Genomic DNA, 67,999 nt, shown 5'->3' with positions numbered 1-67,999 from the left:
AAAATTTAATATAAGAGAAAAGTGAGGATTGATTAGTGGTTGATACCACAACCTTAAAAAGAGGTTTCCAGGTGTACTGACAGGATGCGGCATGGTGACACAACGGCGCAAATACACTTGAAAGAAACATCAATTGCAAAAGAAAGTGGAAGAAGTTTAAAAATTTATGAAAAATTGGAGACCAACAAAAGAAAAAGGAAGGTGTTCATGGATTAAGGGGTTAAAAATAAAACAATCCAAACGACTGTATCAAACTAATTTATTTTCCAAAGGAAGTTTTCTGAAAATGTTGAGTTTTTAAATTGTTTTGAGAAAATCAATTTGTTTTTTTCAAAACTGTTTTACCAAGTCCCATTTTCCCAACAATTGTTTCTTTTTTAAAACAATCATGTTTTCAACATTCATTTTCTTAAAACTGTTTATTCATAACGGTATATTTCATAAAACATTTAAAAAAAAATTAATTTCCCGAAAATCCAAATAATCATTGTTCTTTGGATTTTGAACGGTTACCAGGGAAGTTCTATATTCCCTTATCCTCTTTTATTTTCGGGTCTTTCCTTTTATCCCTGGATCTTGTTGGCTTGTGGGATTCTGCGTTGATTTAGACGATAAGAAACCCTTTAGCAAGCAACAAATCAATACAATTCTGAGTAGACACAGATCGTATCTCCACTTTACATTTAAGTTAAGTTTCATCCCTCACAAGAATAGTCCACCTTCTGATTACAATTCTGCCGGTCGTCCGGTCATGCTGAACCTTTATGCATTCTTAGTTCACAACACTAACTTTCGTTACATCATATTAGCATATAGTCATTCTAATTGCGATCGTTTTGATCGGATTTCCTTGTTAGTTTCACCCATCATTAACCGTAATCATTCTAGAATCACTAATCGAATAGTAGCTGGACACTTTGGCCCCTGGATCAGCCGAATGACAAATAGAATACATCTCAACTTTCCATTCGACCCCGGTCGACACCATATTTCGAATATAATTCTCCATATTAGTCATGCAGCTTATATCGCTTATCTTCCAGCTCACTTTTTGTTAATTACTTTTGTCGTTGATTTTCATTTAGATTTAACTCTTAAACCAAGCTCCGTAACATGTTCATTTCCACCCTTATTCGCAATTTTATTGCGTGCATTTGTCGAAGTAGCAGGGTATTTATACTCGGGCTATGACGGCGATCCCAATTTCCAGGTATCTGACAGGTTTCTACTTTGTAGAATTCGAATAAATATGGTCTCTTTATATGGAGAATACTGGCGGGATACTCAGGAATCATTGTTTGATTCCATCTTGCAAACATCTCTATTTCTTCAAGAAATTTTAGATGTATGCTTACTCCATCTCAAGTGTTACAGGAAGCTAGGAAAAAGTTTCATCTTTAAATCAATCAGACGGAACCTCAAGAGCAAATATCATATCAGACTACAGAAGAGCTGCCAGCTTAGCAAGCTACAGAATGAAGACTGTTCGACAAATCAAAGATATTTTGTGCACTTCTTTAATTCTGTTATTTTGTTTTACTACTTTAGGTACTGTAATTTTAATTTCTTTCGCAGTTCGTTGTAATACTCTTTTTATATTAATGTATTACATTTCAACAAAAAAAAAAGTCTTACGGATTCATGAATCATTAGATTCAAGAAACGAGCATTGTGTTTAGCTCTCTTCGTCGTCAGTTTGCCGATAACGACCAACGAAGCTGATGACTCCCGCAAGACCTCCAAGATCATCTCTTCATCATCATGAATGGCCAGCACCTGTAGTTTGTCGATAACAACCAACCAAGTTTATCGACTCCCGGAAGACCTCCGAGATCCTCTCTTCATCATCATCAATGGCAAGCACCTACAGTTTGTCGATAATAACCAACCAACATTAATGACTCCCAGAAGACGTTCATCATCATCAACGGCAGTTTCAAATAACGAGCATGCCAACACAAATGGACTTTTACGAAAATTGATCAAGTTGTGAGGCACAATACTCATCAAGTTGCGAGGCACACAACAAATCGAAGGAATTCAGCCCATTTTTTGTCACCTTTCCTCGTTATTAAACATTTTTCTTCAATTCATTCAACCCATAGGCTATTTAGAGAGACTCAAACATCCTACAGTGCTCCAGCCCCATAGATACTGATCAAAATTGCAGGTCCCACAGCTTCAAGAATCCAACTTAGGACTTCATAATATTGCATGACAAAATCAATGTTTAACAACAGGAACAAAATCAACCTTTTAAGGCTACAATCTACCATTCAAAGAAGATCCTGTCTACTCAAAACTCAGAATAAGTGTGTACCAACAATAAGAAATCTAGCACAAAGCAAGAGAAATTATCTAAAATAACACCTCATTATCCAAAAAACAGAAAGAAGCTTCAATAATGAAGTGCTTCATCTAAAAGACTAGCTCATGGGGTTTCATGCCAGACTTGAGAGAGAATCTTGCAGCCAAATAGTTCTTCAAATCTGCAACTCCTTCAATGGCTTTTAACAATGAAGCATCAACGGCTTTCTGGTCATCTTTCTTATCCTGGGGAAGGGACTTCTTCTCCTACATTGATAGAAAAAGGGATGAAGGAATGAGATGCCTAAAACACAAAATTATTTTCTAATAGTAAGTAGAACAAAAGGAAACAAGTTTAGATACCTCTTTCTCTGCTTCGAAAAACTCTCCCTCAGTTTTCTTCTTCTTTTTCTCAGCTTGCTTGGAGAAGTACTTGTCATCAAACTTATCAACATTGACACCTGAAATGTCAATCTTTGTTGAAGTTCCAATGGCATAAGCCTGGTTTAAACGTCTTAGAGGAACCCCGTTGACCTTGAATGGTCCTGCATTAGTAGCACAAATAGATATTACTAACCACATAAGAACAAAACTAAACAGTTTAAGCTGAGAGTATCTTAAATTAAGCAACATTTGACACAAAACATGATTCTGAAGATACAATCTAAAAGTTGCAAACCTTATTTGGTTTATACAAAGTCATCAATAAACGGGTTAAAAATTATTTGTCTAATGAAAACCAGAGGTTGTCATTCTACAAATGGTATGTAAACTACGGATACCTTTGGTGTACATTTACTATGATAATAGATAACCAAAAGTTACTATTCTTGTCCCAATATATTGTCACTTCTCCATCCTAAAGTGTAACTAAATGCATAACAACCTTCTTATTAGTCCATATAACAAATATATAAGATAGTGAAAAATGGAAATGGGCAAGACAGTCCCATCGGAAGTCATTCTTAAGAACCAATACTAGTGCAACAGCTACTTGGAATTATAGATACCTCCAAAACGGAAACCAGACCAATGTTCACTTATAAAAACTTAATGTTTAAATACATAAAGTAAGCTAAAACGAACACAACAATCATCACCACTTAACTAGATTAAAACCGGAGAGTAAGATGATCTTAATCTCCAAGTACTACTCATATAACGAAATGCAATTATTATTATTTCAAGGCATAAACACCCAAGCCTCCATTATCTATTATTAAGCTAACTCAAAGGCACACTCGAATTTTTCGCTAAAGGATCAATTTCCACCAACTAGATACAATAGATTGACACTGTCTAAAGAAGTAACAAAATTAACTTTTAAAGCTCAGTTACCAAACCCGCATCACCAAATGGCAAGCCGATATTCGAGTTGCATTAGTATTATAATGTACTAGAAACTAACATTTTCTTATAAAATACCCTTAAAAGTACCTAAATCAAAAACAACTGATTGAAGAGTCTTAACGAAGGAAGCAATTTAACACTTTCAGATCCATACTGAACTACATTGAAGTACAAACTGATCCATAGTTGATTAACCATTCAACAAAATAGAAGAAAAAGATTGAAAAAAAAACTCACCAGTTACAAGAAGCAATCCAGATGGGAGTTGTTTCAAAAAAACAACCCTTTTGCCCTTAAACCTTCCAGCCAAGATAATCAAAACTGTTCCAGGAGTAATACTTGCCCTAATATATTTCACAAAAACAAAAAAAAAGATTCACATTTACAAACATAAACCCTAAAAAATAAATATTCTTCAAAATACCCAAACATCAAATAATACCTCAACTTGGTTGGTCTTTCCTTGCGTTTATTGACAAAAGGCTTCTTGACATCATCGGCGGGATAGAACTTCGGTGGCTTCTCGGCGGGTGTGGGTGCCGCTGGCTTGGCATCATGACGAGGGAAAACTCCACCATTCTTAGCCTTAATAGCCCAGAGACCACGTTTGTGGTACATTTTAGAGCGAGAAAATTTTCCAACACCTCTGATGAGATCTGGGTTTCTGGTGATTCTAGCTACCTTCGGCGCCATTACAGAATCCTGGGGAGTGAAAGGGCAAGTTTTGGTTCTGTGTAAATAATGCCTTCGCCAGTAACCCTGAAAGAAGTTTAAGCAAATGAAGTTTTCAATATATAAGAGAAATAATGGAAACCCTAGGGCTGAAAATTGGACGACAGAGATGTGTTGGGTGAGTCGTGGATTTTGGACCGGTTTGGTTCTCTAACGGAGCCCAGCCCAATAGAAAATGGGTTAATTCCATTTGGGCCCCCCTAAACATGACCAACTTCAATTTTGACCCCCTTTGAGCTTTTCAGTCAATTAACTTTAACTGTTGCGTTATCTTTTCGTATTCTACCCTTACCTCCAAAAATCTTTCCCTCTCTATCCTTTGTCATTTACCTAAGGTTGTGTTTGATTGGCCTTCCCTTGGGGGAAAATCCCAAAGGAGGGTTACACGTTCCTCCGAGTCCGAAAAGGACCATATTCGCCAAACGATCGAGATGGGAGATATCCTTCCTTCCCTGATTGAATAAGGGGGCCAAACAGAAAATTATTGTTTTGATTTGTTGCCCTACCCGCCACAATTGGCGTCTAATGGCACCCGTCTGGTAGACCAGCCAATTAAGCCTAATAAGATGTTTTTGTCATTTCTCCTTCGATTCATGCAGTAAATAAATTTACACTTTACACAAGAGAAAATGAAAGTGAAAAGATAATTTTATCGATTCATTTACACAACTATTTATACACTTTACATAAGTTATTTACGTAATTAGAAATATAAATATAGAAAAATACAATTTATTTAGGAATTCTAATGTATGTTACTAAAGGGGATCGTTCGATCAAGATGGATGTTGTATGTTACAAGAAACTAAAGCAAATTATAGTGCACTTTTTAAGCTCGTAACTTTGATGCAGTAGGCATACATGTAACAAGTCCCATAATTACCCACAAATTAATCACCTGATGATGAAAAGAATATTTAATGGATTCAAAGCACACCATCCGTAAGAGGACACGTGAGAATAGATCCAAATGGACTGAGTTTGGTATCGTGACTAAATATAGGTACCCACACACTGAATATTGATTTAGATTTCTTCTCTTCATCTCGAGACGGATTTTTCTTCAGGTTCTTGTCATTAGGTTTGGAAGAGATTGCAACTGTAGGACTAAAACAGCTAGAGAAGGAGAAGAAACCCATATGAGCTACCCTCCTTAGAAATTATTTCCTGGGTTTTGTTTTTGATGGTGAATTGATCTGAAAAAAGGGTATCAAGGGGAGAGAAAGGGGGTTGGAGATGCCATTTGAGCTTACGATAGGACAACACAGTGGTGGTTTTTCAACAAAAAAACACAAGTGTACATCAAATGGGGGATATGATACTTCAACAAAAAAAAATGGGGGATAGGATAAAAGGGTTTTTTACTTGAAGAGCAAGGATTCATTAAAGAAATGAAATAAAACAAATAGAGTAAATCACTAATAAGGGAACTAGTTAGTCAAATGTTGCATGTTAAAATATAAATTGAACTTACCTTTCATATGAGTAAATTATGAATTTGTTAATTGATTCTATTCTTATCATTAATTTACTTTATTGATATTTGGTAATGTTTGATATATTCTTGGAATAATTGTTCCACACGTATTTTTTTTTTCTGTTGACAATAGAATGATAGTAGTTGGCATTGCATTTTACCGTATTTATATCAAGGCATAGAAACGTGTACTGATTTGGACATTTGGTGGTGACCTCTATAATAAATGGAGAATTGGGGATAGAGAACAATATTCAAAAGAATGAGTGGTACTTTTTTTTTTTGTTGAAAAAGATGAGTGCTACTTGTAATTAGCATGGTGTAATTTTAACTTACTAGGTCAATTATATTTGTAAGGTTTGAAATCATAAGCTATATGGTATGTTTTTCACTAGACAGATTTATCAACTGTTCTCTTATTTAATTTTGATCAATAAGGAGAACTTAAATCTACCTTTGCAATTTCAACAAAAAAATAAAATCTACGTTTGACATACGAGAATAAAATGTGATTTCTAAGAATCAGTTTATTTTAATCTGATGTGTAGTTTGACAAAAAAACAGGAAATCGATTGACAAATTCCTAACTTAATATGTTTTTTTTTTCTACCCTATTAATCTTTCAAAACCATTCATTTGGTATTACTTTTTGCAAATATGAGGTGAATTAGAGAGGCCTCTCTCCTTCACCACTCGGTAGTGCAGTGGTTGGACACTCCCTCTCAAGTCCATGATATCCTGAGATCCAATGTAAGCGTCTCACACAGGTACACTTTTTTTGTTTTTGACGGCTTATGATGTATCCACGTCATTCAAATATCATGACTTTGGATTCCAATTTCAAAATAAAATAAAATAAAATAAAGAGAGACCCTTTCACTTAATCACTTATAATACGTGTATGTCTTTCGGGTGGAAGGAAGACTAGAGTTCAAATCTATATAAAGAAAAATGTGCCCTTCACTAATTAAAATTATACAATATGTTGGAAAAAAAGAAGTAAAAATAAGTGCAACAAATTATATATACATACATATATTTTGATCAATTACTTCCATAATTACACTACTACTTCCACATAGATATGGTAATTAGTACTAATTAGTGGAGTTGACTGAATTCCATTGTTCCATAATCATTAAATTCAACTACAAACGAGAGATGTTTGAATTGAGTGGAAAGTATGAAATGGGGATTGGGGCTTTTGATGATTTAATTGGTTTTGATTGGGGTTTCTGGTTTTTATCTGAAGACTGAGTTTTCTTCATATCTTCAGTATCAGTGTTGGATGAGATGCGAGTAGTTGGACTAAAACAATTAGAAATGAAAGAGAAGAAAGTCATCTTCCTCTCTCTCTCTCTCTCTCTAGAAACTAGTTTTGGCCTTTGTTTTTGGGAGTAAGAGAGAGAAAGATAGGTTGAGTCGTTGAGATATGAAAATTAAGGTCATGAACTACACGTATAAATAGTATGGAAGATGTGGTGGTGGATAGTATTTACTTTTTTTTTTTTTTTTTTTTGTTGAAGGGATAGTATTTACTTGATGAGCAAGGAAATTGGACATGTGTGATACTGAGATGTCGTTGTTGCCACCACTTTTGAATAATTGGCCAGTCAAATGTGACCAGACTAGAACGATAGGGTCGTTTTTTTTTTTTTTTAAGGAGGGTCGTTTTCTTTTTAAGAAGAGTTATTTTGTGTATGGGGAAAAAACACAAGTCCCTTGTGATAAATTTGGGACATAATAATACTCTTATTATTTTGAGTTTCTCAAACTTAGTTCATGCCCCCGAATCCAAAAAAGAACATCTTCCTGCACCAAACACGTCATCGGGACACCCGATATTTTTGTTTGACCCATTTGCAAGATAACTCTTAAAACAAACTCAGAAGAACCATATACATTTGAAGCTTGGACAATAAAGTCAAAATTCATTTTGACCATTGACCATGAATTTTCTTTCACCTTGTTCTCCAAGCAAAAACTGTCCCAATCTCATCTCTCTTTCTTTTCACTTTCGTGTAGCAATTAACACCAAAGTAATTGAAGAGTGAGGAAATAACAACTATAAATACTATATAAAAATTTTAAACTCTCCTACCCCAAAGGCCCAAAAAAAGAACTTCTTATAGTCTAAGAAATTTTTCAACCTTTAATGGCTTTCTTTATCTCATTCTTTTTCTCTATTTTGAGTTGCTTTGGTCACTCTTCTTCATCTTCCGTTCTCGCTTGCATATCGGATACTGATCAGAAAATTCAATCTCCAACGAAGTCATCAAAACTACAAAAAGGAAATTCAGAAGGCCCTATTCCAGTACCATACTTCGCCATCAATTCTCGTTTATCCCTCTTGTAAACCTAACTAACTAGATAATGTATTTATTTTCATTTTCTTCAAACTTCACATCAACTAAATCTCTCAAACTAGATGCTAATGAAGTTATGGTAGTTAGAGAGTAATGCTTTCTTTTCTCATTGTTATTGTTTACTTGATTTGCTTTATTGGAAGGCAGTTTTCACAGTTTACTTTCTAACATTCAGAGTGTCCATTTAATATCAAAAAAAGAACTAATGCTCCAAAATCTGTCAATGAATTGGACACAAACATTTTATTCGAAAAATCCTTTTGTGCTTTTTGCAAACACGAAAACGAACTGCAAACCAACAAGATGGCACAGTATACATGATTATGACTCTGAACAAACACATAAGACCATTTCACGAACAAGAAAAGCAAGAAGCAGATTAACGAAAAACGCTAACTTGCCAGATATGTCTTCTTTCATGGCAAAATGACGGATAAGAAAAGCTTTCAAGGGAGAGAGGAGGGCTTCTTCTCAGTTGTGTAAGCAGAGTACTCTTTACCGTTGTCAATTCTTGTGGTCTGACCACCAACATCAAGAATTGCAGAAGTGAAGGCCAATGCTGCTCCTGCAGATAGTGCAGTCGGGATGCTCCTTGCTGAAAATTCCAATAAACCCAATTCAAATTAATTGACAATACGACCCGGTGAAACAGATATCATGCATTATAGAATTCTAACGAAAAAAAACATATAAGGTGATTTGTCATTAGTCAGTGCAAAAGTCAGAAAGTGATGATGTTTCACTTCCTCTAAGTTTAAATGGATAATTCTGTGATTGACTAGGTTTTATAGACAAACAAGTTACGGATGTAGTAACGTAATCATGTGTATAATCTTCGCTAGATCTGTTTGATACATCAAACTAAGGATTACTACATCTCTCTGTTTGGTTTAGAAACAAAGAACGAAACAGAACATAATTCCTTGGTGATTTGCCAAGTGCTAATGCTAACAAAGTAAAAAGGGATGCTTTTCAGATATGAAAAAACAACATACATCTCTAGGTAGATATTGGTTTAACTAAACGCGGGGCAGAGATAAAATGAAAAAGATTTGGTCTACCCATAACACAAGCTAGTTTACATGATGACATGCATATCATAACCTTTGTGTAAGTGATTTCCTCGTATATGATTACCGCTACCGCCAAGGAAAGAAAACAACTTCGCCTCTAAAGGTTGTCCTTATATTTTCAAAAAAATTTCAATAGACATGAGTTACCTAGTCTTAGTGTCTTCCTATGGCTCAATGATTTTTGCAATCAAAATTCAACACAAAATAACGAACCAACGAAGTTAACTAAGATAATATTCGCGAGACCATTAAGCAACGCATCCACATAAACAAAAATCTGAAAGACCAAATAGAGATAGAAAACAGCTTCCCCTTTACTTCCTCAGTCTGACAAACTCTTTTCTTTTGAGGTAAGAGGGAGAACCCCCTCCCAAGCAATTCAGATATTATTATTTGCAAGTAATATAATATCTATAAAGAAGGGCAAGAAAAAAAACATATCCCTTCCATAAAAAAAGGCAAGGGCCGACAGAGAAAGGATCTGACATAGGTGTGCTTAAGTGGTCAAAGTACATACAAGGAGAAATCTCAACAAACCAAGGCGAGCTCCTACTAAACCTGACGCTTAAGAGTGCCTTCGGCTACATAGCATACAACATGTATTGTGTTGTACAGTTATTACACAAGAAATAACGTATAGATCGAAAGAATTCCCCCTAGGATCTAACCTGATCTTACCTTAATTTTTTTTTAGATTTAATGATTAGTTTATCAGTATGGATTATACAGTGTAATGATACTATGCACACGACCAATCTAGGTAGTCTTTCAAATTAACGATCACTATAGCACATCGCTATCCTGGTTTTAAAGGCACCAAACCACACAACACATGAGAGGTAAGCTCAGTATTCAAATTATTACATATAAGGTTCTAATAGACCATGAAATTTCACCTAGAAGTATAACATTTTCCTTTTTTTTAAAAAAATAACCACATTTGATTCGACTTGAGAATAAACACACATTCAATAATGTGATCTCCTGCATATTTATGCATGATGGCCTGAATAATGATGGTCACTCTGTGATATTACCCTAAAGTATTTTCGTTTTATTTTCTTATCTTCGCTGTGAACCCTTAAGGATAAAAACTGAAGTGGGCCATGAGAGTATATATACCTTTGAAGCCTATAACAGAAGCTCCAGCAGCAAAACCTCCAACTGCACCGTTAACAAAGTCCCTCTTTGTTCTGAAATTCTGTACCAACTGCTCCACACCTATATAAACACCTCCAATTGCAGCGAAAGTCAGTCCATGGTTGCCCATCAGTTTCAAAGTCCTCATTAGACCAGGAAGAGCAACATTTCTTTCAACACGAGGCACATCGTGCCATGTAGCGATGATTGTACCCCAAATGGTACCCGTCACCAGACCCATAGTAGCACCCTTGATGGTCTTCATCGTTGGAGTATCGTCATCCTCCAAATACCTTAGTTCTGAAGGATCCATTAGTCTTGTTCAAGTGGAATCTAAAAAACAAATAGATAAGCAAAAGATGGACCAACCTTTGTCGAGTCTACATAATCGTTACAATAACAAGAACCACATCCATAAACTGAATTAAAGGAGTTTCAAGCAACACCATCTTTGATCATTACCATGAAGATTTCTAACTTAAGTTGTAAAACCATAACCCAACTGAAATGGCACTCTTCAAACAGAAGTGTAGGTGGATAAAGGGTAGTTTGTTTTGAATCCAAATTTTATCAGAATGATTTCCAATTAAAATCACCCCATCTACACCCCTAATAAAACCCTAGAACCTAGAAAACTAAATTACTTGAAAGAAACTTTAGAATCAAACTATGGGTTCAGAGAAAATTCATAAAACGTAAATGCCTAATGAAAATCGTTAATCGAGAGCACTAATTAAACAAGTTAGGTTGAATCCGTTGAAATTTGAGCATAATGAAGAAAATTGATCTACTTATAATGAAGCAAATGATTATTTTAAAATGTACAGAAATCATTATCTAGGAAATAAACGAAAACCTTTTGTCAAAGGAAAGAAGAAATTTGGGAGAAATCTTACAGAGAGAAAATTAGGGCTCCGATCAAATTTCTTCTGCAGTGTTCGCAAAATTTACTACCCTTCTTTAGCTGCTTCAAGGTTCTAACTTACATAACCAAGAGACAAGATTACTATAATACCCTTTACCTGCATTTAAATTTACATATCCTCTTGTCTAAGTGGAACTCTATAGGCACCCCGATTTTGCCAGAGGAAGAGAGAGAGAGAGAGATTATCATTACAATGATAAATTGCAAAATGTGTAATCTGATTCTAATTTTAAATGGTTAATGAAGTAAAAATGCTATAAAAAAATTTTGTTGAAATGAAAATACTATAAACTAGTGTTAAAATATTATTTTATACTTAATTCTAAATGGTCGATTCAGTTTGAGTAGTTTCAAAATGTTCAAGCGGCTCAAATAGATGGATGACAATCTGTTCTGTTTGTTTGAGCGCTTGAGAGGCTAAAAGTTTTAAGGGCGAGTTTTTACTCCATGACATAACGGATAGTGTGAGGTAGTGTTAGAATGTCTCACATCTAAGAGCTTTGGTTTTAAGATAGCAAAGTGTGCCAACATTGTACGGCCTATGGAGAAACTTCGCATTCGTTGCCAAAGCACCATAATGATCTTGGGCTGCTACCCGGTCAAACCATGCTACTTCTAAGCTTCAGCATTGGTATCTTATGGAACACAGAGGAGATAAAAAGGAAAAGGTAAATGAGAAGAAACACATATATATTAATTACAAGTAAGAAAGATAAACAAACTCTTATATATACACCAGAATCAAACTAGGATATAGAATGAAATGGATGATCTTTGTACACACTTTACTGCACTCAGAACAAATTCACTTGTAAAGAATGTCAAAACTGGTTTTCCCCTTCCACAAAGACCTACACTATTAAAGAATAACTTATGCTAACACTAATGGCTTCACTCTTATCCCTAACACTACAAATACGACAATAAGAATCTCATAACACATGTTCTAAACACGACTTTTTGTATCTCTCTCTCTCTCTCTCCATATATATATATATATATATATATATATATATATATATATATATATATATATATCATATATGCATCTCCCATAACCTGGAAAATGAACCTTAAGAAACTTCCTCCAAAATTGTTTTCCAACTTGGGTCCCAACATATGAAGAGACTGGAGAGCTTGCCAACCAACCAACTCCGATTCCTTTTTGCCAGACTCGTCCATTGGTTAGACCAGTCGTATTAGTATTTCTCCGTTGAAGAACATGTCAGTTTTAGTTGATTTTCATCAGAAACTGATATTTGAGCACTTGATGATTTAGAAGGATTCTGTTTTTTCAGTTGTTGCACATGCACTCTGGAACAGGATACTTCGTGACATCTCTTCCTGTCTTGCTTGTTCTGAGCTCTGGTTGCCCCATTGATTCGGTGTGTAACTCTCTTATTATTCTGTTAAACTCAGGTTCTGGGAGGGAAGAATTCAGGAAGTAAGGAAGCATTTGTCTTTTGTTTGGGGTTATATGCTTCTTGTGACCTGCATAAGCTCTATGACCCTGTACACGAAGTATCAATTTGTTACAAATAAGAAATATGCCTTTATCAAACAATGCTTCTTGTGAAAGAACCCTATATTCAAGTTGGACTAGGATGACCTATATTCATCCGATTTCTTCAAATTCTTTAATCGGATCACTATTCCTACTAAGCTAAGACACCTCAGAAAGTTCTTCCAAGTCAGATTTCAGAATGTTTACTTTCAATGTGACTCGTCTGAAGGACTCTGGCTGATTTTGAGTCCACTTGAGCAAGCCTTATAATAAGTCTACAGTTAATCGTTCATTGTCTGAATTACCTGAAATTACTATTGTGTCCCTGACCAGAACAAGTCAGGCTCAGACAACTCGGGTTCAGACAAGTGGGACTCAGGGGAGCCAGATTTAGACAAGTCAGAATCAGTCGAGTCAAATTCAGACAAGTCAAGAGAAACAAAACCACCTAAGTCTCGATAAAGAATCCATCAAACTGGAGATCTTTTTAATTTTTGAAGCCGGTTCATAAAATGATTGAACTAAAAGTTGGAGTAATGTAAAACACTTAAAAATACAAACAGTGTAATGCTAAGGATAATACCTGAATTGCATGACCCATATTTCCTCCATGAGATGGCATAAAAACATCGCTATCTTCAGAAACTATATAATCAAGGGCTGCCAGAAGGGAAGCTTTGTTTGCGAATGGTTCTAATTCACCAGGCAAGGCAAGGTCTTCCTTATTGTAAAGATGAGGATATTCCTTGATTAGCGGTAGCAAGGCTTCTCGTCCCCCAAATGGTGATCCACCGGCCCAATATATTTTTGCATTCCTTGGAGCTCCTAGCGCTTTCAGTAGTCTAGAAAAATTAAATTGAGCAATGGTTTAGATCAAATGAAGCAAAACACCATAATAGTTAAATAAGAACAATCCATTTGTCCGTATATATATATATATATATATATATATATATATATTCACATGTACATACACATACCTGGTAACCTCCACAGCATTTAAAGGGCAGAGTCCTGCGAGCTTGCGCTCGTGATAACTCATGTTTGATCTTGCCGTGAGGAGCTCTGGGCGTAGCTTCCTTTCATTGTTAATGATTTCGTTATACTTGTGACTCAGTCCTGGCAGACAACCTGTTCTAACCCAGACATCTTTTTCCATTCTCAGATGAAGAGCCATGTAGAGCCCCTTCTTCCTCATCCTCTGTGCAAGCTTGTTTCCAAGTTCAAAAACCGGTGGAGCGAATCTCAACGCATGAAATGCCACCTTTAGTGATTCAAAAAAGAAATTAGACTCTTTATAATGTTATAATGACTACCAAAACTCAACTTTGAAATAACAAGAAATAAGTCTGTGTCGAGATGTCAGCAAATCAATTTTCATTGAAATTTCACATACCCAGAGTTGATTTTCAAGTTAAGCTATTGTTAGCAAATTCAAGATTTTTTTTTTTCAAGAACAAAAAAGGAAAACCAAGCAACTAGTTACATCAATAAAAGTACCTTGCATCGAAGCTTTTGAAGATCAGAAGGGAGGTCTTTAGAGAGCCTCGAATCCAGACCACGTAAGAGCAGAACACCATCCACATGAAGCTGCAAATAAGATCAGAGATTCATTAATGTCTACGGCGATAGTTCCTAAATCTCTCCCAACAACTAACAAGGAACCCCGTATACTTGTCATAGATCTAAACAACAAGTCGAACTAATTAACGGTAACCATATGATACTATTAATCACATAGATATACCCAATTAATTGGTGACCAAGCTTTATTAACTCTACTGAGTTGCACATTGTAATTTACATAGATTATCAAATCTCACAAACTAGAGTATTTAGGGACTCAAAATCATTGTTGAAAGTTGGGTATTCGAATATTAGCTATTCCCTTTCAATACAAACAATTTGAAACTGAAAATTCAAAAATAGTTTCATTTAAAAGGAAATTAGTCAAAATGGAAAGAAAAGTTCTAGTACAAGTTTCATTGATTAGATAATTAATACATACCCGCTTAAGATAACGAGCACGAATCCACTGAGGTGAAACATGAAGAGGGGTTTTCTTCTCTTCCACTGGTCTTGACATCAAATGTGTGGATGGAAGAGATGATACTATCCTTACATCATTTGCAAGAACTTTCTTAAAGTGATCATAATCAAATATATCAGAAAACTCACTGTATCAATCAAAACAAAAACAAAAAAAAAAAAATGTTATTTTGATTCTGAGAAGAAAACCTAACTTTCACTTCAAAGTTATTTTAGGTTAAATTTACCTTTCATCACCCCAGATTTTGTTAACCTGTAAGATTGGAACAAGCAAAGCAGCACCAAGAATCCGAGCAATCACAACAGCATCAACGATCTGATTTCGTTGTTGATTCATACCACCAGAAACCACAACCATCAGATATTTTGTACGATCCTTCATAACTGTACTACTTGATCGTTGATATTCGTCACTGAAATCTAAGCACGGATGATATCCTAAACCATCTGGTTGCTTCCAAAACTCTTCACCGTCTTCATCCTTCTCAATAGAAGAAGATAGGAGGAGTGAATCTCTAGTAGTAGATATTGAAGATTGAGTAATCATAATACATGGTGGATTTGGTGAGAATGGAACTAAAAGGTCAAGATTGAACCACAACTTAAACATTCCAAAAAGAGTGAAGAGAAACAGTAAGAAGATACAGATTCTAGGGTTTGATCTAGAAGTAAAGAACTTGGTAGTTCCATGTTTTGATGATTTTTTAGGAGAAGAGAGAAGAGATTGTAGTGAAGAAGATGAAACTGAGCATATAATCTGAGATGGAACTGATATGTAAGATAGAGTGGTATCAGTGGTGGTGGTGGTTTTAGGTTTTCCCATTAAACCTTCAAAGCTTCTTCTGTTATTCAACTTCGTTTGAGAGAGAGAGAGAGAGAGAGAGTTCCGTAAAAAGTCGGGAACTATGGAGACGAAAAATGGCCTTTTTTAAAACAGCGTGAGTTGAATTGGAAGAAGACTGGAAAGTGGAAATAATTAAGTAATAGGACACTTTATTTTATTTTTATTTTTAAATTAGCTGACCGTTTTCAATTATCATGTTGAAAACGGGCTGCCTATTGGGAGGTGGGAGGATAGGAGATGAGGGCTTTGGATAGAGAAAAGTCTCATTGTTCCTTGACAAATGTTATTGGCCAGTGTTTTAGAAAAATAACAAAATTTTCGGGACTATAAGTTTTGGGTGGAAACAAAACTTTTTGTTTCCTCCAAACATCACCCTTTCAATTTTTCATTCTTTGTTCTTCTTCTCTTATCTCAACTAAAACTCCGGCGACTTCCACCATTAATGTCGGCGACCACCATCCACATTCTTCTTTCTTCTCTCTCTTTATTTTTCTCTCTCCTCTTATCCTCTCTCCCTCTCTCACGAAATTTCCGGCGAAGGATCCAGACGAAGGGTTCCGCCGAAGGGAAAACCCCTTCGCCGGAACTATTAAAAAAAATATATGGAAAGGGTAAGAAGAGATAAAGATGCAGATAGAGGAGAGGAAAAGATAGAGAGGCAAGAGGGAAGAGAGTGAGAAACCCATCGTCGCCGCCCGACACCTTCATTCCGACGACTTGACTGGGAGTGTTTGGTTTGATTTTTTTTGTTTTTCCACCGTCTTCTCCGGAAACTTTTCTGCTTTTCCCAAAACGTTGGCCATGTTATTTGGTTAGAAAATACAAGTATGTCTAAAAGTCGATGTGATAAGCTCTTATTTGTCTGGACGTTATTCTCTTCAAATGCTTAAATCAATGGACACGTTGTGGGCGCCCGATTTTCATGGCAAATAGCATATATGTTGCTATCTGATTAATTTCTCATTTCTCAATATTTTGAGAATTAATAAAAAATTTCATGGTTCAACGGTTATATGGGTGAGGAACTTCTTCATCCTTTCCTCCTACATATGACTACCATTTCCGATCAGCAAGCATCGTCTTTTGTTATTTTCTATTTCTGTCCCGCGAAGGGGTTCGTGTTCCCTTCGTCGCAGAGAAAGAAAGTTTTAGAGAAACAGAGATAAATCTCAATTTTCTTTAAGGGTAACCACCAATCACAGTTTGCCACAACCCTTGCAGGCATGGAGAAGAAGTGGTAGGAGGAGGCTTGGGGAAATAAAAAAAATACACCTAAAATTTACAATACAAATTTATTTATTTATCCTCAAAACATCGACCATTCTCATTTGGTTTCTTATCTTTAGTCAAATGTGAGTTTAGCCTCTTCATTCAACCTTTGTTACAGACTATCGTGACTTTTCAAAATTACTCATATGGTAGTTAGTTTCCTCTTTCTCTTTTCTAAAGGTTGACAATGACAAAGTCTTTATACATCATTTCTGTCTTTTTTATTATTCGTCTCTCGAAACACGTAACGGAAATGGATGATTGAAAGAAGACGATGATGATATAAATAAGAGAGAGTTAGAGAGAAGAAAAGAGACAAAATATAAATAAATGAGACAATAAAGTTATAAAAGCGAGTTTGAGAAAGAAAGATACCTAATGGACAAAAGATAGAGTATGAAATGAAAAACGAAATACGCATCTTGAAAAGTATGGATTAAGCGCAGGATCGTGTTTAAGGAGGGGGAGGGAGGGCACATGGGCCTGTTAGAGGGAGAGAATTGCGAACAATGAACCCTATATTTAAGATTTCAATGTAACCAAGGGGCTTAATGACCCCTTTATAAGGGATCTATCAATACACTCTCAAGTCGGTAAAATGTTTTTTGCAGTTTTTTTTTTTTTGATGAAAGTAGGCCTTGCCTAAATTTTATTAATACTCAATGCTCAAAGATAGGTTTGCTTTGTCAATTGCCAACTGACTTACAATACAATTCGGAGCAACATAAAATTCAAGAGGTACATCAACGTTATCCGTAAGTTTCGAGTGTGCCAATAGGTGGGCAACTTGATTTGCAGTTCTAGGACAATAGGAGAAGCTACATCCTTGAACTCTTGATGCTGACTTCTGAATATCCATTACCAAAGATCGAATCATCCACGGTATGTTATCTTCCTTCTCTGAGCACGCCTTTATGACGTTCATAGCATCACCTTCTATAATGCATTTGTATTGATAAAGATCAGTTGTTATTTTCAATGCTAATTGGGCTGCTTTTGCTTCAGCTTCCACTGCCGACGAGGCATTAGATGCTTGAAGTAGAGCCATAACCATTTCGCCATCCTTGTTTCGACATACTGCTGCAATGCTAGCTTTTCCTTCCCTATATGCTGCGTCAAAATTGATTTTTAATCCTTCATTGGGAGGTGGAGTCCACAAGGGTATGTGAGGCACCTGTTGCTCGTCTGACATAATCATCGGGTTCATGCTATCAAATGAGAAATCGTTAACCATATTAATTGCTTCGGAAATAATCTGCCGACTTTAAAGACAAACCTTATAAAGCTTATATATATGTTTGAAGGAGATGTGGCTTTTCTTGGACAAACCTTATAAGCTTGTATTTGTTCACGTCAATAGTTCTGTTATCTTGTATTACGTTTGCTTTTCCGGTAATGGCAGATAACATAGCTGAAGAAGATGAAGATTACATGGGAGATCTCTCTCTATTTCTTCCTCCTGAAGAAACTGCTCAGCCTCCCAAAGCTCCTCCCAGAAAGGTATTTTCATCCTACTTCTCCTCTTCCTTCAATTTATCAATCATCTCTAACTTCATTTGTTCTGAAAACCCTCATTTTTCTTCTTCTTATTAATCTTCTTATTCATCTCAGAACAGCTCCAACACCAAAACCCTAATTCATGAACCCTCCAGTAAAAAACCCAAAATCCTAGACTGGCAAGAACGACGGAAAATCGATAGGGAAAGAAAACAAAGAGAAGAGGATGAGAAAACCCTAACTAGCATGGAATCTGCAATTCCACAATCAAATATTGGATTCAAGATGTTGAAGCAAATGGGGTATAACCCAGGTTCAGCTTTAGGCAAAGGCGGGTCTGGGTTGGCTGAACCTGTTGGAGTTGAGATAAGGCGTTCAAGGGCTGGAATCGGTAGGGAAGACCCAGTGAAAGAGAAGATTAAGAGAGATGAATTTAGGGCAGAAAAGAAGAAAGAGGAAGTTGAGGGTTTAATGGTTGAATTTGGTTCCAGACAGAAATTACAATGGAAAAGCCGACGGGTTGTGTTTAATTATGATAAGGCTAAAGCAGTACTTGATCAGTTAGAGAATAAGGAGATTATTGAGCCCGCGAAGAACCAAGAAGATGAAGATGGAGCTGAAAAGGAGGAAGATGATGAAGAAGAAGAAGTGATCACGGAAGAGGTATCTAAATATTTATGTTTTTTTTACATTTGTTTGCTCAAATTTATGTTCATATGTTAACTCATACGGCTAGTTTGTTCATTTGTCAACGTAATTGGTGATCGATTTTGGATACCTCTAGGACTAGTTTCAACTTTAAATCGTAACATTTGTCAACGTAATTGCCAATTGGTTGACAGTACCAAATCTGATATCCATTGTCTACGACCGTACAAACACGAGACTTGCCCTGCCCTATAGGAAGGGTATTACTGAACATTGGACCGATCAATGTCTCAGAAAGATGTTGAGAAGTGATAACTGGCTATGCCTTAATTGACGGTAACTTATAACCAAATTGTTTTAACTTCCAAGAAAGTTACTAGTGTTTTCAAGGTAGCTGCTAACATTCGAGAAAATTAAATAACGATATGTTTTAACTCAGTTCAGGCCCTGCCCACATCATAATTGAAATGCGCACTCCTAGTTTGTGTTTCTATCTGCAAAAGAGTTGTTTTGTTGTTTATAAAAGATAAATGGGTTTTTGGTGAAATCCATAAGCATATTTGAGCACGCCTTGGGTTGTATTTCATGAATTCATGATCTTCTCGGTACCATCAGGCATTTATGACCGACAATTATCCCTTTCTGTGCAGGATCTGCACGAGATATTAGTTAAGCTGCGCGAAGAGCATCACTATTGCCTCTTCTGTGGATGCCAGGTTAGCCATATTCATGGACACCTAATATTTTTTTTTTTATCGTCTAGTAACTAATTCAAAATTGTAGGTGGTTTTTCCTAGCTAATAATGGCTCTGATCTCTTCTATTGCATTACCCATTTCTTCGTTTCAGTTTGAATCAGTAGAGGCACTACTATCAAGCTGTCCTGGAATAGATGAAGATGATCACTAAATCAGACTTTCTTTATTCATCCGCTCCAATACATCAAGTTGCAAAGTTGCGAATCGACTATGAGAAATCACAAATTTCAGTAGCCATATGAACCGAGAAATGGGTATCATGACAAACAATTGGTCAAAAGTATGGCATTCTCACTCCTTTCAGTAGCAAATCACAACGATACAGATGATGACCAAAAGTGGAGGGCAAATTATTCATTTTTGAACATGGGCATGTTCATTTTGTTCGCAGACTAGTAATATGCAGGTTGGAATAGTCTGATGAGATTTGTAGTATTACGTGATTATTTCATCTATCTCCTATAAAAACATACCAAGTAAGATGCTCATTTTAGAATTCCTGCATTACCCAACATATGGTTTGAGAAATGACTAATTCGTTTTGAGTTGGATGACCACAAGCTTAATACTATCAAAACTCACAACATAACAAAAAAATGTTCCTCCACCTCACTTGCTCCTGTGCACTTTGATCATCTCTTTAACATAAGAGTTCACATTATCCTGCTTATGCAGTTACCGCCGCAAGCTTCAAGCCTTCATCTCTCTTTTGCAGTATTTGATGACAAACTTTTCTGGCTATGGCGAAGGTAGGTTTATTCCATAAAAGTGGGTATTTTATCCTTTTCGAAATCTAAATGTATGAACATTGTCAAGTATCAAGATCACTACTATCTTGGTATTCTTCTGCTAACATTAATTTCAAGAAATGCGCATCAAATAGACTCTTATTCTTTTTCGCTTGTTCATCAAACATCTTCTTCAAATGTTTCCCTTGTTCTTCAATTTGTATTTGAAGATTCCGTTGAATCTGATTCGAAGAAAAATCTTATACAATGTCGAAAAACACAGGAACAATAATAACCCAAACAAAAGATAAAAGAAGAAGGTGAAGTCTTTCTCATTAGTTAAAAATACCTCTATTTGTTCATGAAGTCGCCTTTGTATGTCTACTTGCAGTTTCAATGCCTCAGTAATCTCCGTCCCACTGTCATACAATGTTTAAAAAAATGTATTAAATCTTGAGTGACTGATTTTCGTTCCGCACGACTCAGACGAGTTAGATCCAAACGAAGTATACTCAAGACAATGAGAACCTGAGATAGATAGGGTTATAAGATGTATACGTTTTGGAGATGAGAGGTGCTATATTATTCATAAATATTGCTTCTGTTTCGGATTTTCCTGCAATATCAAGTGTTATATCATTTAGACTTATTGCCACATCAAAAGCTTATGAACATCTGAAAGACAAGATGTAGTGATTTATAGAAAGCTCAATTAAGGATTTAGTAAGAATTTACCTTGTCTAGATTCGGGCATGTACTTGGCCATTCGATATTTCTGTAAATTAAAATGTGGTATTAGAGAAGATAGTCATAAGTTCATAGCTCCTATTAAAGAAACTCTATCGTAAGCTGCATATTTTGTGAACAAGAAACAAAACCTGCAAATGACTTTTGACATGGAGGATGGTCATTCCCTCTGACTCCATTAGCTTCAATATTCCTTTCGGAGTTGCTTCTGCATTCAAATTTGAAATCATCAAACAAAATACTTACTAATAAGAAAGCGTTATTGTTTATACAACTCACTCTCAGCTCCACCAAGTTGATTTACACATTCGACAAATTGCTCGTGAAGATCTTTAGTCCATCGAATTCGAACTTTACTTGAAGTCCTAATGCCAGTTGAAATAGGACAACTAACCTGTAAAAAATCCATAATCAAAACTATTGCCTTAGAAAAAGGCAAACTAGTACGAAAACTTCACAGCAAAAAAAAAATGTTTTTCAGATTTGTGAACTCACTTTAGAACTCTGATCTTCGTCGAAAGGACTTAACCGGTGTTGTCTTTCTAAATTGTCCTCATGACCCGTCAACTCATTTTTGGGTTCCGAATTTGTAGAGTTTTTTGGAATTCTACTGGTATGTAAGGGACGTTTCACGACAGATAACAAGGTATCAAACTCATCTTGTTTAGCTAATTGACCAACTGAAAATTGTTCCACCGAAGATTGATTTGCTGAGATATCTTGATCAATATTCTTGGGTAATTGACAAGATATTGCAACATTACTAAGTCCATATTCGTATTGCGGAAACTTCATGTAACAACAGTTTTCATTTGAGTAAACTGTAGAAGCTATTGACCTGACAAAACTTGATCTAGTGTTGTTTGAGTCGGTCCTATTTGGGAGCTGCAAGCTTCTTTGTGAGATTGGTATCTGAGACCTGAAGTGAAAACCCATTACCATGGGCTCCCGAGAACCACATTCATCTGAAGAATTATTAGGTAAGTCGAACGAGTAATCGCTTAATGACCTTTCGTTTTGTTCTTCGTATTCGATCTTCTGAGTGTTCATTTATGGATACCACTAGGAAACGATTTTAACTAACCAAACAACAAAGAAGTAGAAAAGAAGGAAACTGTATGTTGTTTTTGTTTCCTTACAGAGAGATGAAGATTAGAACACAAATGAACTTCTAAATACATGTAAGTTACAAATGTTTACCTTTCCCACTATTTATTTTAAAGTGAAAATGATTCCGTCCGGTCTCCCCATTCAACCTCAACACCTGGTAACGTGGCTAGATAAGATTTAGAATAACCACTTTTTCTCTTTAAATCTTGTTCGACCACATCACTCGATCGAGATTCAACTGGTAGATTACTCGAGCATTTTATCGGTGTTGATTCTAAAGATTATTGAAATTTGCACCAAATGTTTTAATGTTCAAGTCACATTATTGGTAGACCTATCAACCAAGAATAAAATAAATTAACAATGTAGTATCAATGTCAACATAGAGCCCTTTACTTAAGCTCATTGTTGAATGATACCCAAATTAACAAGTGGACTATATCTTTTCACGAGCTTGACCAAAAAAATTAACAAATCAAAATGTATGTAGATATTTTGATATTTAAACAAAAGTAATGTAAATATTTTAAAGCCATCTGTGAAATACTAATATGTAAATATCACAAAACCATCTGTGACTAATTAATACAGTATTTGTTAGGGGAATAAATTAGCAAGTCTGAGATTCCTAATGCAAGTTGTGGGCATTTTCTTATTAAAAAAAAAAAATGAAATTTAGCTATCCTAAACCTCATTCTTTTATAGTATTTTTTTTTTTGGGACCCATTAGAAGCAATAAATTAGCAAGTCTGAGTGTGACACTAAGATGTGCACATTTGAGGAAAGATGTCAGTTGGTATTGTAAAAGATGTGCACATCAGAAGACATATGATAGTTTTTTTTTTTTTTTTTTGTTGAACTAGACATATGATAGTTGATTAAGAATACTTTTAGTTTGGTAAAATAAAATGAGGGAATACTTTTCCATCTTGTTTAGGGTTTGACTTGTGAGTTGATGTAGCCACACACACACACTTCCACTTCCAAGTTAGAAAATCCTAGAGCTTTAAGTAAACGTTGTGCCATTATACATTTGGTGAGGAGGACCGAGGATGTTACTGATCCATTTCATCTTATTTTTGTATTTAGAGCATCATGGAAGATTCAATTTTTGTTATGATGGGCTGCAATAATTCACAAAGATAGAACAGGGGGGTCAACTAATGTGGGTGCATACAAAAGCTCAATAGAACAATAGGAGAATCATTGTTCGAATTCCATCTCTACAATCAAGCTTCTTTTGTTGCATGGGGGTATCTTGTAAATATGATAGATAACTTATTACAAGGAGAGTTATCTAAAATTACTAATAGTAAAATCTCTCAGGAAAGACAGAATGACAATGAACTAAACTCGACAATCAACTGCATTCCAGTGTATTTGTTATTTTCTTTGTTTGAAATCACTTGTTTAAACAAAAAAGAAAATTAGGGGAGAGATAAGAAAGAGAGGAATGAGATGAATATGAGAGAGGATGTGCATGAGCAACCATCATGAGGCCAACTCTTCCAGAACTACCTATGCCATGTTAGCAATATTAACTCATTTGCCTGTTGCTTAACTTCCTTTTAATTTTATTTTATTTTTTATAAGTTGCTCCTAAAAAAAAATTTGGCCAGGACCCAATATTTGTAGAATTTTTTGATGAAAGGCCCAAATTTTGGGCCCAAATACAAAAAAAAACCCAACAAGGTTTAATATCTAACCCAAAACCCAATAATCCAATAATAACTCATATCAAACCCAAATACACATCCCAATGTGCAATCCGGGCCCAACTCTTATCTCTAAGATTTCCTATTTTCTTCTAAACCCTCTTTTGCCCTCCTATATATATCCAACAACTCTAACAAATCATATCTTTCTCTCTCAAAAATCTGATTTACTTTCTCTCTCCAAAATCTGTTTCCACCTTCTTATCTCTCTACCTAAACCGAACCCCAAACCCTATTTTCCACCTTCTTCTCTCTACAGTCATCATCTCTTCAATCATCATCTTCGTTTTCACCTTTCTCTCTCTAATATTTTCATCATCTTCGTTCAGTCATCACCTACAGACACAAACCGAGATACAAACCCTCTTCTTCATTCATCATATCTATTCATCTTCTCCAGCCATCAACTTGTTCGAATCACCATCTTCTTCTCCTATAAATCCAGGTAACTTTTGATGATGAAACTCTTTTTTATGAGATTGTATGCTTTTGTTCATCCTTCTCGTGTAAAGCTTAGTTTCTGAAGTGTCCGTACAGTTCTTTCGCTGTCCGTACATCTTTTGTGTTTCTGTTCTAACTTTAACGTTTGTGTTAACATTTACAAAAATGTCGGAACATTTCGTTACATGTTACAGGTACTTTATCGTGTTAACACATTTGTTTCTTAGCTATTGAATTAGCAGTTTGACCAACATTTGATAGAATGATCAGACATTGCTTCTTGGACCACCTGATTATACCACATATTCGAAGCATTCAGTAGAATGTTATCCATCATTTTCACATAATTTCACACATTTCATTAAATTATACCACATTCTCCTTGATAACTGAACATTCCTACGCATGTCCAGACATTCTCTGTGTTTCCGCGACATTACACTAGATGTTCATACATTTGTTAACCTGTTAAGACAATCAATGATACTTTCTTAACATTTTATTCAATTTTGCAGTATGGAAACTGAAAGGTCACTTTCTACATCTCAAAATAATGACAAGAAGTTAGTATGTGACTCATGGGGCGACGTATTTACGGAGATTGGGCAAATATTCCCTGGTGGTGTCAAAGCTTTTCGACACGCTCTTGGTCGTTATACCATTGCAACCAAGAACAACTACAAATATATCAAGAATGAACCATGTCGTGTGACTGCCGTTTGTTCCAAACCCGGATGTAATTGGAGAGTCCACGGGGTTGCACCATTGGGATGTAAATCCGTGTTTCTTTTGAAAGAATACGAACCGATACACGATTGTCTCGATGTTGTTCTCAAACCTGCGGATCCCAAACTCTCTAGTAAACTTGTTGGCAGCCTAATGGATGACGACATCAGAAAACACCCAAATTGGAGTACTGCTGAAGTTAAAGAAAAGTTTCAAGACGATTACGGTGTTGAGTTGAGCTATTACTTTTCTTACGGTGGTAAGAAGGTAGCCATGGACAAAGTATTTGGGCAGGAGGGTGATTCCTATGCAAAGTTGAAGTGGTACGTAGATTCTTTGGCGACTACTAATCCCAATAGCATAATTGATTTGCAAATCGAACCCACTACCAATAGATTTGTCCGAGTTTTTATTGCGCTTCACGCATCTATCCTTGGGTTTCAACACTGTCGTCCCGTGATCTATATTGATGGAACATTCGCCAAAACACGTTTTAATGGCTGCATTTTAGCTGCGGTTACCAAGGACGGAAACGACGGTATGTTTTCATTTTGACATCGTACGTTAACATTCTAATGTTCCTGCCAACACTTGACTAAATTTTAAGAACACGATCTACAATGTCGCTGCATCCAGTGAGATGATGCATCATTTATTGGTGTCACTGGACATTACCACGTATGTTTAGACATTGGATCATTTGCTAATGCACTATTGCACTAATTTTGTATTATTATTTTTTTGTTAGGTCTGTTCCCCATTGCTTACGCAGTTGTGGACATTGAGAATGATCATAATTGGGAATGGTTTCTGCAAAATTTAAAATTAGTGGTGGATCCGATCAAACGTTACACCTTTATTTCGGATAGACATGCTGGAATTCTAAAAGGCGTGAAGAATGTTTTTCCCACCGCTCACCACTCATTCTGTGCTTGGCACTTACGATGTAATCTAAACTTGAGAATACGTAACGGGGCGCGCCAGTCACGTTATTTTCAGAGTCTTATGTTTACGGCGGCACGTGCATTACCCGAGAGCGAGTATCACGCAACCATTGAACAAATGGTTGAGATGGGTGGAACCAATGTGGAGAGGTTTTTCCAATCCCTTAATCCGGAATCATGGGCAGATTCCTTTTTCCCCGGAAATAGGTATTTTGTTTACTCATTTTCAGTTGAAATGTTGAAACACCACGAACCTTGTTACCGGCACACTTTAAGTTTACACAGTAATTTTTTCACATTTAATCATAGCTTCTGTTATGAAAGGACATTCGCCCTATTGTTTTGTCATTCCAATTAATGTTCATACATTTAGTGTACGGTTGGAACACAACATGATTTAATATAAGCATTCCGTAAACTGTTGTGACAGACGTTATAATGTTGTCTTACAGGTATGGCGCCATCACTTCCCAACTGTCTGAGAGCTTCAACAACATGGTAAAGAAAGCCCGCGTTCTCCCTATTACAGCATTGTTGGATGCCATAAGACAGAAGATTATGAACAAGATGAGAAAGCATAGAGACGCCGCTATTGGATGGAATACATTTCTTTGCCCATCCATTAACTTGGAGCAACAAGCGAAATACAAAGTTGCGGAGACTTGGAGATACGTCGAGGCAGCCCCACTTATTTATGAAGTATATTCGACTCCACGCCATTCCGTAAATCTTGGTACTCTCACATGCTCTTGTCGGCGTTGGCAAGTAGATTCGCTTCCGTGTCAACATGCAATGTTATGCATCAACAAGACTCGGGGTGATAGTACGTGTTTTTACGATCCAGTCTGGACGGTTGAGGCTTACAGAAACACATACCAACATTGTGTTTACCCCGTTCCAAATTATGACGAACCCTATACTTTTGATCCATTAACAAAGACTCTTCCTCCACTAGTTAGAAGGGCACCAGGGAGACCACGTACAACACGGTTGCAGAGTTCCGGAGATGTTACCAGGAGGAAAAGAATATGTCGCAGGTGCAACCAACCCTCTTATCACAACAGTGCAACATGTCGGGCCCAACTGTAGTTCTCATTTTTCTAAATGCTTCAACATCAACGATATGTCTCAACATGTTACAGACTGTCTGTACATTGTGTTGAATGTTTTAGAAAAATCTTTTGGTATTTAGTACATATTTTGTTCTCTTGTGAAAATGTTATAACATTCTACAAAATGTTCAGTTAATGAATCCTTACATGTCTTACTATTATTTACAATGTCCCAACATTATGGATTTTTTGAATACATTCGTAATAATGAAGGAACATTATTACATATTTCTCAAACATTTATCAATTTGGCCCAGCATTGGAAGGAATGTTCTAACATATCTGTGTATGTTCTTCCCTGAAACAAACTCTAAGTGGACAATGCATGTCACACATGTTGTTGAAGAAAAATAATAATATATTCAAATTTACTTCATATTGTTTTAACATAAACATCCCATCCAAAATCATTGTATGTAATCTAATCAAGAATGTTAACATCCCAAAATAATTTACAAACCATATTTGTTTGTAATCTAATCAAGAATGAAGTCGTTTCGGGTTTAGTGATATGAACATAACCCGTTACCTGAACAACTACTTCATTTTTGATTAAAAAAGATCCTTTACAAAAAAAACATACACAGGGGAAACTACTTCAAGCTCGGTCCATCCTCCAAGATATCGTATTCTCTCTCAAAATGTTGTGGGTTAGCTTGGCCCTCTTCCTTTGTGCCAGGGATACCCAATCTGGGTTTTCTGTACGCTGTTTGGGTCCTGTTGTCGTGCAGTCTGCCACGAGCTCTTCAATTTTCAAAATGACAAACAGACCGCAATCCGGGCTGTTCAAGACACAAACGAAATGTTAAAGCATAACCAATAATGTTTCTACAGTCACAGACAATTCTGAAACATAATGTTAAATGAGACTAAATTATTAATAACTACGTGTTTTTCATCAAATTTATAAAAACATATAAGGTTTTGTACCAACATTTCCCGGAATGTTGAAACAATTTCCAACTAATAAAAACATGCATCGTAATGTTGGAACAGATAATGAGTGAGAACACTTACTTTTCTCCCTGAGTAGGGAATTCTGGCTCCCCAACGACATCTGCATATTTTTGTTGGGTTCCAAACATTGTGAACCCAACTTCTTCCATTACATCCTCGACATATGCCGCGTACTCCCTGGCATTTTCGTAGCAGTCCTTGACCTTCTTCTTGTCAAATGCCATTGAGTCATAATGGGTCCACCTATGGAGAAATACATTGTATATCAATAGTGTCCAGTGCCCCCCCTTGCTGCGTCCCCCGTTGTTGGGTGGCAGATTGGTGCACACACAAACAATATCTCCGGTTTCCCAGCATTATTACTCAACGTGCGATTGAGCATATGATCGATTGAAGCTTGGTTGACCTCCGACTTTATCATTGTCTGTCGAACAAACACAAAGTTATCAAAATGTTCACTCATATAAAAGATGACGAAAGGAAAACATTCTAATCTCTTCACTTACGTAGATCTCTGATGGGAGGCAAAGCACACACTTTTCTTTCAATTCCTTGTGATTTGTGACGAAGGAACTGGCCCAGTTGATTATCTGTGAATCGCATTCTAGATTCATCATCAACATGTCGAGCTGCTTTCCACATATGTCGTTTATGCCGTCACTAAACCACACTTTAGTACTGGAAAATGTGGAAAAAACAGTGTCACCTTTTGTAATGATAAGACATATCGGCCAATGCTAGAACATAACAGTAAGCTAAAATTAATGTTTCAACACAAACAAGAATGTTTAAACATTATTATCAGTGCATGAACATTACAGTAACCTACTCTACCTTTTGTTACTTTTCCTGATGAATTCTTCCATCAGACCCTTTTCATCTTCCTTGACATTCTTTCACACCGGGCTTCTTCTCCAGTTACCTAGCTTCTCACCTTCCTCCTCTGCTGCTGACCTTCCGCCTCCCAACTCTACAATTTCTTCTACATTAATTGTCTTTTTCTTCTCGAGTTGTTTTGCTTTCTCGGTCATGGTTCGGGTTCTTGGCTGTGTTTTAACCCTCTTCACCAAAGAGTTTTGTTTGTTTTTATCTTTCTTTTCCACAACTTCAGCCGTTTCAACCTTTGGCTTATCTACAAAATCGTCTTCAGAAGAACTTTCGTTCTCCACGATCTCATAGTTCTCATATACTTTTGCCACTTCACAAACCTCTGAAAAGAAAGCTGAAGGCCAAGTCAGCTGGAAGTCAACTTCTTCCGTCTCATTTTCACCTACATTCAAAAAACTTTGAAAATGCTTTTCACCTGTTCCCACCACCACACGTTTAACTAGTCAACATTCGATAGAAAACCAAATCTTAACATAAATGATTATCCAATTCTTGATCAATATATATAAACGTTATCACGTATGTTCAAACATTTTACGTATTTATGTGGGAGAAGAACACTTACTTGTTTGTTTCTTATTTATTACTTAGCCGACCAGTCTATTGTCGTTCGTGGTAAAAGAAAGTCTTCAATTGTCGTGGTAAAAGACATCGTGGGAGTACGATAGAACTCGTTTACTTACCGTTTATCAAAAAACTTGTAACGATGGCGGAACAATTTATGTTCATACCAATCATCTGACAAGTAAGTAAGAATTTCAGAGAAGAGAGATTGATTGCACACAAGTTAATACGTTGCTTAAAAAAAAAAAAAACTAGAAATAAAACCAACTTTAATCTAAACAAAGACAATATTCATTACTTTTTATAACAATATCTCAAATGTTGAAGCATTCTGGTGTTTGCTCCAACATTTCCAAATTCTTATAAAGCAAAGACAGGAATGCCAACAGAAGTAAAGATTTGCGTGAGCATTTACTCACTTGACCCAGCAACTTGGCTCACTTTCTGCTCCTGCTTTTGCCCCTCCACGGAAGATTGACCCTCATCAGAAATTGCCTTCTTACCCTTATTGTCTATTTCTGCTCCTTCAGTTTGGGCTTCGGCATCACTTTCTTTTTCGATGCTGGGTTCTACGTTTACTTGTTCCGGATTTTTTGGGGCTACTTCCTGCTCCACTATCTTCTCTCCACTATCTCCACTCTCCACCTCTTGTCTAACCTCCTCTCCAACATTCACCTCATCTCTACCAACAGTCACCTCCTCTCCAACAGTCACCTCATCTCTACCAACCTCTTCTCGAACATCCACCTCCCCTCCGACACCAAAATCAAATTCCAAAACATCATTCTTCTCTCCTCTCTCTCTCTTCATCCTCTCCAATTCCTCTCTTAATACTTCTCTCTCTCTCTTTACCATCTCTTTCTCTTCTCTCAACCTCTCCACTTCCTCCTTCAACTTTTCTACTTCCTCCTTCAACTTTTCTACTTCTTCTTCATTCATCTCCACCACCACCCTCTCAGTGAACTTTAACAACTCTTCCTCTTCAACAGACTCTGGCACCAACTCCACCTTCACCTACAAGGAGGGATACATATGGTTATTATTCAACACCTCTCAAAAAAGTCATACATTTAATTAAATGTGAACAAATTCATACAAATGTTCCAACATTTGCCACAATGTCAATCAGACATCAGTTATGTTAGAACATTTATTAAAATCACAGAGACATTTTAAGAAATGTTTCAACAAATTGCCTGCTCCTCTGTAATGCTTTCCAGCTCTTCTTCCAGTCCTTTAAGGAAGAATGGCTCGATCATCCATCGAGCTATTCTAGGACTGACCCCTACTTCTCCAACCAGGTCCTCATGGATCCTGGTGTGCATGCAGTACCAGTACTGCAAATAAATTAAGAGAAAATTAAACACAAATAGGTCAGAAGTGTTGTTCTGTATCATCACAAGGAATGGAAAAACATTTTCTACATTGCCCAAACATTCTACGAAATGTATCAGCATTACAGAAGCCCCAAAAGATTGATGACACATTTTGGAGAATGTCAAAGCAAAATAACTTGATTTATTTGCACCTTTAGAAATTATGGAAAATTTAAGTGCATTGTAATGAATACTTACGGGGAGAAGAGTCAGGCATCCTGAAGCTTTTGCCGGGTCTTCCGAGTGCTTGTTTATTCTCTCCATCATGTAGGAGTGAATAGCTCTCGCCCATGAAACTCTTTTCATCATTCTCTCCGTTTGGAGATTGTGATAAAAACTCCCGACAACCGAGGAGCCGGCAGCTGAAGCAAACAGGAATGTGGCTGCCATGTACATAATCCATAGTTTCAAAAACTCAATGGCCGGAGCCTTTGTTCTTGCAGCCACATGCAAAGCCTTTTCGATGCTGGGACCCCCAATAGATGCAGCCTTTCCCTCAACAATACAGTCTTTGAAATACTTGCTCAAAAACTGGTCCTTAGCCACATCTATGGTGACATTGGTTGGGAATGCATCATATATTTGTCCTTCCATTGGGACTCCCAACAACAAAGCAACATCTCCGGGAGTGAACTGAATCAACTTCCCTCCGATGTTGAAGGCTTGGCTCTGTTTGTCATAGCAGTACAGAAGATCATAGATGGCTTTGTTCGGCTTCTCCATCACATTCTCTGTTCGGAAACTAAAACTGGTCACTGCCTTAAATAAGGCCCCGAATGGTGAAGAAAGCAACATCTTCCTTTGCTCTTCAGTAATATATAACTGCAATTCCCGCGCCACCTTGAAAACTGCTTTAAAATTACATTTGTAATTAAAAGCAGTTTTCTTCTTCTGCTCCATAGGCTCTTTTGGTTGAGGCTCCACCATGGGCTCTCTCTTCTTGGAAGTATATCCTCGGTGCTTCACACAAAAAGTAACAGATATGTCAGCACATTCTACAAAATATACAACACTACACTGAATGCTACATCACTATAAATAATGTCAGATCATTTTGGAACGTGTCCACACAATAGAGCCTATGCCAATGCTGGTCTACACAAGAATGAAGGACCACTAATTGAAACAACATTTCAAAGAATGTCAGCACACTAACAAATATGCCAAAACATTATATGAAATGTCAAACCACAAACATTAAATACAGGACATGGGTCAAAAATGTGTATACAATAAGATACCTTTTTGCTTGTTTTACAGAATGACAACATACGAACAAATATGTCAAACCATTTTAAGAAATGTGAGAGCACAAACATTAATTACAGAACATTGACAAAGATGTGTATACAATAACATACCTTAGCCTGTTTAGGACTAGCAACTTTCTTGCCTTTCTTGCTAGGCCCAGCAGATGATGGCTCTTCACTAGCCCTCTTTCTAGGGCTAGCCCTCACTGGAGTCTGTTGTCTTTTTTCAGGATCATCTCCTTTCTTTGTTGCAGCTTTAACCATCTTTGTAATCTGCAAAATTTGTTATGTTTTGTATTAGACACCCACATGTTTCAAACAAACACAAAATGTATGTACACAACCAAAAATGTCTAAACACATACTAATTTCGTTTACACAACCATGAATGTTAAAACAAACCATTCATTTCATCAACAAAGACAAACACCCATAAATATAAAACAAATGACTAAATTCCTCCACAGAAAGCTAACTTTCGTATCACACCCCTAAATGTTAAAACAACCCTAACCTAGAAACTTGATGAAGACTCATAAACACCCAAATGACCTTTCTGTGAAGATGCATGCTTCCGAAATCACAAACAACTTTCAAAATGTCTAAACATAATCCAACATTTCTTCAACACAACCTAGAATGATAAAACAAATCATTCACTTCATCAACAAAGACAGACCCCCAAAAATGGAAGACAAAGTACTAAATGTCTCCACAGAAACCTAACTTTCGGATCACAACCCTAAATGTTAAAACAAACCTAACCTAGAAGCTTGATGAAGAACCATAAACACCCAATGGTTCCGAAATCACAAAACAACAACCAAAATGTTTTATCACAAACTTTAGAGCAACTTAACCCTAAAACTTTTTCGAAAAACAACCCAAAATGATTTATCACAGACTATAGATCAGACTACTAAACTTGAAATCATAAACCCTAATTGTTTGAAAACTCCCCCAAATTTTCAAACACCCCTAAATCTGTACCAAAACCCACAGATGTGAAACAAGAAACCCCAAAAATGTTCCAACAATCCTAATAATTTACCAACAACAGAGAGGGGATCAAGAGTTAGACGAAGAACAGAGATGTACCTGTTTGTGAAAGAGAGAGAAATCAAGAGAGAAGCTTGAGATTCGTTGAAACATAGCGAAATAGAGAGAAAAAAGAGTAGATCCGGTTGCTTAAATAGGTTTGGTTGAGAGAGATTCGTCGGTAACGTTTCGAATCAAAGAGGGTTTAATGGCTTGAGATTGTTTCGCTTGAAAAAGAGAAAGAGGGAGATAGAGATGGACCGGTTTCTGGTTTTGATCGAGATAGAGAGGAGAGATAGAGAGGAGAGAGAGTGAGCAATCGGTTGAATGAAGAGAGAGAGAGAGATGGAGAGTTTTGTGTCTCACCGGTTTGAATGAGGAGAGAGAGCGCGCGGAGTCCGAGAGAGAAGAGAGTAAGGCTGACATGAGTGATGAGAGGGTTGTGTCTAATCAACCTTTTTTTGGGCGGGAATTGAGTGAGGGATAAGAGAGGGAACAAATTGTTTTGGAGGGATAGAGAGGTAATCTAACATTTTGGGTTTTTTTTGAAATATAATTCCCTATTGGGTTGGATTGAAATACAACCAATGCAAAAACTTTTTGTCATTTTTCTCGCAACCAGTTGTTATCTTTTCACAAATCAGTCATAACTCATTTGCAACCAGTCGCAAAACTTTTGTACTTAGTCGCAAACCTTTTGGAACCAATTGCAAATTACGAAAAATGCCTAAGAAGCTGAAGTCTAGAAAAATTGAGTGCTCATTTTTCAGTAAAGTAAAACATTTATAAAGAGTTTTGACCAATCTTTTCGTTTTTTAACTTTTACATTATCATATAAAAGGCCTTAGATTACATTAAAATCCTAACTACTATTAAACATATGGAATACGCCAATTAAAACGAAGGCAGCAATTTTAGGGCATCTAGAAAAATTTACGAGGAATAAAGACTTCAATCAATCATATCTGACCTAGGAGCAACTTCATTTTGAGTTCAAAAACTGATTTTTTAACCTTTGCCCCCTAATTTTAACCTCCATATCTTTCCTATTGATTCTCTCGCTCTATATCTTTCTTCAACTTTATCTCTCTCTACTTTTCTCTCTCCTGCTCGTTATCCCTCACTCTTTTTTCTCTCTCGCTCCTACCATTCTCTCTCTCTCTCTCTCTCTTTCTCTCTCTATCTCTATCTCCCTCCTACTCGTTCTCTTTCTCTCCTTCTATCTCACATTGTTGACAATAAAATAGAAAGGGCCATTGAGGGGTGTCAAAGTACTGGAGCTCGTTTGCCCAAAATTATCATGAGTAGGGTAATTTGAGCCAATTTTTTTATAATCCCGACCCTCACGCTTTTATCAATGCGCTTCAAGTGTGACGTTGAGTTTTAAATGTGTTGGATATTAGAACACGAGGCAACTCATGACATAACGACTACTTCGGAACTGTTCAGGCGATCCGTTTATGTACCCAAACTCTCGCGTCTAGGCGTGCAACAACACTTTTAGATGTCGTGCTTTGCCGGGTCGTTCTAGTGGCCTATCTAATATGCCATGGTTCCTTATTTGGGACATTTTTTTTGGCCAAACCAACCAACCTTAAATCAAAAAATAAAAATGAGCGCTATCGAATCATTTGTTGGAGTCCTCCGTATTTACCCCTTTCCCGTTTTCTCTCTCTCTGTCTGCCCCCGACTGTGGTTTGTCTCTTTCTCTCTCTCTAAACTTTCAGCTGGTTTTCACGACTTGAACAAGGAAAGTCTCTATGTTCAAAATTCGCCCTTGATTCATTCATTCATTCCCATTTCCAGACAATTTCAATTATGATGAGATTATGTATGCTAATGGAGATCTTTAAGATCTCGTCGATAGTTCCTCTCATCAGCCTCCTTTTTTGAAGAAATTGATTCTTTTAACTCATTCTTCTTCGACTACGGTGGTAGTATTGATTCTAGGGTTTCGACTGAAGGTCTAGGCGAGGAATCGTGGCGATGGAATATGAACTCTCTGATAGCAGCGGTAAGTTATTAAGGTTTCAATTCTTTAACGCGTTTTCTGGTTCTTGGGTATTTTAATTGGTGCTTTATTTAATGATTTAGGGTTAGATTTGGTAGTCGCATTAGTTGTTTCTTGGAGAAAAATTGTTAGTGGAGTTGGCTAATGAGGCCTTGGCAGGTTCAATATCAACTAGATACATCAAGGAACTAGGGTTTAGTGCTTAATGTGTCTATTTCTTGCGTTAGGGTTCAAAATTGGATTGAGTTTTAGTGGAAAGTTCACATTTTTGGTTTTAAATAGTACCCCCGGAAATTGGCCCCAAACATGTAGAAAGCTAGGGTTGTCTATAGGATCCATTGTTTAATAGCTTTATGTACTTACTGAATTGAAGCGAAACGAACTACTTTTAGTTAGTCACCTTATTGGACCTTCAGATTTTGTATGATTTGCATTCTCATTTCTTAAGTAGCCATCGAGGGCGAATTAATTTAATGCTATAAAATGTTCCATCTCTATTGTCATATGCTTGATTCGCATTGATTAGGCAAGATGTCATTGTAGATTTACTTTTTCGTGCTATTTTACTAATAGTTTGGGAATTCGAAACGTTTTTGAGATCTTGTTGGTTTTTACTGTTTCCACTATATGTCCTAAACCGCCTATTTGAGATTCCATGGTTTCTTCTCACGAACTTTATTCATATGTTTTACTTGATTGATTGGTCTAAACTCGTGCGACTTGGAAGTAGTTAGAGATTGAGACCTAATGTTTATTTTATCCCGAAGAATATCTCCGTTTGTCACTTAACTTAGAAAGAAAACATTTATATGAAGTCAGCAATTGCATATGATTAAAACTTCAACTTATGAGCAGCTCCATATCCTATGTACAGTTAATGTTCTTCGATATTTAATGTTTCAATTCTTTTATGCCTCTAGTGGATTATTTCAATGTCAGCCTCCTCTATGCTTATACTGAAATCTGTGAAGGTGAATTTTTTTTGTCTCAACCTAATAAAAAACCAAGTTACTCCATATCCTATGTACAGTTAATGTTCTTCGATATTTAATGTTTCAATTCTTTTATGCCTCTAGTGGATTATTTCAATGTCAGCCTCCTCTATGCTTATACTGAAATCTGTGAACGTGAATTTTTTTTGTCTCAACCTAATCAAAAAACCAAGTTACCAATAGTTTCTCGCTATATTGTTTTTTTTTGGATTCAAGTTTCCATTTGGAGCCTCCATGCATGGATATACACACTTGTAAAATAAATGAATTTTAGGAAATTTACATAAGAAAACACATCAATTTGGTAAACTTGCAAAACGGATTAGCAATAAATTAGATATTATAAATTTGTTACGATGTTAACAAATGAACCGGTGTTAAATGAATTGGTGCTAAAACTTTCACATGCAATCCAAATAGTTCGAAATTAATTCAACAATCTATTTTTTTTTTTTTTAAATACTCATCAAGCCCCTCAACAATCGCAGCCCTGTCGCAACCAAATTGCAACCCTGTTGAAAGCCAAGTGCAACCAAACCAGATTTGTTATGGACATTTTCATCAACATCAAATTCATCATCAGATCTGAACTAGATCTCGCGTTTTATAACAGGTCTTAACTTCAAATAAAGCTGGAAGTCATGGACAGTTTCATCATTATATCGAAACTAGATCTTGCATTCTCATCACCTACCACATCATCATCTTCGTTGTCAACATCATAACATATCTCAACTTCATCATACAGAGCTCCATTTTTATTGGTGGAATTAAAGAGAGAAACTAAAGAGAAAGTGAGTGAAACTATGACTGGTGTTTATAATCAAGAGGATAGAAATTGAAAATTTAGAGAGAGAGAGAGAGAGAGGGTGAAACTATCACGAGATCAAGGAAGAAGATTAAAAAAAACATTTTCTTACCAAAACGCCATTAGGAGTTTATTGACGGGTCTTTTTTACCAAAGAAAGCTTTGGGATGGAGTTTCGACCAAATTTCCCTTTGAGGAAGTTATAGATGACAAAGTTCGGAGTTGCAGTTCCCCCATTTGGCCTTTCTTTTACGGACCAATACATCTTAATCTACTCCTTCCATTTTATTTCATTGGAGGCTATCTCAACATGCTTTCCAATTTATTCAATTATTTATTATCACTCATCCATAAGGACATTTGCATCCTTTTAGATCCCATTCAACAATTTTGTTACTCAACACTCACTTATTTCTTAGCAGCACGAATGAGTAAGGGTTGAGACGAAATTTAGTCTGGTCCATATGTTTTTCTTAGTTCATTCCTGTTACTCCTGTATGTCTGAAATATATGTTAAATTCCTTCCTCTGTCCCATTGTTCAATCCTTGTTAGTTGTTACGTTTCAATTTGTTTTTCTTCTTCTGGGCCCTCTGCAGGGACTGATGATGACCTTCCTCCTACACATCAGAATAGGATACCTAGAGTGGGGCGTCTATCTGGGAATGGGAGATCTGCTACGGTAGCTTCAGTTCCATATTCAAGAGTGCATAATGACATGGAGACCCAGATTCACGATTTGGAACAAGAAGCTTATTGTTCAGTATTACGAGCCTTCAAGGCTCAATCTGATGCCATATCATGGGTATATTATGATCACATGATTTTCCATCATGATGTACTTTTAGTATGTAATGTTAATCAGCCAAACAATAAGTTATAAAAAATATTTCCTCAGGAGAAGGAAAGTTTAATAACAGAGCTCAGGAAAGAGTTGAGAGTATCAGATGATGAACACAGAGATCTTCTTGGCAGGGTTAATGCAGATGGTGTCATCAAGAGCATAAGGTATGAGACAATGTTATGAAATGAGCTCCTTTGATTTTCTTTAACCAAATCATAAAATTTATAACTTACAATTAGTCCTCCCTTCAACTAAAAGCTGCTTTTTTTTTTTGCATAATTCAAACTAGAGAGTGGAGACAGGCAGGAGGGCCCCAATCGAGCTTGCTTAGTACCGCCCAACCAGTCCATGATCCATTACCATGTCCTTCTGTCTCGGCATCTCGCAAGAAGCAAAAGATGTCACAATCAGTGCCCTCCATTTCCTTGAATGCACCGTCCCCTGCTCTGTACCCACAAACAGTTGGTGCAGCGATGCAACCGTCGTCATCCTCTGCAAAACGAGCACCTGTGGCAGGAGCCAGGGGCAAGAAGCCTAAACCAGTATGTTAAATATTTGAAAAGTGAAGGTGTTTTATAGAGGTTATATCTAACAAATTGGTCTAATTACTCACCTTCTTTTAAGCAGGGCCAGATGTTGCCTGGTGTTCCTGCACTGAAGTCCACAGCTTTTCCTTCTACAGGTCCAACTGGAAGCGGACAAACTGCTATGCATGGGTCTTCTGATGCTTTTCCTGGAAATGAGCCTGCAGATGCAGCGGCTCTGGAACTAATTGGGCGAAAAGTAATGACAAGGTGGCCTGAGGACAACAACTTTTATGAGGCTGTTATAACTCATTACAATCCTTCCGAGGTATACTATATTATTATTTTTCAAGGAGCAAGGAGTTACTATACTGTTGACCTGATTATTCAAGTCTTAGGCAGGGAAAGAAGATACAAGCTAACTGTCTCTTCTGTATACCATTGTAGGGCCGGCATGCTCTTGTTTATGATATAAATACGAAGGATGAGACATGGGAATGGGTTAATCTCAAAGAGGTATGTGAATGTTGAACCCTTGGGCCTTAGGGCTTTCGCCTGAAATAGTTTTTTCTCCACTACATGCTCATAGCCTACTAGAACTGGCATTTCGGCTGCAACCGCTAACTAATAAAGATCATATCTTTGTCTATGAGATCTTAATAAATTCAGTTGGATGCTGGTGTTCTAGTCCCTATGCAATTACTGTTAAGAATGGACACAGGTGAACCACTTTTTCATGGTGTACTTTGCACTGAATAAATCCACTTTAACTGGTGCAGAACCAATTCTGGAAACGAGAGATCTAAGCAATTCTTTTCAATATTGACATTTCTTAACACAAAATGCATTATTACTTATATGGTAAAAGGAGACAACTTGTACTTCCATTCTAACCCCAAATTTGTTTACATAAATGTATTGATTCCCGGAGAATGTAACTTATGTTGCCTATATACTTCCAATATATTAGCTTTGTTTGTGTTTGATTTGCGTAGAAGCCTAAATTGTGATGGGATCAGTTTCCATTATAACCTTGCAAATATAAAATTGGATACATCCTTCCATTAAAAAACAAAATAAACGAAGTAAAAATGATTGAAAAGAAAATATTATAGCTTTTCAACTAGAGATTTATTGTTGCTAGTGTGACATCAATAGTACCTTAGTCTGAATGTAGATTTTGTTTATGAGTTATGATGCATAAGTTAGTCCACAGTTACGGAAAATGTTTAAAAGAAAAAAAAAAAAAGGAAATGTAGGTGATCAATCAAGTTGGCGGTTTGAAAAGTATGGAAAAAGACCTTGGGATGGAGGTGGTTAATGACTTAATTCTATGCAGGAAAAATCTTTGTATCTTGGGCCTTTATTTGCCGTATTGAAACTAGATGTATAGCTAAATTTATGCCTAACATTGTAACATACCTAATCGATTCACAGATTTCTCATGACGACATCCGATGGGAAGGTGAGGATCCTGGAATCTCACGTCGAGCGGGTCATGGCGGACAAGGTCGTGGGAATAAGAAACCCACGGGACGTGGTGGTGCTATTCCTGGTAATGGGAGAGGGAGGGGAAGCATAAAGGGCCAGTCCAAGAAAGATTTCCGGCCACCATTGAATGGAATTGGAAGGAAATCATTGGATGATATTGAAATACTTCACACGGATACACTAATTACGGAGGTACTTGTGGACAGCTTGAGCCAGTACAAGAGTCAGATTTCTTGAACTGACTTTGTTTCCTGTTCTTTTTTCTTTTTGGTTGGTTGATATAAGCAGGTAGAGAGAGTATATGGTGCGAGTCCTCAAGACCCTATTGAGATGGAAAATGCCAAGAAAGTGCTAAAAGTAAGAACTACCTGAGACATTTACAATTTACAATGCAGTCTTTGCGCCTTTGAAATGTCATATTCTCAATTGGTTTTGCAATGATAGGACCAAGAGCAAGCTCTAATTGATGCAATTGCCAAACTTGCTGAAGCATCTGATGACGAAAGCGGTAAAAACACATCAGAACCTCTTCACTGATTGTTGATTTAAATTTTATATTGATGGCCGAGATGCGCATTAAATTTTTCTTTATTTTTGCCATGACGGACAAAAAAAAAATTCTGCCGGATGCTCCCACAAGAAGGCAAATATCTGAAATTGATGTTGTCTTACACAAATTCACCCAAAGTTCCTTTAGTACAACTATCATTCATAAAAGGAAAAAGAGCTCCTCTTTAGATCTCTTATCTACTTCTTCCCAATGAATATGAAGTGTTTGATATGCCAGACTACACGTGTAGATATTCCAGATCACTGAGTATTTGGTACATGTGTAGATGTACAAAAATCAGAATCTATCTCATTACAGACCACACATGTAAATATTCCAGTATAACAAAGCAATCCAAATTTTGAAGTATATTCTGAACAGTAATATCAACTTATCTCTCAATGACTTTACTTTCCTTGTCTGCAGGAGACGGTGGCGAGCGGAAATTATCACATGGGCTATTGATGGACAGAAAAAGAGGTTGGAAGAATAGGGTAGGTGGTAATCAGCAAAGAATGGGATTTGATGACGATATGAGTGGAGATGATAGAGATGGATCAGACGGGTGATCATATGGGGAGGAGAACTAGAGTTGCCTCCTATAACCATCAAGATTATGATGACTTAGGTTTTCTCTTTGACAAGATTCCAAAATTCATTCCTCACTGTAAATCCTAACCTCTGTCCACTCTCATAGCATACAATTCTCATTAGTGGAAAGTGTAAGGGTAGGTTGGGGGTTTACCTGTATTTCCATCCTGTAGATTTCACTGGGTGAAGCAATGTAAAATTATTGAGCCCTCCTGCCATGTAAAGTGTATACCGAAAGATGGTATTTTTATTGTTCTTGTAGGACTTTCTCTTTTAACCTTTCTTAATTGGATCTTAATAATTCTAGCTATTCTCTTTATTAGCAAGTTTGAACTCTTGAAATGTGAATTAGAATTCATCCTTTGATGCTGAATATTGATTTCACAATATGTACAAAATATGCACGCGGGCTGCAAAACTCTGGCATTTCTCTTCAAGGAGATGGTAGACGAGCACATAAACATCCATGCAATCTGTTCCATCTGATAAGCTGCAGACAGGGAGAGAATATTGAGAAAATTTCTCGACAAAGGAGACGGCATTCTACTTGTGGTCGTTAACGAAGAAGAGCAGTCGTCCGATGAAGAAGAAGATGAGAATTGATGTTCCGCGAATAACAACATTTGGGTTGTTCTTCTCCAATGATTTGATCTTCTTCATGAGAAAAAAGGACCATATCTGGTTTTATTCTTTTTCCTTTTTGAATTTTTTGAGATTCTAGAGGATGGTTTTTTGAGATTCTAGAGGAGGGAGCAAGAGAGGGAAGTAAAAATAGAGCGAAAATGTCTCATGTATTTATAGGGCATTGATTCTTGCAGTGAAACTGTAAAAATCCGAGTTTAGTGAAATAAATGCTCCATTAAAAACGTTTCAAGCAGGCGCATTAAATACGAAAATATTCGAAAACAAATCTTTGGTTGAAAAACACAAAATTTGATTACGGATGGACACATAAAGATGAAGAGATGTGTTTTATGGAAAAGCGTTGTGTAGACTATCGGGTAGAACAGAGCTCGAGGTGCAGATACACAGAGATGTGCTCCGACAGAGCAAGAAGATGTTCGGGCCTCCGGACAAAATTGATCATATCGCAGTGAAGCCAAGAAAAAACCCATTGGGGAGCAGAGAAACGCCTCTTGCTCTGCCAAAAGTATAACTTACCTATTTTGCAAGAATTTTATGATGTGAATTATGTGTGTGACTAACCATGACAGGAAGAGAAGTATGAAGTTCTTGTACTCTTTAGCATCCCTTCACTCTGCTTAGGATCGTGGGGACATAACCCGACATCATCAGTAGTGGTCAAGACTCAAGGTAGTGATGGTGAAGATGAAAAGATAAACATCAAAATAAATGTTGGAAGCCCCGAATCACCAGCCAAATAAAAAAAAAATCTAAATCTCTTGAGCTAAAAGTTCATGATATTTCACATAAAAGAAAAGCTCAACATGATATAGATAATAAATATTTCAACAAAAAAAAAAAAGATATAGATAATAAATAGCCCAACCTCCCAAATAAAATTGGGAGACCTTGACACATAAACCCTAAAACTAAAATCACCCAAATAAATTTTTTGAGAGAAACTAGTAAAAAATAAAATTAAAAATCTAGAGAAATTAAAATAACATGGAACCGCTACAATAATTTACAGAAACTGCTACAACCTGATCTTCACCTTCTCCTCCGTTTCCTTGCCGGCTTAACCTCTTGTTCAACAGTTTCTCTACTCCTCTTAGATGAAGAAGGAGGTGGTGGTGGTGGTGGTGCTCGTTTCGGTGGCCTACCCACACTTCTCTTTGCTGGACTATTTTGTTCCCTTCCCTGTGATTTTCTCCCTGTGTTTTGTCTCTTAACCTGTTCCTCTTTCTTTCCACCACCACTACCACTACCACCTTTCTTCTCTTCTTTTTCTTTATTCCCTCCATCTTCTTTTTTGTTATTACTGCTTACTGGTGAGGAGTTACTTAGCGTCTCTAAGAGTGTTTCATTTGGCGAACCGGAGTTCTTTTTCATTCTGCTCAAAAAATTCTCCACACTTTTCTTCTTCGCTAATGTATTTGTTTTCCCATTGCTAGTGTTCTTTTTCTCTTTCTCCGTCTTTGTCTCTGAGTTATTATCCTCAGTAGCAGTCCCCTTACCTGATGAATTTCGATCCAAACTTGGACTAGAATTCTGTTTCGAATTTGGATTCATTATGATGTTAGTGTTGTTGCTCTTACGTCTTTTATTGCTTCTCGAGCTCCTCGTGCCAGAAGTAGTTCTCTCCCCCATTCTTTTATTCAACAAGCTTTGATCAGCTACCAAAGAACTATCAGTTTGCTTCTTATCAAGTACTGGTTTCTCCTCGAGTTTCCTAACCACCTTATCCTCTTTCTTTTCAACTGGTGTATAATTGTTTGCTGGTTTAGCTGAGATTGAGCTACGTTTCCGGCTACAATGAACAATGGGTTTTGGTAAGAGAGAATCGATAGGTTCTGGGTCGGGCTTAGGTAGAGGCGGTAGTGGTGGTGGTGGCGCAGGAGTTCTCAGTAATGTGGGTTCTTCTGATGTTAAAAGGTTTTGGTTGCGCGATCTTGTGGCTAATTCTTTAGTAACTAATTCAAGAAGCTCAGTAGCGGCGATAGATTCCGATGAGTTTTTGGGGAAGAAAACAATGGCGTTATTGAAGAGAAGCAACAAATCTCTGAAGAATTTCCGAGTTGAACCAGAATAAATACCTTCTTTGAGCCTGGTTCCAACTGTTTCCAAGTCCATATGTTGTTTGATTAAGCTCTTGTACTTGGTTGTTTCCTGTAAAACCGGTCAAATTTAGATGTTAAAGTCAAAGGTCAAGATATGGACCAAAAAGAGAATGACCCAAAAACTTGTGGACTTGTATTAAACGAGAAAGTGTTGGAGGGGTCGAAATTGAAACGACCGTGAGTATGATTCTTTACACGTTAGCTGAGGTGTACCAACTTTATTGACTTGAAACAATTAGGAGGATTGCAATTTGACACGTGGATGAAGCAGTGTGAACCTAGATAAAGATGATTTTCTAGTGCAATAAATCGAGGCAGTTTTCTTCACTTACTGCAAAAGAGGGTGACAAAAAATTAATTCCGCTAGTTTTTAAAAACGCCCCTTAAAAATGTTATTGGCGCCTATAGGCTATATCCTTTTTTTTTTTTTGACTAGAGCTATAGGCTATAATATCCTTACAATTTTATTCCAAATTATGCTTTGAGAGGGAATACAATAACACGTTGGATAGGCGCCATTAAAATTACCCTAAAATAAAATATGACATCTGGTCTATATTTAAGAAATCAGAAATGAGCAACCCAGTAAATAAGCCTGGGCGGGTTTATCCTGAAATTAGATGACTCAATCATTATATGGCGAAAAAATCATGTCATATGGACTTTCTTAATACGGACATAAGAGTTATTAAAACCTATTTATACCTATAGGCCAAAGATAAGAATCAAAATCCAAAACTATGCGCGAGTTCACAACAAAGCGAGTTAGAGAAAAATTAGGGTCTGATTTAGATTTAGTCTCATTTGGAGATGTTAAACTGACATTTCGTGTCTTTAAGTACCAAAAGAAATCTAAGATATTGTATTTTTCTCTGAAATTGATTTTATTTTGTGTAAGGTGAAGGAGTGAATTAAGGATGATATTATATAATTATAGTAGTTTTTAAAGTAGGCATGGGTTTGACAAACAAAACAATGAATTGGGGTTGAGTAATTATGTAATAACAGAAGTTTTGAAGGAAAATAATTGGCTTAGTTTTCATTATAGGATCACAAGGACATCAAAGAAGGCTAAACTTTGTTTAAATTGTTTTTTCAGAAAAAGTGAGACCATCCAAGACCAACAACTTATATGACCAATATCTTACACAAAAAAAATAATAAAGGCATATGAATGACCCATCAATCATAGGCCGTGCCGAAAAACTTTTTGTTAAACCAAAGTAATATTTTGAAGGATTTAGAAAAAGTAATGTTTTTGAAATTTAGATTGTATTTTTTTTGATGAAGGAAATTTAGATAGTATGAGGCCTAATCTTTTATTATATAGAAAAAAAGACATTCAATCATACGTGGATGGAATAAATTATGATAAGAAATGATAATATACAACTCGGCCAAAACATGCTTAACCTTAAAAGAGTTGTGAGATGGTTGCACACCTCCGCCAGACCGCCACAGACCAATGTTTTCTTCAATTAATTTTAGAGGGCCAACCTCCAAATACTTTGGTATATGACTAAATTAATGCTTGATCCCCTAATCCTATCTTTTCAAATTTGTTACTTAATAAATCGATCCTGTTCTTCTTTTTTCAAAATTTAACAAAACAATAGTTCGTTTTCTCAGCTTTAGTATTTTCTTTGTCAACACTTATGCTAAGGAGAATGAATATAGACCTCCAACAATAGATGTCCTTTAAAGATGGAGACGAAGACAGTAAAACTTTGAAAAATTTAATATGCAAACAAACATATAAGTTTGTGGGAAAGATGGTGAAAATAGCCCATTAAATAATGCAACTTAAAAAAAATATGGAAATTGAATTTTACAAAAATATAAATCTCCATAATAGGATATTTTTTTAACTATTTTTTTCCTCTTTTTCCCATAATTTAGAAACTTATTTTGTTTTCAATACCAAAAGAGAAATACCCATAAATTTACTTTTTTTTTTTTTTTTTGTTGAAGGACCCATGAATTTACTTGAGAGAAAAAGAATATGATGACCTCACTTTAAGTCTTTGTATATTATGTAAATTTTTGTCCCATATAAAATGAACTAAATTATATTTAAATTAGATATTTGTTGCTCATATTTTTAGACCTAAGTTTTTATCCTGACCGTTTATTGCAGATTTTGAGTAGTTTATTTAAAATTGATAATGTTTGTTTGTGATAATATTACTAGTATATTAGATTAATTAAGAAAAATTATTATCTCAGGAAAAAGAAAATAAAAGGATTTTAATTACCTGAATTTTGAGCCGGCTCTCGAATAAGGAGCCGTGTTTGTGTGATTGAACCATCTCGAGAAAACCAATTAACGGCTGAGATTTGACAGTGATTGTTTTGATGGCGGGAGAAACTTCATCTGTTTCACGTTCTTCACCGCTACTACTTCCTGAAACAATTTTCCTCCGTCGATTCCCTTTTCTCGATAAACTCGCTGAGCTCTGTACATCACTACTCTCTTTTGTTCCTTCTTCGTTTCCACCTCCTTTTGACTCAGCCACCGATTCCCATAACTCGGTCGGTTTACGTGTTTCTCTTACCGGAATCGCCGCCGACGATTTCTTCACAGCCGGAATAATCGAGTCTTTAGCAATCGTTTCTGTACTCCCGTTGTATGAACAATCCCCGATCGGTTTATCGACGGGAGAATCTTTGATAACTAGATCCGGTTCACCGGTTGCGATTTGAATCGGTTCTGATTTTTTTTCTCTTACCTCACTACGATTTTCATCTTTCAGATCCGTTGAATTCGACTCATTGAATGACTGATTATCGCGGTCGGATTCATCGCCGGAAACCGGTTTACCGGAAACATCAATCGGCGGTGAAAATTTTCCCGGTTCAGTTTCTCTCTCTAGTTTCTCGACTTGTGTTACCTTGTCTTGTAGATCTGATTTAACATCGGTATTTTCTTTCTCTCTGAAGCTTTCTTCTCTCTCTTCTTTTAATCTCTTCAATTTCAATTGCAGAGACCTGTTAGAAAAAGAAACGAAAGTTTCATCATCAGATCTCAAAAGAAAATCAAATAGATCCAGATTATTGAAATTCAGATCTAGTAATTATTACACGATAGAGACATCAGAAAGTTGAACTTCACGACGAAGCTCAGCGACTCGAAGTTTTCTCAACTCATCAAGCCAAGGAATCTTAACATCTTTCGATTGATCTGTATCTTCAAAATCAACGATATTATTATCATCATTCACCACCATGAATCGAGTATGAAGGTCATAATATTTCTGTTTACAGTTTTGAGGTGTAACAAGAAAGTGAGGAGAAGTTCGATTTTGTATTTCCATGGCGACTGAATCCCAGTTCTTTGTTCCATGGCGTTTAACAGCGCATGCTAACAATAACTCTTCCCACGTTCGCCAAGTTTGATGATTCTCCTCTGTTTCTTCTTCTTCTAGTTTCGCCATGGAGATTATATCATCAATCAATCACTCTTCATCTCTCTTTCTCTCTCTCTTATAATAATAATACTTCATCGTTTCTCTTCTTCTTCTTCTACTACTACTGTAATTTGGTTTCAAATAATTAGGGTTTTCAACTTCGTCTGTCTGTCTCTTTAGTTTTTATTTTAAGTTTTCGTTTTATTTTGTTTGCTTTTTTTGAGTTTTCGCTTCTCTCTCTCTCCTCTTCGTTTCTTTCTAATCTCTTTTCCTCGGCCCAGTATAAAAAAGAGGTTGATCTCCATCAAGTATGATACTTGTGTTGTTCTTTTGCTTTCATGAATTCCATATTTACCCTTAACTAGTTCCCCAAATTACGCGATCTACCGTATTATTTAAGCAATATAGAAATTGTATAATAGTACCCTTTTGGAATTTGTGTTTCGTTAGGTACTCCGTCCATAAAGAGACCTAGAAAAACCTAATCTTCCTGGCCGTCTCTAACCAGGATGACTGGAACCAAAGAGGACCTTCATTCAAGGCTTAGAATAGGAGTGGAGTACGTTTTTCAGCTATTCTGGAATACGGTACTCCTTAGATCCATCACTATGGTTTTCCCTCGAGATACGACTATATATTGATATATAGTATGTGGATAGTTTGCACATCCATTTAGTATGGATTTTGGGCCGAGTGGCTCGTCGTCATGTGACCCAATACATCCAAATTTTACTTTTTCTCATTCATTTCTAACCGTTGATTTTTTATTTTGATATTTGACTATGAAAAGTTAGGGCACGAGTAGATCTAACGGCTACTAATTATCACTACATAAATCGGAATGTGAGGTGAGGTATTTGGCTGAGAATTCTTTTTTGTTTTCTTTTCTAGAGGTGAGTTCGAGGTTGCGTTTGTTCTTTCCTTATTCAGATTTGATATATAGATCTCAATTCAAGAGTCAAATTCTTTCAACAAAAAAAAAAACTCATGAATTAAATATATATTTTTTTGAAGTAAATATGAAATGTTTGTTAGATGGTTAGATTGCTTAGCCGATTTAATAAAGGCTCACTAGTTTCAAACTTTAAACCATGTCTAAATTTTATTTTGTTGCAAAAACCATGTCTAAATTGGAAGTCTAACGTATGAAAAATAATGTTCATGAAATTTAGAAAATTACTCCTCCATATCCATATTTTTACTTACACCACCAACTCCTCTCATGCTTTCTCTCTCTCTATCTTTCTCTCACACTCACTCACAAGAAAGTAACTTAGTTTGAACCCTTGTCAGGTTTGGCGAGGGGTCTATATTCTAGTTATTATCGGAAGTTTTCTAAAGAGAGGAGAGAATGACGGAGAGAGCGGGAGAGAGAGAGAAAGAGAGAAGAAAGGGGGAAAAGAGAAAGAGACATTCAGTAACTTATGACGGATGTATTGACTCATCTGAATAGCTGACTTAAATTGATTTTGGCCTCTTTTATGTTTGGTATAAATGTAAGTCTGAATTGTGAATCTATTATGTGGAAATATGAAATGATTGTGGTACATTTGATTATAATTAGTCTCACAGACAAATAACCTACTGACCAGAAACAATACCACCTAAAACTTTAATATTATTTAAAGATATTTTGACTCTCACTTTTCTAACTTTTTCGTTCTCCTTCCCGCATTCTTCCTTAATAGGCGATGAATCTTAATATTTTTCACAAGGAGATCCATTGTTACATAAAGCTCTAATCTAGTGCTTACCTGGAGCTCCTTTAAGGCAATTTTCATTAGTGGAAACTTTGACTCCATAGAATTAATAGAGTTTATTATTCAAAAGGAAAATGATAGAGTGACTTAGAAATTGGTACTTAGAGGGTGACATATTTCCTCATTTAGAAATAAAAGCGGTCCCCACCGTAGTCAAACTTTGAAAAAACCTTGTCTTTTAGTGATTCCACATCAGCTGGGCACTAAAATGCCCAAAAAATTTGGGCTCTCTAGCATCTCCCTATTCAAAATTCTCTCCAACTCAAAACTCTATTTCCATCTTGATGATGACATGGAGACAGTTGTCTTAAAGATCTTTGAAATAACACAATTTTCAAACTTGATATTTTAGGATCTCCAATAATTCTATCCAACTTTTAGGTCGTCCATATATGAATGAGTAAAGCTTAGAGGCTAGAATAAAATTTGAGTTCTATCTTACAAATTACCAGGAGGATCGTGATAATGACCACAATGTTAAGGTTTTGCTTGCTTTGGCCTCATGACCAGCCTGATCCGGTTGGTTCTACCGAAATTTATTTCTTTTATGGAGATGGTGAGGGGGAGAGAGAGAGAGAGGTAGATGAGCCCTAAATATGAATAGGATTGTTTGCACCTCAAGCAGCAGTACGAATGATTGAGCTCAACCTAAATCTTCATCTAAATTTTGAAGGGGACCTCTTGTATCATCTATGTTGCAATTAATAGAAAGCCACACTAAACATCTAAAATTTGAAAAATTACACTTTCACGGTGTTACTTTGACCTCTAAGGAAGAAGATTGTACTTCTTACCACTCCAACCAACGGTTGTTGGCTGTGAGATACATTAGTTGTTCAATGTCCACTCATGACGTGTATATTGTTTCGTTTCCTAGGTATTTATTTTCTCAAAATTCACAAGTTACATAATTTTACAATTCGAAACGTCCAACAATCGCTTAAGATGTTTTTATTAATATAATTTTCATAAAAGTACTACTTTGACGTAGCGCTATTGTAACCTAGAGTTAGACTCATCCTAAGTTGAACCTAGGTACACAATTTAGTCAAGCATTGTTGTTTATAGTTTTTTTTTTTATGAAGAGTAGATGTCGCCTTTTATTAATCAATAGGTATGTCGATTACAATATTAATTCTATCGAAAATTAATGGACTAACAATGTAGGGTGGTACTTCCGTCTCCTTCCATTTTTTACAAATGTTGAACTCTAAAGCATACTTAATGAGAGCATGGCCGATTCTATTTGCGGTTCTCGGAAGAACCTATGTAAGAAAAGCCCATAATTTGAGCCCAAATACGAAAAAAAAAACACTCAGGAATAATAATGTAAAAAAAAACTCAATTTTTAAACTGTTGGCAACAAACTGTTGACAACATATATAGTTATGTTCGTTTTTTTGTTTGAAAGATATAATTATGTTCTTAACAAGACAACTTTATTTTTTTATAATCTCATTTTTTTACCCTTCTATGTTGACAACATATACAATAACGTCGTGACTTGTTATAAAACGTTGACAACATATATAATTGTCGTGACTTGTTATAAAATGTTTACAACATGTATCATTATGCTCTTAACAACGTTTATAATTGTAATGACTTGTTATAAAATGTTTACAACATATATCATTATATTCTTAACAACGTATATAATTGTCGTGACTTGTTATAAAATGTAAGTGTCAGCCAATGTGTTTGTCAAATAAAAAGAAGATGCAAAATATTTTTGAAAAACAATTTCTGAAAAAAAACAAATTTGTTCACACATCTACAAAATTGTTGAGAGAAAATACAAAATTGTTGAGAGCAAACTTTGATTTGTTCCGAAATTTTCAAAAATGTTTTGATAAAATTGTATTTTGACAAAATGAATTTTTTTACAATATTATTCAGATTTGGGTTTAATTTCTTATTATTCCCAAATTTTGGGTTTCATTCAGGCAGCCGGGCTATATATACCCATCATCTACTCTAAGTCTCTAACTTCCTCCACTACCTCCATTTCCATCTACAAGAAGTTACTAGGTTTGATACCATTTCTAAATTTCTTTTCACTTCAACTCTACTTTCACATTGTACTTTTTTTTGGCTACACCTTGAAGTAGAAGATCTTGAAAGTTGAATAGTTTACAGATTCATAATATTTTCTTATTTCTCCTTTCTCCTTTTTCTTTCTTACCATTTATTATTCTAGACTAATAATTGTTGCATGTTGGTACAAATTAGGGTTTGTGAAACGGGCACATTTTCCATAAAAGATGATTCTGAGCACTCAATTTGTAAGTACATTTCGTCTCTTCTTACTTTTTAATAGTAAGAAATATATTTCTCACTACCATATCTAACTATTATTTTCTCAATTACTGTGACTTCTTTTCCAGGGTCTTGGGTTATTGTTGTGCAAACATCCTTCCACAGTTCTTTTTTGTTGAACTTCATCCTTCCATAGTTGGTGTTGCAATGTTTTACTTCTCAATCTACTTAGTTGCTTTTGGATACGGAGGATACCAACCAACAATAGCTACTTTTGGAGCTGATCAATTCAATGAATTAGAGGCGAAAGAAAAACAATCTAAAATAGTATTTTTTGGCTATTTTTACGTGGCACTTAACCTTGGATCACTCTTCTCAAATACAATTCTAGTTTATTTGACTCCGGATATTGGACTATGGCCTATGGGGTTCTTGCCATCAAGTGGTTCAGCTGTTTGTCGCATGCGGAAATCCCTTGAAACGTGGCTCAGGTATTTGTCGCATTCGTGAGAAAATGGAACGTTAGTGTCCCTTCAAATGGGAATAACCTCTATGAAATCGAAGGTTCAGAATCTGCCATTAAGGGAAGCTGAAAGATACTTCATAGTGATGAATTTGGGTAAGCATTTATTATTCTTAAAATGTGATTCTTATTTAATTTTAGCTTAATAAAGTTATATGTTTATAAGATTTCAAACCATCTTCTTCTTGAAATGATTTCCAGTTTCTTAGACAAGGCTGCAACTATAACAGAGAAGGATTTATGTGAAGGAAAGAAAGTAAGTCCATGGAGACTTTGTACAGTGACTCAAGTGGAGGAAGTAAAATGTGTGCTAAAAATGCTGCCAATTTGGCTTTGCATTATAATTTATTCGGTTGTTTTCACACAAATGACCTCATTATTCGTTGAGCAAAGAGAAGTCATGGATACTAGTACCTGCAGCTTCCACTTACCAGCTGCAAGTATGTCGGCTTTCGATATTGTTAGTGTTCTAATCTTCACTTGCATCTATAGTCGATTTAGTTGTACCAGTAACTAGTAGATTCACGGGAAATCCTAAAGGTATAAGTGATCTTCAAAAAATGGGTATTGGATTGATTGTTGGATTGTTAGCTATGGTAGTTGCCGGACTTACTGAGATTGAAAGATTAAAAAGATCAATCCCACAAACAAATTCTAGTTCTTTAAGCATATTCTGGCAAAATACCGCAATATATGCTAGTTGGTGCCTCTGAGGTATTTATGTACGTCGGTCAACTGGATTTCTTTAATGGTCAAGCTCCGGATGGAATCAAAAGCTTTGGTAGCTCCCTTTGCATGGCTCCGATTTCTCTTGGGAATTATGTTAGCACTTTACTAGTTAACATAGTAATGAAAATTACCACTACAGGAAATAGACTAGGTTGGATTCCAGATGTTCTCAATTATGGTCATATGGATAGATTTTACTTCCTTCTTGCCATCTTATCCGCTATAGATTTTGTAGTTTATGTATTTTGTGCAAAATGGTATAAATGCATTAATCTTGAGAACGAAGAAGAGGAAAAGAAGAGTAATGAACTAGAAGAAGTTGGTGATGATAATATCTCAAAAGAAGTCTAGTTTTACAATTAGTTTAAGTTGTTTTTCACTTTCTTAAAGACTCAACGCTCGCTAATTTGGTTCAGTTTGTAGTACCTACGTTCCAAAAGTTCGTTTTAGTAGTCTCTGATGTGATGTTATATAAGTTGTATATGTAGTTAAATGTATGCCTTTTTCTCATTGGATGTTTCTTGTTCAGACCATAATATACTTCACCGACATTCTTGAAGATTTTTTTAATGTTGAAAACATCAATAAGAGGAAAAGAAAGGGGGTGGTGTTGTTCTTGGGAAGTTAGGGAAGGCTTATTGTGTGCTTCTATGCTATCTAAGGGTTAGGGTTTTCTACGACATTATTTGGGATATGAATAAGGCGTCTTACACTATTATGTTTTCCACATCATCTCTTTCAATAACTTTATAGCCGAACGAATTAAGTTGCTATCAAAACACATAAATTATTTTTAAAACGAATAGAAGAAACAAGAATAAAGTAGACTATTTGTTTGACAAAATTGTAATATTATTCAAATAACTCCCATTAAATAAAATCTATAACTAAACTACCATTGCATTCTCTCAACAAAAAAAAAACTACCATTGCATATTCATACATAAGTTATTTTAAAGTGAATGCAAGGAACAAGATTAAGAAAACGAAAAGGACTAAGAAAAATCCAAGACCGAAATTAGGTGGAAGATTGGAGAAAAGCAGAAGAACTAAAAATATAAATGGTATTGGTAATAGAATAAGAAGCTCCTCCATTGTTCTGCCTTTTCAACCTCTTCGTTTCTTCTAATCGAACAATCAATGTGAGATAATTTGTTGTTTTACCTTGTTTAAAATCAAAGGGGGATTCACCCATTTATATGTTTTATATTGCTAATAATGTAGAGTAATTATTTTAGTAATTTTTTTATTGACAGAGGTAATTATTCTAATTGCATTCTAAAGCAAAAATATACTATAAATTGAAAATTTAGCAAGAATCTCAATGTTTGTCAATATTTTCCTAAATACATAATTATATTTTCCTAACTTTCCAGACATCAAATTTGGAAACTAGAAACCGCCTAAAGAAAAGGTTAATAAACCCGGAGGCCCCGCTTAGATTTTATGAAACATGGTTACTTGGCCCACAAATGGGTAAAGGCATGTACAAGCCCACATACATGGATAAAGCTATCTACAAGCCCACCCACATGGACGAAGGCATCTCTATAAGCCCATACACATTTTTCTTATGCACACCCAAATTAGGGAGTTGTTCTAGGTCTACTACCAATGCTAAGAAGATCAAAAGAGCACCATTAGAAACAGGTCCTTGGCCTATTCTTGCTCACCTTCACCTCTTTGGCGGTGGCGAGTTGCCTCACAAGATGCTTGCTGCCATGGTTGAAAAATATGGCTCTACCTTCATTCTCGATGATTCATGGCTATGAATTGGATACCAAAAATGATTCAGATGTGGTCTCTAATATGACCCAAAACGAAAAGCAGTATGACTTCCACAACATTTTTTGTTGAAACAAAATTTTTTTTTTTTTTGGCAAGTGTTTCCTTATTTATAAAACCACTAGTAATTGGGACCCACCCATCGAAAAATTACATATCAAGAACAAAATTAGTTGACTGTGGTTGATTTTTTTACAACCCAATCCCTCGCATTTTTTTTTGTTGAAACTCGCGTTAAGATTGAAAAGAAAATAAAAAATAATTTAGCATCCTTTAGTCAAAGATAACTTTGCAAAGTGGATTTCCTTTGGGTTGAGTCATTTACTTGATCATATTCTAAGAACCATCAAATTGGTGGAAATTCAAATTCAAGCACACTTTTATCATTCTCAATTGCAGGTCAATCTAAAACAATGTTATCACCTAGTACTATTTAATAACTACTATTACATTATTGAAATAGTAGCCTTCACACCTTATGTTCCTTACTGGCGCGAGCTGAGAAAGATATCAACTCTCAAGCTTCTTTCTAACAACCGTCTTCAGGCAATCAAAGACGTTACAGCTCGTAGGTAAATGCGTGCTTCAAGGCCTTGTACGATAAATGCAGAAATCAAAATGATAATACTCCAGTTTTGGTGGATATGAAGAAATGGTTTGAAGAGCTCTCAAACAACGTGGTGATGAGGGTAATTGTTGGGAAACACCATTTTGGGTCTAAGATTGTGCAAGGTGAGGAGGAGGCTATCCATCACAAGAAAGTCATGGACGAAGTTTTGCGTCTTGCTAGTGTTTCTATGTTACCAGATGTGGCTCCTGTGCTTGGGTTCTTGGATATCTTTCAAGGACACATGAGCGCCATGAAGCATAACGCCAAGAAAGTAGACGCACTACTCGAGAACTGGTTGGAAGAACTGTGAGAACTATAACTTTGATAGTTCTATAAAGATGAACTTGTAAATAAAGAGGAAAGATGCTAGGAAAGTAAAGAAGATTGTAGAGATTAATTCTTCTCTGTATATTGATTACATTCAGGTTTACATGTATTTATAGCAATAGAAAAACCTAATTAGGGTAAATATATATGATAACATACAATAAAAGATTCTTACTAATCTTAATTACAAGAGGAGGTGGAACCGGTGGGACCCATCATAGACCCGACCGGGTCGGTCGTGGATGGCATATGGATCGGGTGGCCGATCCATATCCATTACTCTAACACTCCCCCTCAAGTTGGAGCTGGAATGCTAATGAGGCCCAACTTGCCAATAGTATTGCGGAAGGCTTCTGCACCAAGTGGTTTTGTAAAGATGTCTGCGAGTTGTTCCGAAGAGGGAGTGAATTGCGGAGAGATTAACTTTCCTTTAATCTTCTCACGAACCAAGTGACAGTCAATTTCTATGTGCTTGGTCCGTTCGTGAAAAACTGGATTTTCTGCAATATGAAGGGCAGCCTTATTGTCACAATGGACCGGCATAGGAGAAGAATGATTAATGCCAAGATCAGAGAGAAGAGATTTGAGCCATTGAAGCTCACAAGTCAGAGTTGCAAGGGCCCGATATTCGGCTTCCGCAGAAGATCGGGCTATTGTGTGTTGCTTTTTAGATTTCCAAGAAAGCGGACTGGAACCAAGCATGGTGATATAACCAGTGGTAGAACGACGAGTTGTCGGGCATCCAGCCCAATCAGAGTCACAGAAGCCAGAGATAAGTGGCTTGCTAGAGGAAGACAGAAGAATGCCTTTCCCTATGGAGCCTTTGAGATAGCGAAGAACGCGATAAGCAGCGTCTAAATGAGTGGAGCGTGGGTCCTGCATGAACTGACTAAGACTGTTAACAGCATAGGTGATATCAGGACGAGTGACGGTTAAATAGATAAGACGACCAATGAGGCGGCGATACACGGAAGGATCCGGGAGTGGAACACCATCGGTGGGACTAAGTTTTAACTTCTGATCCATGGGAAATGGAGAAGTTTTGGAGGCTGTAAAACCAGAATCTTTGAGGATGTCAACAATATATTTCCGTTGACAGAGAAATATACCTTTGGAAGAGCGAGAGACCTCAATTCCTAAAAAGTACTGAAGACGGCCAAGATCTTTCATGGAAAAAGCCGAACGGAGAAAACGTTTGAGAGAGGAAATTGCGGCATCATTATTTCCTGTAATGATGATGTCATCAACGTAGACCAGCACATATAATGAGGTGGTCGAATGTTGATAAGTGAAAAGTGAGTAGTCAGACAGGGATTGAACAAAGCCCCGTTTGAGAAGGACGGAAGAAAATTTGGAAAACCATTGACGAGATGCCTGTTTGAGTCCGTAAAGAGATTTGTTAAGGCGGCAGACCCTTGTTTCTCCTTTAGGAGAGAATCCAGGTGGTAATTTCATGAACACCTCTTCATCTAGATCTCCCTGGAGGAAAGCATTGTTAACATCGAGCTGATGAAGGGACCAGCCTTTGATAGCTGCGATAGAAAGAAGTACTCGAACGGTGACTAATTTTGCGACAGGAGCAAATGTGTCATTGTAATCAAGTCCTTCGACCTGGGTGTAGCCCTTAGCGACTAGACGGGCTTTATACCGTTCAATGGACCCATCAGCCCGAAATTTGATCTTATAGACCCATTTACATCCAATGGGTTTCTTACCATTAGGAAGATTAGTTAGAGTCCAAGTTTTATTGGATTGGAGAGCCTTGATCTCATTAGCCATAGCTTCTCTCCAATGAGGTGAAGTCATGGCCTGAGTGAAGGAGGTAGGTTCGGAATGAGACAGAACCGAAGTTAAGAAGACTTTATGAGAAGTAGAAAAGGAGTCAACGGATAAAAAATCAGTGAGAGGATAAGGAGTATCTGATTTAGAATTCAAAAATGGGAAGGAAACATTGTTACAATCATAATCCGCAAGATGAGCCGGAGGTCGGCGGTCGCGAACCGGACGGACTAAAGTATCAACAGTAGTTGGTATGTCGGCAGTAGCGGAACCGGAGAGAGAGCGGTCAGAGGTGGTCTGGACGGGAGAAGGGTCCGGTCGGGTGCCTGTAAGATTATGGCCCGTGGGTGTGTCGGCAGGAGCCGAGGCCGATGGGAACAGAGGAGTGCCTCCAGGGGAGGTGCCTGTAAAATTTCTGACAGTGGGTGTGTCTGTAGAAACCGAAGTTGACGAAACAGGAGAAGTGCCCCCAGAGGAGGTGCCTGTAGAAATGTCATTAAGAACGTGATCAGGCGGGAGTGGATGTGGACTCGCTAGAAGCTCCCCCTGTGACCGAACCGAGGAGCTGCCGTTAGAAAGTGAGGCAGTGGGCTGAACCGAGCCCAGTGGTGCCGACAGAGGAGCAATGTCACGGCCAGAAGGATAGCGAAAAGACCCATCATCCCTAATCGAAAGGAAAGGGGGTGATGGTGAACGAGGGGGCCGATCAAATTCTTGCATCGGGAAACGATCTTCTTGGAACGTGACATTACGAGTCGTAAAGATTTTATGACTTGATAAGTCATAGACACGATATCCCTTTTGACCATTAGGATATCCTATAAATATTCCACGTGTAGCACGAGGATCAAACTTATGTTTTATATTTGTGTTATGTGCATAACACAAACAACCAAACACTCGAAGATGGTTAAGAGATGGAGGAGAACCGAGAAGAACTTCATGAGGAGATTTTCCTTGAAGTATGGGGGTTGGGATTTTGTTGATTAGGTAAACGGCCGTAAGAACACATTCCCCCCAAAACTTTAGAGATAAGTGGGCTTGAAAACGTAAAGCCCTAGCCACATCAAGAATGTGGCGATGTTTGCGTTCTACCACACCATTTTGTTGAGGTGTGTATACGCAACTTCTTTGGTGAATGATACCTTTTTTGAGAAATAGTAGTTGGAGTTCACGAGAAAGAAACTCCGAACCATTGTCGGATCGTATTGTTTGTATTTGAGGAAAGAGATTGTCACCATTTCCGGAATGAACGTTTGAGATTTTATATTGAAATTGATTGATTGTGTAATTAATAAAATTTGAAAGAATGGAGAAAGTTTCCGATTTGGAGTGTAGTAAATAGACCCAAGTACATCGGGAGAAATCATCAACTATAGTGATGAAGTATCGACAGCCGGAATTAGAAATTATATTAAATGGTCCCCATAAATCTATGTGGACTAATTCAAAAGGTCGCGTAGTATTTGAAGTACTAGAAGAAAAAGAGAGACGCGGTTGTTTAGATATTGGACAAACATCACACGGAATTTTATTTATTGATCCACTCTTAATACATGGATTTTTAGAAATAATAAAATTAAAACGATCTAAAGAAGGGTGGCCTAAACGCCAATGCCATAAATTGAAACTACTAGTAGAAATAGGAAAAGTAGAAAATATTCTAGGTTCCGTGCGATAGAAATATAGCCCATCATGGGGATCACCAAGTCCAATCGTCCTTGTCGTTAATGGGTCCTGAAAGATACAAGATTTAGAGTCAAAGATAACACTACAATCAAGAGACTTTGAAACTTCAGAAACAGAGATGAGATTAAATTTAAATGATGGAATATGTAAAACATGATGTAGAATAAAAGTTTTACTAAACGGGACGGATCCAATATGGAGGACATGAGAGCGAGATCCGTCCGGTAATCGAACGTAATAATAAGGAGGTGCTTTTCTATAAGAAGAAAAAGATGATAAGTTCGCACAAATATTTTTAGCGGCACCGGAATCGATGACCCATGGAAGGGAATAAGAATTGTTACCTGCTAGATTGACGAAAGGATCAGTGGTGCCTGCAGCCGAGGTGCCTCCAGCAGCATTGCCTTGTTCGTATAAACGAACAAGGTGATGGTATTGCTCTTGGGTCATAGTCGTCGCTGAGGGCGCCCCCTGCTGAGGTGGGTCAGAGCCCGAACCGTTAGCGGCAGAACCGGTAACTACCGAACCGGCTAGTTGATTATTGCGCTGACGTGGCGGATAGCCGTGGAGCTTGTAACACGTGGCCTGTAGGTGGCCGAGCTGGTGACAGTTATCGCAGTAGGGTCGGGTTCGTTTGGATCGGTTTCGGTCTTGACGACCGGACCGATCAAACCGTCCAACCGAGGACTGCTGCCCGACAGCTAGGGCTGCGGTTTCCGAGCTTGCAAGATCCGAGTTTGTTAGGTTTTGTTGGATCTCCTCCTGTTTGACCATGCTATGAATCTTGAGGACCGATGGGAAAGGGTCCATGAGTAGTATTTGACTTCGAATAGCAGCAAATCGATCATGGAGTCCTTGTAGGAACTCCATGGCTCGATCTTGATTAGACCTGTCAATGAGAGCTTTTCCATGACCACATAAACATGGTTCAATGGCAAGGAGAGATTGAAGCTCATCCTGATGTGATTTGAGAAGAGTAAAATAAGTTGAGACATCCGAACCTTCCTGTTTCAAGGTAGAAATAGCACGCTTAAGTTGAAAGATCTTAGGCGCGTTAGTTTGATGAAATCTTTCATAGAGATTTTGCCAGATTTCTGCAGCAGATTCATCATAAAGAATAGACTGACGGATGTCAGGATTGACTGAGTTGACAAGCCAGCTTGACACAAGGTCATTACATCTCTCCCATGCATGTAAATCAATGGGAGTTGTTGGTTTTTGAATTGAACCGTCAACAAATCCGAGCTTATCTTTTGCTCGTAAAGCCATCTTCATCCCTCGAGACCAGGAGGCATAGTTATCTCCACTTAAAAGAGGGGTAATCAGAATGGTGGTGGGTGAATCAGAATGGTGAATTCCAAACAAAGTAGAGTTTGGTGGAGTACCAGGAGTATATTCAGAACTAGCATCAGTAGTCATGGTGAAATAAGAGAAGCAATAAATCAATTATTTTCAAAGAGAAAAAAAAAACTTTATGGCTCTTATACCATGTGAGAACTATAACTTTGATAGTTCTATAAAGATGAACTTGTAAATAAAGAGGAAAGATGCTAGGAAAGTAAAGAAGATTGTAGAGATTAATTCTTCTCTGTATATTGATTACATTCAGGTTTACATGTATTTATAGCAATAGAAAAACCTAATTAGGGTAAATATATATGATAACATACAATAAAAGATTCTTACTAATCTTAATTACAAGAGGAGGTGGAACCGGTGGGACCCATCATAGACCCGACCGGGTCGGTCGTGGATGGCATATGGATCGGGTGGCCGATCCATATCCATTACTCTAACAAGAACATCGTCGGAAGAAAAACTTAGTTGATGAAAGTGGGCAAGATTTCATGGATGTTATGTTGTCAATCGTGAACTAGAATAAGTTGTCCGGTCATGATGCGGATACCGTTATTAAAGCTACTTGCCTAACCATGATCATGGGTGGGACTGACACCACAACTGTGAGCCTAACATGGATCGTGTCTTTATTGATGAACAATCGTCACGCCTTGAAAAAGGCTCGTGAAGAACTAGATGCACATGTGGGAAAGGATAGGCAGGTGGAAGAGTCAAATCTAAAGAATTTGGTATACATGAATGCCATAGTTAAGGACACTATGCAATTGTACCCATTGGGTGCTCTTCTCGAGCGTGAAACATAGGAGGATTGTGAAGTAGGAGGGTTCCATGTCAAAGGTGGCACTCGGTTATTAGTGAATGTGTGGAAGTTGCAGAGAGACCCAAATGTGTGGTCTGAACCAACGCAATTCAGACCTGAGAGATTTCTGAACGAGAACGCAGACATGGATGTTGGAGTACATCATTTCGAGCTACTGCCGTTTGGGGCAGGTAGAAGGGTGTGTCCTGGAGTATCATTTGCTCTCCAATTTATGCATTTGGTTCCCGGTCGACTCATCCATGGCTATGAATTTGGAACCCCAAATGATGTAGATGTTGATCTAAGTGAGAGCACAGAAGGACATGTCAACCACAAGTCATCCCCTCTCGATCTCTTCCTCAACCCACGTCTCCACCCCAAGCTGTATGATTACTGATTTTCCGATATTCATATATTGTAAAACGTTATACGTAATTCAAAATTTCTTGTACCAAAGTTTATACTTCAAATAATCAATATACTGTTGTTTTAAGAGTACTTCATGGTTTAAATCAAATATGTTGAATTTTTGTAGCGTTATACTTGGACAGTTTTACCAGTTAGTTTATACGTGAATAATCGAAAAGAAAGAGGATTTTCTATTCAACATAATCTTTTAAATTTCTAAGTAAGGGGATCTGCTATACGAAAATAATTTATCAAACATTTACACCTTATATTACAAAAAGAATGTGATTCAACCTGCAGGTTCATCTTTCGTTTCTATGTTCCATAACAATTTATCTACGCCTTTCACATTGAGAGCTTAGAGAGGAGGAAGACACAAGCTGAGGAAATTAGTACGGCTCCAGCAAAACAGGCTAGATCAATACTAGTAACTAGAGGAACACTTTTGAACTTGTCCAACACTCCCACTTGAAGTATCATTAAGACTGCATGACCAATTTTCGACTTTGCTCCCGCTACCGACTGCATTCCTCCTATACAAGCTGGAAGACCCTGAAAAAACATAATAACGAATGAGTCTCATAAATTAGTCCTCAACTTATCGTTAATTATTCCAAGAACCAAGCTTACCTTGAGATGGAAGACACCGAAGAAGTTAGACACATGAGGTGAAATCCTTTTTGCTCGGCTGATATCCGTTGAGCCGACGAACTGAGCATACATTCCCATCCCGAAGATAAGCAAAGCACCTCCCAAGAGAAACATATCTACGAATTATTGTAATTTGTTATTAGGCGCCAATAGTAATCATAATCCAAAAACTTAAAACAACTTCACTTGAAAACGGTTTCAACTCGTTCGATAAAATAAAATGAGAGACATTATGAGTAGATGATACCTATAGCTTCAATTAGAAGGTGCATAACGTGTCCTTGATCCGAGTTGTTTGATGATAGTATATGAAAGTGTTCAAAATATGATTCTAGAATGAAGAAACAACCCTGCAATTATTAGAAAGTTTCGTTACAAATTGTGTTAAGGAAAACACATAAAAGGAGACAAGAGATATTACTAGCTAATATGGTACCTCAACGAAGCATAAGATTGAACCTAGTAACGAGCCTGCAACTGCAAACAACATGAAGAATCGACAGTCGACCACACTCTGCAATTCAAAATTCAAGAGATAAGAAAAATGTTAGATCTTGATGTTCATTCTTCTTTCTTTCATTTTTCTATCTGTTTTAAGTTTCTGTCAAAATGGGTTATAGAGTAAATTGTGAGCCACACCTTTTCTATCATCATTTGAACTTGTTGTTTCCATGATTTTCGTCTAATTGAAAATCTGGATATCCTGACTACAGCATCTGCAACAGCTGCCATTAGTAGTGAACCCAAATCATCTCTTCTTTTTGTCTTTGGTTGAGTAGAAACAGCAGTTTCCGATACCACAGCTGCTTTGACGACAATTTTGGACTTCTTTTCTCCACTAGAGAAAATTCCTCCTTTACGATGATCGTTTATCGCCGCGTTGGCCTTGCTTAAACTCCTCGTGGAGGATGGACAATTTGAACTAAAAGCGGCCGTAGAAGAAGCATGAGTACTGAGTCTGAGAGGTCTACACACGCGAAGCAATCTGCCAGTGATTGCCATCTCTAAGATAATATAGGTGGTTATGTTCTGTTCCAAGTTAATTTGTGTAGCAATGGTTATGTTGTTGTTGGTGGTGGTAGTTTTCTTTATATAGTGTGATGGAGGAGGAGGGCTAGGGGGAAAGTAAAGAGAAGATTCGACTATTTCGAAGGATATAAAAGGAATATACAAAGACATTTGTGTTAGGTTGACGAAGAAAAAAGACGAAAAATGAAAAATAACATGAGGTAGGAAGCTTTTGCCTGTCTTAGGTGGGTCCAAGGTGTGTTAGTGAATTTCGACATGATTGGGAGAAAGAATTGGTGTGGTGGAAGAGTTTAGGTTGGACCATCTCTTGTTGAAGGTAAAATGTGACTTGGTAGTGGTTCATGTGAAGAAAGGGCATCGGCTGGGGCCTGGCGGTGATGCTGAAAAATAAACGCGAGAATCGTGGAAACTGAAAGTCATGTACACGGCATTGGATGCAAAATTCTTGTTTTGTTTGTTTGTAATTTGGTCATTTGAATTCTTGTCTTTGTTTCCAAGTTTCTAAAACTTGTTCAAATTTCAGAGAAATGGACTGGCTGGCTAATAAGCCAAAGCTACTACTACATGTAGCTTCCTTGTTATTTTGTTCTGTCATGGTGTAAACATGGACGGCTCTAACATCTCTCAAGGAAACAGTCTATTCAAGAGTTGTGGTACTTAAAATGTTGTAAGGTCGGGTCTATTGGGCGTTATTACTTTTCTTTTAAATACTATAGATTAGGATAGGCATTAAACATTGATACATCAATACAATATGATAAGCATAAGCAAGATAACTAGACTAATGACTTAAAACCCATTCAATCTTAGATTTGCACTTGGAGTTGGGCCTGTTCAACATGATCAATATAATATCTTGAAAAATGCTTAATAACTTTTTATTTATTTATACAACACTGAGAGATGACTTAGGTGCTGTTTGTTTTTTAGTTTTTTCAGATCTGAAGATGTTTGTTTTTTAATTTAATAAAATCTGAAAAGTTCGGCTGAATTGGGGCGAGGTCTGAATTGGCTGAAAATAAGCTCACATTTTTCAGACTTCAAAACAAGTCTGAAAACCAATGTCTATGGCTGAAATATGCTAAATGTCAATTACACCCCCATAAATTAGAATTATTCTCATACTCAAATATTTTATGTAGTACCACCACCACCACCACCACCACCACCATCATCAATCAGACAACCACCACCTTAGGTACAAACCACAACCACCACCAATCAAACACCCACTTCCATAGGTACAAAACCACCAAGACCACCACCAATTAGACAACCACTACCACATGTACAAACCACCAAAACCACCACCAAAGAACACACCAATCAGACCGCCACCACCTCCTTCCAGATAGCCACCAGACCACCACATTCACAAAATATACCACCACCACATCAAGAAGATTAGTAAATAGTTTTCACAAGTCTTTTGGTTGTGGTTAACCCTTTTCCGAGCTATTGTTAGAGAAAGAGAGGGAGAGATCGACTGATAGAGAGAGATGAACCCTTGTTGATCTACTGTTACAGAAAGAGAGTGATTGAGGGACAGAATCACATAACCCTTCGCCGATCTACTGTGAGCTACTAGGTGAGAGAGGGAGAACGAGTAGAGATGGAGGCAGGAACTAGGGTTTCCTGGAGAAAGAGGGAGGCAGTAGAGATGGAGAAAGAGAGAGAGGCAGGAACTAGGGTTTCTGGAGAAAGGGGGAGGCAGTAGAGATGGAGATAGAGAGAGTGAGGAATTAGGGTATTATTTCCCTTTTATTTAGGCAAGGGAGAAGTAGATAAAAAGCTTAAGCCTTGTTTGTTAAAATACTATGGAATAAGGGTATTAATGTCAATGTACAGATTCAGATATAATGATTCACATAGAGAAAACAAACATTCTAACTTATTAAACAATTAAGCTAATTTAGATTTAGCTAATTCAGTTCAGCCAATTCAGATTCAGCAATTTCAAATTCAGACATTAGAAAAAAAACAAACATCACCTTAGATAGCTAGCTAAAGTAAATGGCGGACAATATATTTTATAGATCATTATTCTAGACAAGGAAGACCATCAAGAGATGGCAAAAGACAGGATTAGGTGATGATGATGGTATTAGTAATTTTGTTTCCAAAAAAATTAAAGATAATGAAAATGGTTTAACACTTAATTTGGTCATAGTCAATTGACCAAGTCAAGTGCCATTTTTCTGTGCATGGTAGAAAGGACACGTGTAAATTGCCCTTGATATTATTCCGTTATACAGGCGGAATATACGTTTGGAGGTGTGCCTAATATTGGGGTCCCATATTAGTTCTACTAAATGGCAAAATCTAGGGATGGCCTCGGAATTATCATTGGCCGTCCAAGAATCTAAAAGAAATACTATAGGCGGTCCCTTGCAGTAATATTTGTGGGGTTTGCTTTTATACAATTGAAGCCTTGTAATGATTCAAGGGCTACTTCCCATATTGAAACTCTAAAGGACGATGGTTACTTTCAGCCACCTAAGGTGTTCGAAATATCCTTTGGCGGACGAAGCATAAGATAGTGATTCAATATTGGAAAAAATGTCATTTTGGAAGGGTATAGAGAGCTCCACCTTGAAGATACCATTACACGTCTGTTTTTTTTTCCCCAGTTTCTATTGAGGTAGAACTTTATTTTATTATCACATTAAGTTTCAGTATAATTTTACATCTTAACAAATAAAGATGATGTTGTCGAAATTCCTAGATATTAATTAACTAGGCATAATCCCCGCCCTACGGGCGGGGAAATGCCTTTTAAGCCAAATATAGAAGCGATATTTGAATATTTAACTTTGCTCTTTTTCTCCGCGTTTAATATTTTCTCATTGTAATTTTTAACTTTTCAGATCGTCTAAATATATGTGTAGTATTCTAGAAGTATAAGACGTAATTATCTTAAGGTATTTAAGGTTTAATTTGAGCCTACAAAACCATTTGACGTTCTTAAATCTGTTAAGAAAATATATTTCTCGCTACCGTGATGCTCATTACAACATAAATGATGAAATTTTTCCATACCATTGCTTAACGAACATACTTGATTTACCACGTGCATCTGAATCAACATCAGCCATGTCCTATCAATCCACCATATACAAGAAAATCACGAAACTGTATCAAACTTATTCAAAAATATGAACAACAATTTACATCGAAGTAAATAGAAATGTTCCTTTTGATCAGATTATCTTGTTTGACATATATTGATATAAGTATGTTAGGATTCTGATTAAAAATTTAAAGATCAAATACCTGAAATCGAATAACATTTATCCATTTGTTACCTGTGGAGTATTTTTTTTTACTAAAAGGGAAAGATAAAATAAGTTTTTCAGCATAAAAGATCGAGTTAACGCAAGATGCTAATTAAATGAAGTTCTTAGACCGATGTTGTTAGTCCTATTTATCCACCCTATAGATGAAAATCACAAATTTTGATCTAATATACGCAAACTAAGATGCACAACCATGACGATCAAAGTAAACAAAACTATTTGTTGTGTTAAATTATCTTGTTTGACATATATACGCAAACTAATATGAACAACCATGACGATCGAATAAAAACCTAAATCTAATTGTTACTTAATTAGGTTGAACTCCTGAAAGTGGCATATGTTCAACATAAAACAAAACACCAACAACATTTATAGTAGCTTCATTTAGCGTTGTTCATGATTCAAAATCTCTTTGTGGTATTTCAACACACAGTTCGTGACATTTACCCATTCACCACAAAATGAGTAAAGATTGAAGATAGAATGTTGAATATAAATACTATCATTAAAAATAACCAATTTACGAACATGGGTTTGAATATATTGCACTTGTTTAATACATCTAAAACAACAAAAGGAAATGTATAATTATTAGGAAAAACTGAGTTTTTAAGTATATGGATGTAAATGGTTTTAAGATAATTAGAGTGAGAGAAAGATCGAAAGAAAGAGTTACAAATAAAAACAAGGATAGAACATCAGAAAGATATAAACTACAAATGGAATTATGCAAGAAAGACTTATGAGAAAATATATTTACCTGGTAAGTTGGTTTATCATGAATAAGCTCTATGTAAACCAAAATTACAGTCAACGGTCTAAAGAATGAACAAACTAATTTGTATGTAACATTTAATCAAGGAAATTCCAACCATAAGTTCAAACAAATGGCTAAAAATTGAAGAAGAACACGTACTGAACTTAATTTGTGACAACTCCATAACTAAACTAATTAATTTCTTAAGAGGGGATGATAATAAGTGAGAGTTTCAGATAAACGAAAAGTAATGAAGAAGCTTGCAGGGAAAGAAAGAAAAAGGTTGCGAAAGGCGATGAATTGAGAAATTACACTGCGGGAGAACCTTGTAGGGGTGTCTTTTAATTTCTTCGCAAGAGATGCACACTCTTGATTAAAGAACAAATGATATCTCTAGTGATCCTCCTATAACAGATGGCTTACCCAGTTTTAGTTTCTACCTTTTACTTGGCAAGCTCCTAATTTTTAATGTTTCAAGGAATCTAATGCTTGCAACATTTTCAACTTTAACAAGTTAATAGGTCTTGTCAAGATAATTTTGAATGTTTCCGTATTTGTTGCTCATTTTGCCAAGGTAATTTTGAAATGTTTCCGTATTTGGTGTTCTTTTTGCCTAGACTATATTACAAAACAAAATGGTCTAAAACAACAAGAAGAAAAAGCTTAGTATAAGAAATTTTAGTTGCGTTTGTTGTACATAACAATTTCGCTAAACAAAGAGTCTCACTCACACGGTAAGATG

The 67,999-nt window shown here is 36.6% G+C and overlaps 9 protein-coding genes, 1 long non-coding RNA gene and 2 pseudogenes across 12 annotated transcripts; 5 read left to right on the top strand and 7 right to left on the bottom strand.

Moving 5' to 3' along the window:
- Positions 1–2,180: 2,180 nt before the first annotated feature.
- On the bottom strand, positions 2,181–4,428 carry LOC147541575 (large ribosomal subunit protein eL6y-like). Its single transcript, XM_086636876.1, has 4 exons — positions 4,100–4,428; positions 3,895–4,001; positions 2,671–2,852; positions 2,181–2,574 (listed from the first exon to the last, which is right to left on the bottom strand). The coding sequence occupies exons 1-4, from the start codon at positions 4,348–4,350 to the stop codon at positions 2,419–2,421; spliced, it is 696 nt and encodes a 231-aa protein (XP_086493002.1). The 5' UTR covers positions 4,351–4,428; the 3' UTR covers positions 2,181–2,418.
- Positions 4,429–8,450: 4,022 nt separating this feature from the next.
- Positions 8,451–11,444, bottom strand: LOC147541574 (outer envelope pore protein 16-3, chloroplastic/mitochondrial-like). The gene is made up of 3 exons (XM_086635284.1): positions 11,342–11,444; positions 10,428–10,778; positions 8,451–8,827 (listed from the first exon to the last, which is right to left on the bottom strand). The coding sequence occupies exons 2-3, from the start codon at positions 10,756–10,758 to the stop codon at positions 8,679–8,681; spliced, it is 480 nt and encodes a 159-aa protein (XP_086491410.1). The 5' UTR covers positions 10,759–10,778; positions 11,342–11,444; the 3' UTR covers positions 8,451–8,678.
- Positions 11,445–12,083: 639 nt separating this feature from the next.
- On the bottom strand, positions 12,084–15,833 carry LOC147541573 (O-fucosyltransferase 20-like). The gene is made up of 6 exons (XM_086636872.1): positions 15,151–15,833; positions 14,883–15,051; positions 14,375–14,464; positions 13,855–14,138; positions 13,458–13,716; positions 12,084–12,880 (listed from the first exon to the last, which is right to left on the bottom strand). The coding sequence occupies exons 1-6, from the start codon at positions 15,744–15,746 to the stop codon at positions 12,665–12,667; spliced, it is 1,614 nt and encodes a 537-aa protein (XP_086492998.1). The 5' UTR covers positions 15,747–15,833; the 3' UTR covers positions 12,084–12,664.
- A 2,466-nt stretch (positions 15,834–18,299) lies between these two features.
- On the top strand, positions 18,300–20,833 carry LOC147541572 (D111/G-patch domain-containing protein). 2 transcript variants are annotated; one of them, XM_086636875.1, is made up of 6 exons: positions 18,347–18,381; positions 18,414–18,536; positions 18,648–19,196; positions 19,832–19,897; positions 20,030–20,370; positions 20,708–20,833. In XM_086636875.1, exons 2-5 carry the CDS (start codon positions 18,432–18,434, stop codon positions 20,087–20,089), a joined length of 780 nt encoding a protein of 259 aa, XP_086493001.1. In that variant the 5' UTR covers positions 18,347–18,381; positions 18,414–18,431; the 3' UTR covers positions 20,090–20,370; positions 20,708–20,833. The 2 variants fall into 2 exon arrangements, with proteins under 2 accessions (XP_086493000.1, XP_086493001.1); XM_086636874.1 differs by having other exon boundaries at positions 18,300–18,536.
- LOC147541571 (protein PHOSPHATE STARVATION RESPONSE 3-like) lies at positions 20,723–22,794 on the bottom strand. Its single transcript, XM_086636873.1, has 7 exons — positions 21,909–22,794; positions 21,693–21,807; positions 21,545–21,621; positions 21,402–21,441; positions 21,225–21,282; positions 21,016–21,085; positions 20,723–20,908 (listed from the first exon to the last, which is right to left on the bottom strand). The coding sequence occupies exons 1-7, from the start codon at positions 22,461–22,463 to the stop codon at positions 20,750–20,752; spliced, it is 1,074 nt and encodes a 357-aa protein (XP_086492999.1). The 5' UTR covers positions 22,464–22,794; the 3' UTR covers positions 20,723–20,749.
- A 1,460-nt stretch (positions 22,795–24,254) lies between these two features.
- On the top strand, positions 24,255–27,620 carry LOC147541570 (uncharacterized). The gene is made up of 3 exons (XM_086636776.1): positions 24,255–24,683; positions 25,195–25,943; positions 26,154–27,620. The coding sequence occupies exons 1-3, from the start codon at positions 24,283–24,285 to the stop codon at positions 26,705–26,707; spliced, it is 1,704 nt and encodes a 567-aa protein (XP_086492902.1). The 5' UTR covers positions 24,255–24,282; the 3' UTR covers positions 26,708–27,620.
- A 7,444-nt stretch (positions 27,621–35,064) lies between these two features.
- LOC147541568 (protein EMSY-LIKE 3-like) lies at positions 35,065–41,669 on the top strand. 2 transcript variants are annotated; one of them, XM_086634238.1, is made up of 10 exons: positions 35,065–35,548; positions 37,943–38,148; positions 38,242–38,351; positions 38,477–38,729; positions 38,815–39,039; positions 39,159–39,227; positions 40,149–40,394; positions 40,491–40,559; positions 40,647–40,710; positions 41,179–41,669. In XM_086634238.1, exons 1-10 carry the CDS (start codon positions 35,521–35,523, stop codon positions 41,319–41,321), a joined length of 1,413 nt encoding a protein of 470 aa, XP_086490364.1. In that variant the 5' UTR covers positions 35,065–35,520; the 3' UTR covers positions 41,322–41,669. The 2 variants fall into 2 exon arrangements, with proteins under 2 accessions (XP_086490364.1, XP_086490365.1); XM_086634239.1 differs by having other exon boundaries at positions 35,171–35,548; positions 37,026–38,148.
- LOC147541569 (uncharacterized) lies at positions 36,449–39,960 on the bottom strand. Its single transcript, XR_015223345.1, has 2 exons — positions 36,694–39,960; positions 36,449–36,537 (listed from the first exon to the last, which is right to left on the bottom strand). It is a non-coding gene; the product is annotated as an uncharacterized LOC147541569 (long non-coding RNA).
- Positions 41,670–42,746: 1,077 nt separating the features above from the next.
- LOC147541567 (uncharacterized) lies at positions 42,747–47,778 on the bottom strand. Its single transcript, XM_086636870.1, has 3 exons — positions 47,169–47,778; positions 46,343–47,075; positions 42,747–44,136 (listed from the first exon to the last, which is right to left on the bottom strand). The coding sequence occupies exons 1-3, from the start codon at positions 47,519–47,521 to the stop codon at positions 43,018–43,020; spliced, it is 2,205 nt and encodes a 734-aa protein (XP_086492996.1). The 5' UTR covers positions 47,522–47,778; the 3' UTR covers positions 42,747–43,017.
- A 1,941-nt stretch (positions 47,779–49,719) lies between these two features.
- LOC147541566 (protein NRT1/ PTR FAMILY 7.1-like) lies at positions 49,720–53,518 on the top strand (annotated as a pseudogene).
- Positions 53,519–54,237: 719 nt separating this feature from the next.
- LOC147541565 (protopine 6-monooxygenase pseudogene) lies at positions 54,238–61,592 on the top strand (annotated as a pseudogene).
- A 97-nt stretch (positions 61,593–61,689) lies between these two features.
- LOC147541564 (uncharacterized) lies at positions 61,690–63,439 on the bottom strand. The gene is made up of 5 exons (XM_086638616.1): positions 62,812–63,439; positions 62,609–62,686; positions 62,420–62,522; positions 62,152–62,288; positions 61,690–62,073 (listed from the first exon to the last, which is right to left on the bottom strand). The coding sequence occupies exons 1-5, from the start codon at positions 63,349–63,351 to the stop codon at positions 61,867–61,869; spliced, it is 1,065 nt and encodes a 354-aa protein (XP_086494742.1). The 5' UTR covers positions 63,352–63,439; the 3' UTR covers positions 61,690–61,866.
- Between the last annotated feature and the right edge of the window lie 4,560 nt (positions 63,440–67,999).

This window comes from Eschscholzia californica, unplaced genomic scaffold, assembly GCF_041429995.1.
Source record: "Eschscholzia californica isolate CP2 unplaced genomic scaffold, dmEscCali1.0.p SCAF_4, whole genome shotgun sequence".
NCBI lineage: Eukaryota > Viridiplantae > Streptophyta > Magnoliopsida > Ranunculales > Papaveraceae > Eschscholzia > Eschscholzia californica.
This window is presented reverse-complemented; position numbering and strand designations above follow the sequence as displayed.

Excerpts from the sequence above, each read along its gene's own strand:
- LOC147541575 (XM_086636876.1), bottom strand. The coding sequence starts at position 4,350 with ATGGCGCCGAAGGTAGCTAGAATCACCAGAAACCCAGATCTCATCAGA. Across the intron at positions 4,002-4,099 it reads GAAAGACCAACCAAGTTGAG|GGCAAGTATTACTCCTGGAA; the intron begins GTATTATTTGAT and ends GAAATATATTAG. Across the intron at positions 2,575-2,670 it reads TTTTCGAAGCAGAGAAAGAG|GAGAAGAAGTCCCTTCCCCA; the intron begins GTATCTAAACTT and ends CTATCAATGTAG.
- LOC147541574 (XM_086635284.1), bottom strand. The coding sequence starts at position 10,758 with ATGGATCCTTCAGAACTAAGGTATTTGGAGGATGACGATACTCCAACG. Across the intron at positions 8,828-10,427 it reads TTCTGTTATAGGCTTCAAAG|CAAGGAGCATCCCGACTGCA; the intron begins GTATATATACTC and ends TGGAATTTTCAG.
- LOC147541573 (XM_086636872.1), bottom strand. The coding sequence starts at position 15,746 with ATGGGAAAACCTAAAACCACCACCACCACTGATACCACTCTATCTTAC. Across the intron at positions 14,139-14,374 it reads TTCAAAAGCTTCGATGCAAG|GTGGCATTTCATGCGTTGAG; the intron begins GTACTTTTATTG and ends GAATCACTAAAG. Across the intron at positions 12,881-13,457 it reads ATATGGGTCATGCAATTCAG|GGTCATAGAGCTTATGCAGG; the intron begins GTATTATCCTTA and ends CTTCGTGTACAG.
- LOC147541572 (XM_086636874.1), top strand. The coding sequence starts at position 18,432 with ATGGCAGATAACATAGCTGAAGAAGATGAAGATTACATGGGAGATCTC. Across the intron at positions 19,197-19,831 it reads AAGAAGTGATCACGGAAGAG|GATCTGCACGAGATATTAGT; the intron begins GTATCTAAATAT and ends CTTTCTGTGCAG. Across the intron at positions 19,898-20,029 it reads GCCTCTTCTGTGGATGCCAG|TTTGAATCAGTAGAGGCACT; the intron begins GTTAGCCATATT and ends TCTTCGTTTCAG.
- LOC147541571 (XM_086636873.1), bottom strand. The coding sequence starts at position 22,463 with ATGAACACTCAGAAGATCGAATACGAAGAACAAAACGAAAGGTCATTA. Across the intron at positions 21,442-21,544 it reads ATGTCAAAAGTCATTTGCAG|AAATATCGAATGGCCAAGTA; the intron begins GTTTTGTTTCTT and ends TTTAATTTACAG. Across the intron at positions 21,283-21,401 it reads CATGCCCGAATCTAGACAAG|GAAAATCCGAAACAGAAGCA; the intron begins GTAAATTCTTAC and ends TTGATATTGCAG.
- LOC147541570 (XM_086636776.1), top strand. The coding sequence starts at position 24,283 with ATGTGCAATCCGGGCCCAACTCTTATCTCTAAGATTTCCTATTTTCTT. Across the intron at positions 24,684-25,194 it reads TTCTTCTCCTATAAATCCAG|TATGGAAACTGAAAGGTCAC; the intron begins GTAACTTTTGAT and ends TCAATTTTGCAG. Across the intron at positions 25,944-26,153 it reads TACCAAGGACGGAAACGACG|GTCTGTTCCCCATTGCTTAC; the intron begins GTATGTTTTCAT and ends TTTTTTTGTTAG.
- LOC147541568 (XM_086634239.1), top strand. The coding sequence starts at position 37,810 with ATGTTTTTCTTAGTTCATTCCTGTTACTCCTGTATGTCTGAAATATAT. Across the intron at positions 38,352-38,476 it reads GGTGTCATCAAGAGCATAAG|AGAGTGGAGACAGGCAGGAG; the intron begins GTATGAGACAAT and ends AATTCAAACTAG. Across the intron at positions 40,560-40,646 it reads ATGCCAAGAAAGTGCTAAAA|GACCAAGAGCAAGCTCTAAT; the intron begins GTAAGAACTACC and ends TTGCAATGATAG.
- LOC147541567 (XM_086636870.1), bottom strand. The coding sequence starts at position 47,521 with ATGGCGAAACTAGAAGAAGAAGAAACAGAGGAGAATCATCAAACTTGG. Across the intron at positions 47,076-47,168 it reads CTTTCTGATGTCTCTATCGT|GTCTCTGCAATTGAAATTGA; the intron begins GTAATAATTACT and ends TTTTTCTAACAG. Across the intron at positions 44,137-46,342 it reads AGAGCCGGCTCAAAATTCAG|GAAACAACCAAGTACAAGAG; the intron begins GTAATTAAAATC and ends CCGGTTTTACAG.
- LOC147541564 (XM_086638616.1), bottom strand. The coding sequence starts at position 63,351 with ATGTCTTTGTATATTCCTTTTATATCCTTCGAAATAGTCGAATCTTCT. Across the intron at positions 62,687-62,811 it reads TTCAAATGATGATAGAAAAG|AGTGTGGTCGACTGTCGATT; the intron begins GTGTGGCTCACA and ends TTTGAATTGCAG. Across the intron at positions 62,074-62,151 it reads TCGGTGTCTTCCATCTCAAG|GGTCTTCCAGCTTGTATAGG; the intron begins GTAAGCTTGGTT and ends ATGTTTTTTCAG.